Raw genomic sequence first — 70,988 nt, 5'->3', positions numbered from 1 at the left:
TGGGGAAAGAATGACATGGAGGGAGTGATTGCCTGCAGTTAACTGGGGCTGTTCCTGGAGGCCAGGTGTAGGAAAGCTTGAAAGCACACTTTTCAGCATAATTAGAGGCTTTTCTGAAATGAAGATATAACTTAATATGCAAAGTCTGTACGCTTGGATTTCACGTTGCAGTACACCCCCTGGAGTAGGCCTTTATCTTACATCAGGATGTTAGGCAATATACCACCATTTGCAATTTGCTTTGACTGTGGTGACTGTTAATTCTTATATTGTGGATCCAAGCCATGTGCTAAAATGTTTTAGAAAATTTTCCAGTCTGGTATTTGGTCATTAGGTTAAAAAGGACTATGTACCTTGAAGAAGGTGGTAATAAACATGATGAAAGCGTATAGAAAGCTAAATGACACTAAGAAGGTCGTTTAGGGTCTTCTCTTTATTCATCCACCTATTAAAGGATAAAAGGACATATAATGAAACAGAAGAGTGGTATATTGAAGGCAGACAGGGGAATTTTCTTTGCATGGGGTATATTGCCATTCATGAACAATACCAGCATACATAAACATAACAGGATTCTGAAAATGATTGGGCATTTAATAGCCTCCAATACCAACATGTCCTATTGCAGTAATAAACACATAAAATTCAAGACTATTGAAAAGGTTTCAGGCCAATTCTGCTCAAAGAGAATGGAAAGGAAAATCTACCTGGGGCAGGCTATGCTATAGCTGTTTGCCACAGCATCACTTGTGCTGTCCTTCAAAACACATTCCAGTTAGCACAGCCAAAGACTGTCAACTATTTGGACTGCCAGTTTTGTTAAGTGTAATAGTCACCACACTCCTGTGATAGTCTATGTTTATCAGTTTATTTGTACTGGATACAGCAACAGTCTCCTGGAAGGTATCTGGCATGCTGAAACCTACCTGAATGGCTGCTGAGTGCTTCAAGTGTAGATTAGTTATTCTGCAAGTCAACCCATATTGTGTTCTACTTAGAGACACTTGGGTTGGCTCTTAGTGGAAAGGTTCAGACCTTGATTGGTCCTGTACATCTCCTGTCTAAATCAGCCCAGTAACAGGACTGTTACTCTGGCTGATATTCCCAGGGAGTCTGAAATGGCATCTTCTGCTTTACAAGACATATAAATGCCTTATGAGACATATAAGTTCCAAGCAGATGCTCCTGGTTACCTCCCAACTGATTTTTCTTTACAGGCAGCTTGGCCCTACCAACTGTGTGCCCACATCTGAATGGTTTTGTGACCAGCAATAAGCCTTGCACTTCTGCAATCTTGATGAGGTTTAGTGAGCTGGGCACCTCTGCACCATGCCCCATTGTGCAACACAAGCACCCCTAATGTAATGTGTCATGGAACCAGGTAAGACAGCGGAGAGATGGACACTCTGGCCTGCAAATGCATCATCTCTTCATCCCAGAAAGTGAGATTCTGCTTTTTACCAGCTTCCCTTTCATGCTGGGCACTGTGAGCCCCACAGCTTCTCTATGGACACTCTTAGAGGTAAAAACACTATGCTTGTCAGTTGTTGAACTTCTGAGCTGTTAATTCATGCCCTTCCCTCCTACCCCCAAACAGTGAAATATTTGCTGGCACTGTCCAGGAATTAATCTGTTGGTGTTTTAATATGCAGATGTATGATCATCCAGTTGCTACAATTACACTGTGGGAATCTTGTTTCTAAAAATACACCACTCTACTGCTTTCCAACGCTAGCATGAGATAATGTATCATGTTCCCTAGTTGCCAGTGACACACAGGATGAAGGTAATCAATACAGCTGGTAATATGTAAAGACAGCAACTATTCTAGTTACAACTGATTTCCCTTTCTCTTAAAAACATCATCTTCAAGCATGAGTTATCACAGCTTCAGCTGTACAATGCATTAAAACTATCGTGTGCTTCCCTTTGCTAAATAGAATCCTGTTATTTTGCCTGAGAGCATCTTCTGAATAGCTGAAAGAGGTTAGGTTTATTATGAGAACCTTAAACCAGCTGATACTCCATCAGGTGCTCAGTTCCTGTCAATCCACTGAAATCAAGAGAGATCTGCCTGTTTGCATCCCTCAGGATGCGATTGCTGTGTTTTATCTAGGGAAGTGTGTGTGCACATTGTCTTTTGAATTCAAGGTCCAGCAAACAACTCTCTGCTAAGAAACATCATCTTCCATGTTCCAGCTTCTCTTCTGCATTATTTAAATTGCAGGTGAAAGCACTGTGAGTGAGTAGAGGCTGCAAAAATTGACAAAATTCCCTTCATTTTTTACTATTTAAAGAGTAATATTTTGAAGGATGTTGCATTACAAATAGCCCCTCTGATCCCAGAGGAGTTACTTGGTCCATGGCATTACTCAATCTTACTGCTGGCTCAAAATAACACATTTGCCTGGTGAGCAAAGGAGAGGAATTGAACTACAGTGTTGTAGCCAAAAGTCATGGTGATGAGCCATTAAGTGTGTGCAAACCAGTATATTCCAAATTACAGCACCGATTGCTGACAAACTGTTGCTGTATCACTTGTTCTTCCCTCTCCCTGCCAACAGAATAACAGCAGTAACACTAGAAATGGCAAGGAGCATTCATGATTTAACACAAATCGTAAAGTTTTTCAGTGCTTTGAAGTTTTTCAGTGAGTGGTGCTTAATAAAGTACACCTTGGTTGGTGTCTGTAGAGGACACATAAAGCTCTGGAGCCACAGGAGAATTACTCTGGCTGTGGGGTGTCCAGCAATGTCCCTCTCTTGTGGAGAGGACTGGCCGCCCCTGAGAAAAGGTGGTGGAGATGGAGGGGAATGGATGTGAAAGCTGTGTTCTGCACACACGCCATAATCCAGACCTGCTCCCTGCTTTGCCCCTCAAAGTCTGTTTTGTAGCCAAGCTAGCTCATTGTACCTTTCTTCCAAAAATGGGGTGTAAAAGGAGCACCACTATCCTTGTTGCAGTCTTTATGCTTTTGAATTAAAATATTTCCTTTTCCCCTGGAGATTGTAGTGAGTCTGTTTTTTCCCCAAGAATGTTTCTTCTACCCAAAGCCATATTCTAGACTGTGATTATCTTTCCCATTGAACAGAAAATTTCTTAGAGAGCAGCCAGGAAAGAATCCTCTTTGCCTCTTCAAGCATGCAGTGCTGGAGCTGCTACTGTAGCTTGTCATACATTACACTACTGTCAGCCCTGGCTTTGCTCCCATTACAAGGGTTTTTGGAGCCAGACAAAAGCAAAGCCACTGAGCAGTCTCGGAAACCTCCAGTATCGCCATCAGTGCTTGGTGAAGGCTGCTCCACAGCATGGAGCTCTGCCTCTGCTCCATCAGAGCAATACCTGCCCGTGGCCTCTGGGCACCAAAGGAGCATGGCTCTCTGCTGCTATATCAGATTGCCTAGTGCTGAAATCCTCTTTTCTCTGCTGTTGAGATTTACTGTTCAGCTTCAGTGAAGCTTTTCTAATTAACCAGGCTTTTATTCCTACCTCTTAGAGAGCAAGGAAGCCCTGTTCTGCAAAGCAGGAGTCAGGGTAGCTCTGTTTTGCTGTCGCTTCTGATCGCTGAGGGAGACTTCCAGGTCTCCTGCCAGGAGAAGAGCTGCTGAAAGACACCTCCTTCTCAGGGTCTTTCACAGAACAACCCCCCCCAGCATCACAGCTCTGGTCTAGCAAGGCACCAGTGTGGAAACTAAAGTCTCAAAACCTGATGGAGAGATTTCAACCCAGGATGAGAAACGTGTAACCTTTGGCGAGCACTGGAGCCGATGTGATGTTTCGGAGCCAGCCTCTATTCTTAGAAGCATGCTAAAAGTCATAATTTAAAAATAAGATCCAGCTCAGTGCTAGCAAAGAGTCGTATTCGTGGTATTCCTGTGAGTAAATCCCTCAACATGAATTGGCTTGACTTCAAGCTCAGAAACACTCCACTGAAATAAGGTCCAGCTGTGAGGCATCTGTAGCGCTGATCTTAATGGGAGAGAAGTGGCACTTGCCACATCAGGTGCTCCCAGCGGAGTGGGCAACCCCTTATCCTCCTTTCCCCCAAAACTCCTGCCTGTGGTTTGCTTAGTATTACACATCAAACAAGATCTTTTTCAAGGGCTTCTGCAGGAGTTGCCAAAATCAAGTGGTAAAATTTGATGTATATATTCCCCCTTTTGAGAATCCTCCCAGGCACTTACGCAGCTGCTGTTCTGCTATCTCATGGGGACGAAATGCTGCCCTTACACCATTCACTGCCATTTCTGGTTTGCATCCTGGCTATCTAGTGCTGTGTTTTAACTCTGAATCTTTAGCTGCCCCTTTTTAGGGTCACGTGTTGTAAACAAAGGGCCAATTTCAGGCTGGCTTTGAGCAGGGATGGATACAGATCCTTGCTGTTGGGTTAGACCTTGGATGAACTGCGTGGGGAGCATCTGATTCATAGTCAATTTATCAGGAGAAAAACCACAGAACTAGCTGTATTCAAATCCTCTTTGGATTTTGAGGTTTCCCTCAGAAACCTCACTAATTTTTTACAGCCACAACTGGATGTAGGGCATACTCCTTTCCCATTTGGGTCATTCAGAATTTTCCCGATAGCTTTAACTGGAAGAAACTGAGACCTTCAAGTTTCCTCTTCCACTTACTCAGGTCAGTGTGAACTTTAGTTCAGTTCGTGCCAACAAATAAAACACTGGATCTCATAATAACATGTCTGTGGAGCCGATCTGGTGGTTTTACTCACCACGTAACGCTCAGCCACTAATCCAGTCCCACCGGAGCGAACGGAAGCGCACGTGTGAGTTACGCTGCGGACGGGCTGTTTTATCCTATGCAAAAGCAATCAGCAATCTGTGTCTCATGGCCTGGCCGTAAGGTCTGAGTCGTGCCTGTTAACTTCTGATGTCAGCGGGAGTCTCGCATGAGTAAGCAAGATAATCTTTCCTCTGAGGGAGCTGATTGTTCCGTATAGTGCATTTAAACTGTAAAAGTTTTACACAAGGCGCTACTAAAGCTGCGCATCTCATTCTAAAGTTTCACACTACAGTTTTATAAGGGAAACAGCAACAGCTGAAAAACAGTCAGAAGATAAAGGAAGCCAGAAGTTAAAGGAGTCAAGAGGGTGTGTAATGAGCGTTAATAATTCAGATAAAAGACAGAACAACATATGTGAGGATTTCCTGTTTTATTATTATTAAAAGTTCATTACGAAATTGGCACAACACATAAAAATAGATCTGTGGTGAATGATACATATTACTATTATTGCCCAGTCCTTTTGTGCACACCCACACTTTTTAAAATCAGAAGGTAATTAATATAAGACATTTCATCAGCTGTGAAACCAGTGTTACTGCAGCAGAGAGAGGCTGTGCTTTCTGTTGACTCTGTCAAATGGATATTGCAGACAGAAATAGTCCTCTATTCATACTTAAAAATAAACTCAGTTTTAGAGTATGCCCCAGCTGAAAATAACTGGAGAGGGAGAGCTAGAAATACCCCTTTTCTTATGGACCTATTTCCATGAAAGTTAAAGAGATTTTTTCCACGGATTTTAGAAGCAGCAGGATGTAGTTATTTGTTGATGGGCAGATGGAGAGGCCTAGCAACAGAAGCTAGGGAGGACCTGTGGCAAAGTATATGCTTATTAGTTTAATTTTGCATATGCTGCTGAACTCCTTGTTGTAGTAATTGTGTATGTTCACAACAGCAGTGATTGTTGGGAGGAGCTGTGAGGGTGTATCAAAGCCAGATAAAGAGTCTGCAGCTCATTTTATCTCCCTGTTTGTGTTGACCTTGGTTCTAATCCCACACACCATTCATTGCAAAGTGACTTTTACCTGTATGCTTTCTGATCCACGTGAGAAAATCGGAATAATGCCCATGATTACAAAAAAATCTCACCAGGTCACTAACTGGTCCTAGACTCGCACAGCTTTTCTGTGCTTATCACAGTGAGCACTCAGAGCTGCCCTCAGCCTGGCTCTTGCTCCTCACACTGTCATATCAGTTCAGAGGGTGCCGGGAGGTTGCTTAGAGCTGCCACTAACTGGCTTAGCAGAACTGTGGTTGTGCAGTTTTCTGCATGGAAAGGTCACTGTACCCAGCCTCAGTGTGAAAACCAGCTCTGTGAATTTCTGTGGGGAGCACATCTTGTGGATGAGAGGCAAGATGAGCCCCACATCAGATACACTGCTTGAATATCTGTGGGGAAAAGAATACCTTAGCGGCATGGCAACTCCTAAATTTTCATACTATTTATTTGGGAGCCTCTTTTAAAGAAGGCGAGTAGGAACATGAACCAGCTCATGCCTTCCAAACTTGTAAGCAGTGCTGGTTTTTTGCTGTGTGTCCTGGTATGGGGTTGGAGAAGGTGGCAGCTAACAATGTGGCAAATGTCCATCCCTGGGTCACGAATGAACACGGCCTGTGCTCTTGGCTGGCTCTGAAATGCCCACTACCTCCCTCTGAACTCGTGCTCCATTAGGACTAAAACACACGGTGGCTACTCTATTCTTGTTTCCTCCACAGCGAATAGTTTTAAATCCTGGAAGATAAAAAAATCTCAGTGCTGCTCCCTTACATTAAAACCTCAGGGTTTCAGCCTCAGCCTCACAGCAGGAGAAAGGCAGGGGTGGAAAGCTGGCACAGCAGAACGGTGAATCAGGCTCTCTCTTTGGTTTTCAGGATGTTTACTCAAAACAGCCCTTGAGAAAGATGCTATGCCTCAAGCAGATGTCACATTCAACCGGTTTAGCAATATTACGCCTATTTTTTCTCAAGCTAGGCGAGGAGGGAAGGGAGAATATAATATATGTTAGTGCAAGTTCACATAGACAACATATGAATATTTAGTACAAAATGTTCTTTCAAGGTGGGGCAAACATTTCTAATTGTGACATTAAAAAGAAGGTATTTTGTAACATTTTTAACAACTTGGCTGTGAAAAAGCATTTAGGTGAAATATGTTTAGACACAGACTACCTCACATGATACTGAAGTATTTCAAGGCTCTTTCTGAGTAGGCAATAACCACTTTTTTTTGGTGTGTGTGTATGTTTTTTTAAATTAAATCAGCTTTATCACAGCCAATTCCAAACATAACAAAATAATTACTAAATAATTTGGTCTTTTATTTTTTTTTCCTCTTTGGAAAAAATAAAGCTATGCTGAGTGATTCCACTCCACATGGGTTTTACCCCTTCAAGGCTTCTTTCATTTCAGAATTAATTTCCTCATTCACAGGAAACCACGGAAATATTCAGCTAATAAATTCTAGCATAAGATTTCAAAAGTTGATTCACATGCTCAGTCCTGAAGAACTGCAGCTTCCAAGAAGCTCACAGACTGCGTGTCCCTACAGAAAGCCATTTTGAAAACAGTCTTATTTCAGGTCTAGTAGGGCTTATACTGAAAATTAAGATCTGGATAATCTCTAAATTGTGGAGACCAAATATCAGTTTTGGAGCACAGTCTCTCATCTTAAGCATTTGGATTTGGCTGAAAGTCCAACCGAACAGAAACATTTAAGGCCTCGGTTTTCTCTGACTTACACTGGACACAGAAGTGTTCGGCGGTTGCTTCTGAACGTGACCAGTCAACATAAGCTCAGCACCTGTGGAACAGCCCTTGGTTACACAGACACCATCCTCCTTTTGCCTGCTGCAGCCTGGTACTGCCCAAGAGCAAAATAAAAAGCCTTCCAAACTGGTGTTAGACAAACGTGGAAGCCATGACTGTGACTTTCTGCCCTTTCCCGAGCTCTCAGCCAAACCACAACCCATAAGAAGTGGGTTCACAGCCCTTATTGCCTCGAAGCCCAGCTCCGAAACCACAACAGTGCAGAATCAGGTGGTGGGCACCACAGCTGGTGGAGTTATGCAAAGGCAAAACCAGAAGCAGGTTCAAAAAGGCATTTTCCCGAGACAGAAGGCGCAGGAACACATGGGAGTGCCCAGCGTGGCGGGTGGGAACTGAGGCTGGATCGCTGGGCCCTCACTCCTGACAGAGCCGCCGCCGACGCGGTGGGGCGTCCAGTTCATCTGTGGCGTAGGAACAGGGCTGTGCTGAGCCTGAGCAGGACAGCAGAAGCCTAAGAGCTGTGCTAACCTTCCAGGAATCCCAGCTCAAAATGCAAGTCAGCCTAATTGCTTTTTCTGGGCATCAGTAAAGGCATGGATGGGAAATCTCTACTGGGGTGCTGTCAGCGAGATCCCTTTAGGTTTTGTGCTACTATAGGGTCATGGTGCTACTTAACTCTCTCCAGCCTCATGTTTCTGGCCCACTGGGCTAGCAGGACAACCTCAGGCAACGGCACTGCCTCAGCACACCTGGTTTTACATATCTAATTGGAAAAAGTGCCAGGCAGGGAGGGTGCTAAATATCTCTCCAAACAGAATTTATCTTCTGCCTGCATCTGCTTTGGAATCATAGAGCACTTCCAAGCTGGAGAAAAAGCCAAACACCTCATGTAGAAGCACCTTTCCCTTGGATTTTTATTATCATCATAATTTTTAAGAATATATTTTGTACCGAAACACTGTCAGCATCCTTTATACAATGGAAAATGACACAGTCATCATGTATCATGTAAAAGAGTAAAAACAGAGCAAGACAGGAACATTTCATATCAAGATTCAATCTGGAATACAAATAGAATCTGATGTAAGACTTAAAAGCCACACACCAGATAAAAAGATCATCTGGGAAACAATAGGTTCTCTCTTAATTTGGAAAAAGGAGGAAAAGTCAGGGAATGTCAATGTTAAGGCTAAAAATTCCATTTTTAACTTCTATTTTATAGGTAGGCAGCTTGATTCTTAACTTCTCTGCAGCAGCAGCAACATCCTCCTGGCTTTACAAAGAGATTTGCACTTGCATGAAATAAGAATCAGGCTTTTATGTTCGGAGGACTCTGGTTGACCTCAACAGGCTTTGGACTAGAGCCACAGTTGGAATTTCAGCTTGCAGTCTAAGGCTTCTTAACTGCAGGCCAAATTAGCGCAAAATGAGGCTTTGCAACTGGCATTCTACCCTTAACTTTGGATATTCCAGTTCTGGTTGCTTTGAACCACAGCTTTATTGCAGGTTTAACATAGTTCAGTTTGTGAGATTCTTCTCTCTCTCTTTTTTTTTTTTTTTTAATACTGTGCTACAAAGGATGTTTTTGTATTCTGTGTCTTACGAAGTCCCTATATTACATGTTTTCAAGATTGCCTAAATACATGTTTATATCATGATTATAACTACTCAGAAAGACCTGCTATAGTCTATTGTGAGCAGCCAAGGAAAAAAAGTGTATTTAGTCTTGACGAAGTCAAGAAAAGTGGCTGTGTTCATTTATAGTGTAGCGCAATGACTGTGTTTATACAGATAGACCTACTATTTAAAAAGCTACTTGAAAAGTTATTATTCATGTGCAGTAGCTGATTTTCAAGCACTAATAACTTGGCTGTCTAGACAAGTTTTAATTGTCATATCAAAGGCCGAATAGGTTCTCAAACAAGTGCAAAAAATCTCCAATCTCCCTTGAAAGAGGCGGGTTCTCTTTCTGAACTAAGAGACTGACAAATTTAACTTTTTCTCAGGTTATAAAAGCACAGTTAAACCTAAAAGTTTGCTGTTTAAAGTTCATTTTAAAATGAATCGACTGTAACTCAAACCTATCCTGTGCAGCAAAGTTAGTAAGCCCTGAAAAACAGTTTCTAGTGAATATGCAAAGATTTCCCCACCCGCACCAACTACCATGCCCACATTTTCCCAGGGCCTAGAGGGCTACATTAAAACGTAACTAAATGTTTGATAGGAAACATGATTTTTCAAGAACAATATGTAAAGTTTACCCAAAGAACCTAAGACATTTTGTACATTCAAAATGTTTACACTTTGCTGTTCTTAACCCATAAGATCGTTCATTTTTACTAATACATACAATGAGTATAAATAAATAAACTACAGATAAGCTTTAAAAATTGTATTAACAATACATTGTGCAAAAACTCGTCACAATCTACATTCTATGTAAATACCCTGACTAAAACATACAGGCTGTGTCCTCACACCCTCATTCTGTTTTTGCACAGTCCTTGGGCCAAATCAGCGGCTAGCGGCAATCAGCAAAATTCCATTGCAAGCCATGGATGTAATGCTGATTTACACCAGCAGAAGAGCTGTCCCCTGGTATGTGCAAAAACCCCATAGAAATCAGTGGGAATTGTGCTTGACTAAGGACTAGACAGTTTGATTGTACCCCATTAAAGTGTGTGGGAGTTTTGCCGTTGATTTCCATGGAACCAGGCTCAGGCCCTGGGTAAGGACGTCAGCACGTGGCCCTGTGTTGTGCTACACTACTCCACTTCAGTGCAGAAACTATATTTGCAAAAGAAAAAGTCTGTCTTGTTGTTGTCACTGCTCATCAGTAACGGGTTTTAGCGGTGCATTTCAGAAATTGCCTTTCTGTGAGTTTTGAGATAAGACTGCAAGTCTCTCTGAATCCATTCCAATTTGATTATCCAGCACAGGTGGGCTATTTTGACGCAAGAAAAATGTCTCAATGTCTATTAACCAACTATGTTCTTCATTAGGATAAACAACAGCCCGGTTCATCGGCACAGGAGTGAAGAACTGCATGCGGTAAAGGAACAGGGCAGCCTTCCTACCATAGCTGTGTCCTGAGCTGGCTGTCACTTCTCCAAATGGACGATGGCACCTGAGCCGGTTTGGAATTTGCAGTCCCAACAGGCTCAGCCAAGTTTTGTAAGCTGAAGATCTCCATTTATCTTTATCGTGTCAATTGCTGACAGTGTTTCAATACGGTGGTAAAAATCAAAGAGCTGATGTCCATCCACAAATATTCTAAACCGGGGATGCTCGCAAAGTATCTCAACCTGTAAAAATAAAATGATGAAGCACATGTAACTGCAAAGTCATTTCACAGAATACAGAGAGCACTCCATTAGCCTTCAAGTAGTGTTGGTGGGGTTACACATTTTGTTACTTATGTGCCACGTAACAGCCAGGGCTGAGAGGAGTTTGCCCCCATGACACCAGTTACACTATGATGGATCTGCTCTCACTTCACAGGGATGTTAACTCAATCTCGCATTGTCGTGGCAGGACTCCGGAACCCAGTCCCACTGGCATCAGAGAGGTTTTGCCTCTTGGAATTACGCCAGAAACAGAAACTGCTAATTAGAAGGGGAAGAAATTGTATCTCCAACGCAAATACTGCATTCCTTGCTACAGAATACTTTGCTGCAGAATGAGGAGGCAGTTCCCTCTGCAATGCTTTCCACGCTGCCATTAAGGAAGGGAGCAAACACAAGAGGAGGGATCGGTTTGCCCTCCCCTCCCACACATACAGAGCTGCTGCAACACTAAAAGCCTTCACTGCTGTGGCTGCAGACAGCCCAGGACTCCCTGCTGGACTGGACTCCATACTGGGGCTGCAGTGAGGGAAATGCAGTGCAGGATGTCCTGAATTCAGCTAGACGGTTCGCATGAGGCACAAACAGGATCAGGGAGGGACACAGCTCATCCCTCCTCCTACAGCCCTACAGAAATGCTCTGGAAAAGCAACAAAGCCTGGAGCTGAACAGGCTTGGACAGGTCAGGAGATTCCTGATGTTAGGGGTGGCTTGAGAGGGTGCTCTGTAGTTAAACTTAGCTGGAGCTGCCCTGGCAGGAAGCAGAGATACAAGAGCACAGAACGTGTGCTTATTGTGCAAGCCCTCAGAGACCTCCAGGTCCAGACAGGCTAAGAAGAAAATCTGCAGGGAAGCCACGTATAAATCTTGGGTCATTTCAAGAGGCTGGTAGTCTGGAGTGAAGTGCTGCTTCCAGGCACTTGACTCTGCTGCTATTACAGTGTATAAAAAATGGGAACGGGGCCAGTAATAAACTGAGTGAGCCAAGGCCCGACTGACTTCAGGCACATTACGGTGGGAGAAGGGGCAGCAGACAGCCCAGGAGAGCTTAAGCTCCTGGGGACCCGGTAGCATCCCACGTAACAGAGAAGCACCCATGCTGCCACATAGCTCCTGTGTCACTGCGGCAGGTGCATCCAGCCTTAGGCCTTGTTATGTAAAAGATATGGTTAGCCTCAACGCTGCTTACGATCCATTTTTTCAGATCACCCTGGGCCACACCAGAGCAATAACAGGACTGGATCACAAGTAATTGGCAAGAACACTTAATAGTCTAATTTATTCACTACAAGGCAGACCATCAAAGGTACAAAAGTCATTTAAGAGCCTAAATTCCATTAGTGCATTTGGGAAAAAAAAAAAAAAAAAAAAGGAAAAATAACAACAACTCCCTTCCTACAGTATCTCATGCCAAACATGCAACATTGCTGTCCTCCCATGTCAACTGTCATTAATGGGACACCCACAAAACATGCTCTGGGTAATTTGTCTGGCTTGTCTGAAGGCCCAGCCACCACCCACTGCAGCAGGTATTATAACGCTCTCAGCCAGAGCAGGACCAACCCTCCAAGCCCTTTCAAGTGCATTTCCCACATGCACCAAAGGGTGTTGCCAGTTCCGACGGGAGAGTTTGTAGAAGCAAGTAGAGCGCAACCAATTCACAGCAAAACCAGTCATAAACACCCTCTGAAAGCTCAAGCATCTGGGGAGACAGCTTTTGGGGCTGGGGGAGATTATTTTGGGGGCAAGAAGGATTAGGAGAGTTTGGCAGCTGGTCAGAGCATTGGCATTTAGCAGAGGGGCCAGTGAGGTTTCATAAGAGGGAAGGAGGAGGAGGAGGGTTTTCTGGGTCAGCAGCATGAAGAAGGCATGCAGCCTTTTTTCCTCAGTGTACTGAAGCTGCTGAGAGAGAGGCAGCCCTCTGCAGCTGCATACTTTGTTAGTCCTGATTTGCAAAGACGTCTTCATATAACTGTAAACACTACAGATGGGAATCTGGTTCTAGGTCAATCCAGTCCAGCCCTTGCATCACAGCATTTCCACGTACACCATTTTCAAGGGACTACGGACTTAAATGTGACAGGAGATTTAATGCCAGGGTTCAGAAAAGAATACCCCTGTTGCTTAGCTGTTTAATCTGCTAACACGAAGGGCTACGGTCAACCCCTGGAGACAAAGGATGAACAAGATCCTTATTAGCTGCACTAAATTGCAAACACTATGTCCATTTAAAAAAACATCAAAACATACAGCATTCCCACAGAGTATTTACATTCTCCAGTAATAACTTGTAATGCAGTAATAACATAGAGGTACTTCTTAATTTATAGCTGTAAAACTAAGCTCAGGAAGTGCATCACACAGTATTACAGCCTCCAACTTGTCATCATAGCACCCCGGTGAGGTGTCCACAGCCCCATCTGAACTGCCTGCAGTTGCACAAAGCAGCGGAATCTCCACGCAACTTCTTATCAATCTGGCAACCGGTGTGTCAACCGGAGAAGCACGGGCTACACTGTGATTTCTCAAGAGGCAAGTTGGGTTCTGCTGCAACTGTGATTGTATTACTCTTTATCAGATATGGCGCGTGCCGCTGTCATCCTGGTACTCACCCTAAAAGGCTGGTCCGGTATAAATGGAAAGTAAGGAATAGACGATTGCTCTTCCCCCCATTCTCCAGCTACACAAGAGTTTCTGATGAACTGTCTGTCTGTAAACACAGCTTTCAGTTCAATAGCTACATCCGCAGGAGGATCTTCTGACTCCCCGCAAGTCAGACTGATGCCAAAGCTGCAACACAAACAGAACAGCTCTCACTCAGCCAGAAACAAGCAAATAAGCCCCAGATGCTGCTGGTCTCATTTCTCAGCTTATTAAAGCCATTGATGGTCTAGCAGCACCGGGAGTGACAGCTCAGCTCATTCAGGGAGTGCTCCGAAAGCACAGCAGGGACAAGAACATGGTTAAAGCATATATATATGTGTGTCCATGTGCATATATGTGTGTGTGTATACATATATATATATATGCTCCTTTACTCCCAAGGGAAATGCTGGGAAACAGGATCCCTTAAAGAAATGCCCCCTCTATGGGTCAAAGGAGAAATCAGCACGCTATATTTAAAATGATAAAAATAATCCCTTTCCAGAAAGGAGGGATCCGTGTGTGGTGTGTGTGTGTATGTGTGTGTGTGTGTGTGTGTGTGTGTGTGTGTGGCCTCAGCCCCCGCGCCTCCCCCCCATGCCCAGCATCCCCGGGGCTGGCAGCCCTGCCCGGGTGTTACCTCTCGGGGTTCAGGTCCACTATGCCCATAACTAAGATCTTCTTTCCCGGCCTCATTCCTCCTTTGATGTGCCCACAGAAGGGGACGATCTGGAAAGGACAGGGGTGGGGGGTGGCGAGGGTCAACTCGGCATCAGTTGCGCAGTCGGGGGAGGGGGGAGAAGGGTTTTTTTTAAAAAAAAAATAAATAAAAAAAAAAGGAATAAACGAATAAACACACCGCCGCCCAAAACCCTAAAAGAAGGTGATTTACCAGGCGAGGGAAGTACACATCAGCTTGCACCGGGGATCCCAGGGAGTTGTTTAAATGCCCGTCCTCTATTTTCTGCAGGTAAAGAGCAGAGCGCTGAGGCAGGGGCAGCCGGGGCCGCTCCCGCCCCCGCCCGCAGGTGCCCCCGCGGGTCCCGCGCTGCCCTGCCCGCCACCCCCGCCCCAGCCCCGGCCCGGAGACCCGGGGAGGGGGCACAGCAGCCACTCACCGGCGCGTCCCGCTCGGCCACGGTCCCCGCCATCTTGTGGAAGCAGCGGCGGCGGCGCTGGGGACGGGGCGGGGGGAGGGAGGGAGGAGGAAAGGAGGGGGCCGTGCGGCAGCCGCGGCGGCTGAGGGGCAGCGGCGGAGCCGGTGCGGGAGCGGAGCCGGTGCAGAAGTAGGAAGGCGAGGAGGAGGAGTAGGAGGAGGAAGGGGAGGAGGAGGAGGAGAGGAGGAGGAGGAGAGGAGGTGGCCGGCTCTGCCTTGCCCGCCGGGCAGCCCAGCCCCTGGCCCGGGGGGAGCCAGGCAGGGCGGGAGCTGCTGCCGCTTCCTCCGCTCCGCAGGCTGCCCGCGGCGGGGACCGGCCCTGAGCGGGGACACCCGGGCCTGGCCCCGCCGAGGGGAGCGGCTGGAGGAGGGGAGGGGAGGGGAGGGGGCCTCACCTGGGCCTGCAGGTGATGGTGCCGGGAGAGGGGCCGTCAGAGCCCTGTGCCCCGCTTTCAGCGAACACCTTTAGTTCTGATCTTGGACACCCCATCTTGGGTAACTCGCCTCCTCCAGAGGTGGAGAGACGGCTCAGCACCCCCAAAATGAACCACTACCCACCGTGCTGTCCCCTGCCCCACAGCGGGGACCCTCGTGGGGCCGATTCCCCGAGCGGCTGCTTTGGTGGGACACATGTCCCACCACACACGGCCTGTGGCAGCGCCCGAATTGCGGCCCCTTGGCCAAGCCGAGCAGCAGCTCCTTTCAGCTCCTCCCCGCCAACCCACTAATGAGACACGGTAATTGCATAAGCCGGCGGGCTGCGGATGGCTCGTTACAGAGCGGGAGCTCGTATTTACATGTTGTGTCTGTAGTTATGCAACGTGGCGAAGCTCCGGCCGAGGCCACCAGCCCCGCTGGCGGCTGCAGCGCAACGCCAGGAATCCCTCGCCCTTTACCGCAGCAGGAGTGACTTGTCCCAGCAAGCATGCTGTAATGATCCTGTTGACAAGTTTAGGGTCCTGGGGAGCGGGGGGAATTGAGGAAGGCTTTCTTCTGGCTTCCCAGCTACTGGGATTTGGTGGCATGAACATCCCTTTGGCAATGTGACACAGTGACGGGGCTTGGCCTGTTTTCTGCAGGACCTCACATGGGTTGCTTGGCTTTTTGTGGCATTTACCTTGGTCAATGTCACTGTCTTTCCTCCTATGAGGTGCTTTGAGGATTAATTACTCACGTTGTGCAAAGTGGAGTGGAAGAAGCTAAGCCACTGCAATATTTAGGGTTTCAATATGACAGCGTGTTGGGAAATGCTTGCAATCAGTAGGTGATGGCATGTGAGAAATCAAGAGCTACCGAGAGTAAGTAAAGATTGTGCAAGTGTTTAGACGCTTGGTTATTTTTTCAGTAATACCCACTAATTCAGGGGTGTTTTCATCTCTGGATGCCCAGCTGGAGATGGATCATAGAAGCTTATGTTTGTACATGCAGCTTTGCTGAAAGTCACCTTCTGAAGTCATGGCTTCTCCAGCTGTACCAGCACAGCTGGACACGAAGGCAGCAGCCATCCTGGTGGCCCAGGTCGTGGTATGGGAAAACCACTGGACTATTTTCTTCATGGCAAAACACTGGGTGTCAGCTGACACTGTGTGTGAAAAGAACCTTCCTCCAATACTGCCAGGAGACTGAGTCGTAAGCAGTGCAGTGACATGAAGCCATCACACCTTAGAAACAGCTGGCTTGTGAGCAGTGAGTTGAGTGCACCCATAAGTTCACCACAAAGAGGAACTGGAGTTAGCTTGATGGTTTTATCAGCTCCTGTGTGCTGCTCCCCTCTGTCTTCACCAGTGCTGACACCAGCTGCATTATGCTTTTCTTTTTTCCTGCTGGCCCAAGAGAGAACAGAAATCACCCAAAGCTTTTTATTTTTATTTAGTGGTGCAGTGTTTTATGATGCCCAAAGAGCTCTTTATAGAACACATCATCTTTTCCTCTGCTGTACAAGGAGCCACTTAATTGGATAAGATTAAATTTGTTGCATATAAAATCAGGCCAGCCACTCCTTTTTGCCAAAGCACGAATTCTTGTGAGGAGAGAGGTCATCATTATGTCTTTGTTTTCTAGCTGGTTTTAATTGAACTTTTGCATTTCGAAATAAATAGCAAGTCTTGGCTATTTGGCTAGCTGCTTTGCCTCGTGTTTGCCTTTTTTGGTGTGTTTTCTGAAAAGCAGCACAAATGCAACATTTGTTCTGTTGACCATGGAAGGACTGACTGGAACGACCTGCAGTATGAAGTTTTAATGGGGGAGGACGCTCATGTGTTTTTAAAGCATTGGCAATCTGTGCCTCTCTGTTTCTGTGCCACATTATCCTCTTGCCCCATAGCACCCTAGGAGGACATTGAAAATCCTGTTTGCACCACAAATGAGGTGAGGCAGGCAGAGCAGGAGTTCTGCCTCTGTGTGCTGCTGCTCCTCTGAAAAAGGGAGAAGTCTGAGCCAAATCTGTTCCCTCACCCATGCAGTCCTTTTTAAATCATCTGAACAAAATGGGCCCCGTTCAGTATTTCTACGAGCCTTCTCGACATGGAAGGTCTTGAGTTTTCATGCTTGAGGGCCTGAGCTTGCAGACCTGGTGGTAGTACACAATAAATATTTGTGCTCCGCTGAAATAATGCTGAGGTACAAGTAACTGAACTTGGCTGGTTGGCCAAGTACAAAAAACCTCATGGATAGGTATTGTCCTCCATTTCTGGGTTCATACAGCCCTTTGCTCAGCGGGAGCTTGGGACTCTTGAAATACTGAGAATTGCATAAAGATTAAAAAGAAGTGCCATGGTGTGAAAACCATTTGGGAACAGTTAATGACTTGCCCAGCCCATCCACCAAAGCCATTGCTGAGAACTTGCAAACCCAGAACATCATCTTAATCCCCGCACCTTGTATCTTGCAGCCACTCCCTTTGATGATTTAAAAAGGTGTATCTAATTCTTAGCTGGCCTTCACTGGAAAGGAATGCAGAACGATCGCAGTTTTGGTGTGGTGTAATTACCCTGCATTTCTTGCCCTGTTACCACTGACATTGCGCTCCTTACGCCTGGCTTTATAGGCTGACTTGTACAACCTCTCTGGTTTGTTTTGCTTTTTTAATGACATTGGTGAGAAGATGGGAGGTGTTTTCTGGTTTCGTGGAAGCTTCTTTTGGTTTCTGGGTGGCAAGGCACTGAAGTCCTGTTTTTTGTAAGACTTGGAAAAAGCTGAGTAATACAATAAAGGAGAAAGTCTGGGAATAAGTTTGATTCCATGGTTGGAGCCAAGTCTATAATAGCTCAGAGGAATCACTCCTTTTAAGAATTATAGCAATAAAACTGCAGTGCTGATAAACAATTGGGTTGGGTGGTTTTTTTTTGACCTTTGTAGCTTTGCTGCTGCAAATCCTCATGCAGAGGTCTGGGAGACCAAACCTGACGCTGCACAGATTTGCCGTGGGTGGGTGCCCAAGGCTTCGGCGAGGATGATGCTAACCATGTGTCACAAGGGGCCGGAGAGCAGGTTGGGAGATGTTGTACCTGCTCTCTTGCTGTGTGGCTTTGAAATGTCCTGAGGATGATTCCACTGGCACCGTGTGCCGAGACTAAAGTGCAGAGTGCCATGTACCTGCACTTCATAATCCTGCCCTCCCGTGCTCACCCGTGGGAAAGACAAATGACAGTTATCGGTATGGACAGGGTGTTTAGCACGCCTGTGCGCTTTCACAGGCTAGTGCTCTCACATCTTCATGGGTGGACGAGGGAATCCAGGGCCGTGAGCAGCATCCCCCTCTTGACATTTATTTCAGGTGGCTTCTATGCTTTTTGTTGCCCCCTGAATTATTCTGGTCTGAGTCTTGCCCTTAGGGGTTCCAGCTCTGGCTGTGCAGGAATCCAGTGCAGAATTCAGTTTTCTGGGGTTCTCAATAACAGAGATTGTGTAAACGGTGTTTAAGGAGATAGTCCTGGTGAGTGAGTCACTTGGTCACACGTAGAACTGCTGCACATCTGGTGCATAGTACGTGTGTATCAGAAATATTTGTCTTGCAGATTGTTTTTTTGCCAAGAAAGGTTGGACCAGGTGATCCTTCTTTACTGGATCATTATTTCGTGAAATCTGCACCAGGAACCCAGGGTATGTACATAAAGGAATGTCAGATAAGGCATTAGTTACTGGTTGAAGGCTATTCATGTTCAGGGTCATTCAACTCTTCCAGTCCCTTCCACGGAGAACTGATGTCCAAAGCCGTGGGGCAGGCAGAGGTAATACCTGCGAAGTTGCAGCAGCAGCTGCAGGCATCCACAGGAGACAGAGTTATATAACTCGGAGGTTGGTCTTTTTTGATGTGTCTTATTTCGGGCTCCTTTAGTATTATTGATATCCTATCTCAATAATTTTATCGTGAATCTCATGATGTTGTCTCTTTTTCCCTTCAGTTTCATTTTGGAGCACCTTGTCCTGTCATATGTACCTGGCTTTTATTTTGTTAATTTATTTGTTTTTAGAGAGGCAATTTCTAGCTTTTTTTTTTTTTTTTACATGAGGCAAATTCTAGCAATTTCTGAATGTCTACTTTACTAAAAACTGAAATATAGTGGCAAATGAAAATGACTATAATATATATATATATTTACTATTATGCTTTTCATGCCAACCTCATGAATTTAAAGATGGAGATTCATGACCATGATGCATTGTGCCTGTATACATCTACCAGAGGATGTGGAAGAAGACTGGAAAATGGCATTTTTTTAAAGCATCAAAATGTGAAAAAGGTTTTTCTATGTACATTTTAAATTATTAGTGACTGCTTCTCATCCTCTTTCTCCGTGTCCCCTGACAAGGGGTAGCCTTCCCATTTTGGAAAGAGAGAAGATGCACTTGTCATCCTCATGGCAGCGGCCCAGGGAGAGCTGCAGACAGAGGGAGGCACTGACTGTGGGTGCCCCAGGCACGGGGAAAGCCACGCACACCCCTGAACGAGGCACAGGGCCTTAGGGATCTCCTTGCTAAGCAGATGGCAACACTGCCTTCGTGCTGATTGGAAACCCTGGATGCTGCTTTCCCACAAAAATGCTGAAAGAGAATTGAAGCCCATGGCGGTTGAACACTGTAACACAGGACTGAGCACAGGCAAACACAACACAAACAGCTGAAATGACGAGTTCCCCATGGCAACAAGAACTCATCTTAGAGTCACATTTTGGGATGTATTTTCTTCTGTCTTAAAACTCTCCTGACCTTTACTAGGCTATGCCAGCACTTCAGGTTGCTCTAGGTTCTGCCAAACCTCCTGGGGCATGATGGTCCTAGCAAGTCCAGCCTTCAGCCATCTCAGGCCCTGGAGACCTGTTGGAGAGACTGGAGCAAAGAAGAGGCAGCCTTAGTGCAAGGCCATCTGGTGGGATCAGTTGGAAGAGAATGCGATTAGGCCACACAAGATGCCCAAGTCCCTGATGGGCTTCGCTGGGGTGCACCCTCAAGTGCTGAGGGAGCTGGTAGATGGGTTTGCGAGGCCAGTCTTGCAAGGGAAAAAAGGGAGATGTGCCTGGAGACTAGAAGGAAAGCAAATACCACATGGCCTGATGGATGGAAAATTGTCAGAGTGTCTGGGCACAAATGTTGCTGTTCAATGGCACCAAGTGCAGTTGTGATCCAGGAACCAGTGGAGAACCTCAAGTGGCTCATGGACTGGGAATGATATAGGGAAATTTACTTTGATATTAAAATCCCGTTTGCTCTAGAAGTTGACTCTTTTTTCTCAAATTATTATTATTATTTTTTTTTTTAAGAAGGGGTCATGGGGAGGGGCATGAATGATTTATCTTCATGGCTTCTAAAACATGGATTGTAGTGGTGTTATGGTTTAACCCAAGCCATCAATTTAACCATGATAGTTGCTTGTTCACTCCCCTCTGCCCCCAAATAGGGGAGAGAATCAAAAGGGAAGAGAGAAGCTTGTCGCGGTTGAGACGGACAAGCGACATGGACCAAATTCTTTCAAGATGAAAGTAATAGATGCCATTTATTGCTACAAGTGCATTTTTATACAATTCTGCCAGTTCATGTGTCTTTTCACTATTGGTTACAAGTTACAGCACTAACATCTCATTGGTTGAACTTGCTATCATCCATGTTATTCTTCTATCCCCTTCTCTCTCACAGGTACATCTCTCCTCTCTCACAGGTACAACTCCATATCTCTGGATACGCCTTTACTCCCATCCTTCTCAAGGGTAAATCTTAATATCTTCAAGGGTAAATCTTAATATCTTCAAGGCTGATCTCTACCCCCATATTTTCTGACAAGGATTCCACAGACCCACTGCAGTTTCCCACAGAAGCTTGAATTGAGATAAACACAGTTTAAATAAATAGCAGAATAGGAGTAAGCTACTAGTAAATATATATAAAATAGAAATAGAATATAAAATAAAAGATATTAAATGCAGTTCATCACAAGCTACATCCACAACAAATAGCTGATCCTGGAGAGAGAAAAGGGGAAAAAGGCAGAAAGGCCCAGAGGCCTCTGTAAAAAAGCAGGATGGCAAAAGGCCAAACTAAAGAAAGTCCTGAACTGAACCCCTCTTGAACAGGTCTCTGTCCTGGCTCTGACAGAGAGCGAGCAAAGAGAGAAACTGGAAGATCACAGCTCTCCTTAAATATGAAGCATGACACTAATGGAATGGGATATTCTTATTGATCAGTCTGGATATCATTCAAGCTCTGCCCCATCCATGCTGCCCTTCCATGCCATCTCACACCTGTGGGTAGAGCACTCAGAACATCCTTGGCTTTCAGACCAGAGCAATTAAAAACATTACCTCTGTCCTGGGGTTTTATCTCTTGTGCTCAAACGAAATTCAAACAATGACAGCACTAGCTACAAAAAAAGAAAGATTTCTAACTGAATGAAGAAAATTAACCATCAAGAGCGGTCAAGATAGATTATGCCTTTCTCATGGAAGTTCTCATGTTTGACCAATCTGCTGATCCATAGCCCATGGAGTTCAATAGACATCTCTGCCTTCTCTCCTTTGACTTAAGAGCTCGATGCAACCTCCTGTCATTGGGGTTAGCACAATTACTGCAGATAATCTGCTCTCTACCATCTCATAATCTAGGCTACCTCCTATCAAATGATCTATGTGAGAATACAACCAAATGTTACACATCACATGAACACTATGAAGAGATGTGACGTTCAAATACAAAAGTTTGAACAGCTTTTAATAACTTGCAGGAATAGAAAGGGGAGGCTCTGTATATATAACACAAAACAATAATGCAAATTTTCTGCATTGATGCAGAAATGATGATTTTTTGCATTGAAACCTTCCGTGATGATTTATGTCAAATCAAAGCTCACATCAGCAAGGTCCTGCACTGCACTCTGCAGGTCCTGTTCCCATTCAGTGACCTGGATGCTGCAGCAGTGTCCCCTCAGACAGCAGGCAGTGGCACACAAGTCGGGGAGAGGGTGGTGCTGGCAAGCAGAAGGACCTGGACAGGCTGGAGAAAGGGGCTGAAGGGAATGTCCTGCCTTTCAAGCAGGGGAAGAGCAAGGCCCTGCATATAGGGAGGAAAAGCCCTTGTCCCAGGCTATCCTGGGGGACACCCATCTGGACAGCAGCTGTGCAGAGCCCCGGGGTCATGGTGAAGCCCCAAGACAGGGATTTGGAGGCAGCAAAGTGCCCTTGGGGCAAAGGCAGCTGCTGGGCTGCAGTAGGCAAAGCATGGGCAGCAGGTGCAGGGAGGTGGTCCTTCCCCTGGGCTGTGTCCTGCTCGGGGCTCCCCAGTGCAAGGCAGCCATGGCCATAGTGGAGAGAACCCCCAGGCCAGTGCCCCCCCAGGCCCCTCCCACTTTCCGTTGGGCTGGGACTGCTGGTCAGTTGGAGCCACCAGCCAGAAGAGACAGCAGGACGGAGCTGTGCTGGCACCCAGCAGCGCTGGCAGGAGGCAGGGTCTGGCCCCGCAGCGCTGCCCCGGCACCCACACCAGCCCCAGCACCAGCACCAGCACCAGCACCCGCGCCGCGTCCTTGCTGTGGCCGTCTGCACCGCGTCCTTGTTGCACGGCCAGGGTCCTCCTGTCCCGGGCGGGATGGGCCAGGCCAACTGCTGCTGCGGCTCCAGGTGGGCTCCCCCTGCGGCTCGGGGACACGCGGGCACGGCCGGGCCCCGCAGCAGCGGCATTTCTCATGCCCGCCGCTCTCTGCTGGGCAGGGAGGCTCTCAGCGACACCGAGCTGGTGCTGAGCGCGGACGTGCGGCTGACCCGGGGCCGCAAGAGGAGCGAGAGGCGCCTTCTCCTCCTCCAGCAGGAACTGCTCATCGCCAAATTGCAGTAAGAGCCTCAGAGCCCAGCTGCCTTGCCCCCATCCCTGGTCCTGGGAGCCGGGCAGGGCCACCCTGGCACCAGCCCCAGGTGCTGGATGCACCAATGGCCGTGCCAAGGGCACGGGGGGACAGGTCTGTGCCTGGTGGGACCCCAGAGAGGGAGGCCACCCCAGCTCACTGTCTGCATCTCTTCTCTGTAGACGTGGCAGCACTCTGCGCCCACAGCTCCGCCTGGCCCTGGACCAGCTGTGGGTGCTGAGTGGTGGGAAAAAAGCGGCGCGGGAGGAGGAAGATGAGGACAGCGATGAGGACAGGAGCTGCCTCATGTTCATCTGGGCCAGCGGCTCCTGCATTGTCCATTTCAGGTGAATTGTGGTGCCACGTGCCATGGCTGGGCAGGAGAGCTTCCCAACGTTGCCCACACCAGTCTGGGAATGGCCTCTGCCCCCCGTGCAGAGCCTGGGCAGGGAGGGATGGGGGCATTGCCATGTCCTGCATCCCCTGCTCTGCTCTTGGTGATCAGAAGGGAAGGGCAAGAGCAGCTGCTTTGGCAGGACAGAGGGAGCCAGGGCTTGGGCAGCGCCTCTGTCCTGTCCCAAAAGGCTTCGTCCTGTCCGTTTCCTTCCCCACGGGGCAGGGCTGTGCAGGCGACCGTTTCTGCCCATGGGCTGGGGAGCAGTGGGGCCTGACGCTCTTTCTCCTCTCTTTCTGCAGCTCACGGGCACTGAAGGAGCTGTGGATGAGTGCACTGCTGGGGTAAGGCTGGGGGATGCTCCACGTGAACACAGCTCCCCAGCTGTGGAGAGGTGATCCCATGGCTGCAGGCAGCTCTTGAGAGGAGCTTCCTGACAAGGGAGAGAAGAGGTGGATCGGGGCTCACCTGGCTGTCACCCTCTCCCTTCGTGTTGCACAGGACAACTGAAGGAGTCAAGAGACCTCGAGTGACCTGCCTGCCATCGCTGAAGTTACTGGAGAAGGAACTAAGCCACCCCCATGCCGTGGCATCCAGTCTCCTCCCTGAGGACTCATCGCCAAATAACATCTCCCCAGTCCAAAAAATCATACAGCAGACATGGTCAGAACAAAGAAAAAACACTTTATTGTGAACATTTTAAACATTTTAAAACATTTAAAAAACATTTTCTTGTGACTTTAAAAACACTTTATTGTGAACATCAACAGCACAAAACATAGGGATTCAACTCTTAACATGAAATCAGGACCTGCAACGAGAGAGACAGAAAGCACTGATAAATGCACAAAGGCAGGAATAGGCAAGACTTGGTTCCCCTTTCTTTGGGGAACAGCGTTTACAAGGAACTGTCGACAGCCCAGCAGAGAGAGCTGTGGCTGCAGTGGCTCCGGGATGGCTGTGGCAACTCATCCCCACGGGTGATGCCCCGAGAGACCTGTGCCTGTGCAGAGATGCCCAGTGTCTCAGTGCCACGCAGCAGGGCTCCATTGGGAGCCCCTGGGGAGCTGACACCCAGCAAGTTGAACTGACTGAGAGCAGTGCTAAGAGCTGAGAAAGATGGGCAAGAGAGGCTGATACACACCTGGGCTTCTTGAGCATGGGCACCATCCTGCATCTTCTTAGTTTTCCATCCACAAACATCTTCCTCCTCTTCTTTTCCATGTCGTTGTCACTGTAATCTCCACAGGTGTGTTTTCTCTTCCTGTTCCTTCTCTTTTCCTCATCCTGGGGAGAGCCTTCAAACCTTTCCATTGCACAGTGTGATTAGATATGGAAAGCCATGATCCACTGGAGACAGTACTTATTTCAGCTAAAGTGAGCTCATTTTACCTTCTATCCTCTGAAAGGCTCCTCAGCTCTTCCGGGAGCCCCAGGGACTCTGCCACACTTTCAGTGGTGGTTGGAGGGAAAGATGAAGGTGCCTAAAGCAGAAATTTGGGAGTTACAAGGTTGGCAAGAGACAACATAGAGTAGCAAGTGACTTACTGCCCAATCGCCACCTGAGCTCTACAGAGAAGATCCTGGTTTGCATCGCTCACACTTTGTTTTGCTTACAATGTATAATTCCATGGGGAGCAGGAATCCCAAACACATCAGGGATCAGCTGCCAGGAAGAGGCACCACAGCTGCTTGGCCTCATGAGAAACAAACCTCTGACTGGTGACACTTTGTCCTGGTATTTGTGGAGGTGCCATACCTTTGCCATTTTGCCCTCCACCACTGTGTCTCACTCAGCTTTTTCATGTTGTCCAGCAGAGGGAGGGAGGGATCCAGAAAGGTTTTTACCTGATGGTCCTCATCTGCTCTGCCTGTAGGGCCACTTTGCTCTTCCACATGCCCATCTAGAAAGCAAAAGCATGTGCAAAGAAGTGATTGCTTGGAATGAAGCAGCACATAAAGCAAACCCCTGCCAAAGCCCTACACCAGATGTCTTCTTGACGCTAAAATTTCTCATGTCCCAAAACCAGTCTGTAACAACAATGAGTCCTTCCCCTTACCTGTGGATCTTTACAAGGGTACTGGTGACTCCTTCACCGATGGACAGGAGACACCAACTGTCTCCTCCCGAAAGATGTCACTGAAGTTCTCCATCAGAAACTGCACCAGCACGTTCACCTGCACACATCAAAGCCTTGGTCTCAACCCAGCTGCCTGAAAAGGCACCAAGCAGCCTTTCCCGCTCCTGAGCCTCGCCTCTGCGCAGGAGGCTGTGGCTGTGGGGCTGCTCTTCCAGGCAGCCACCCCACCAGCATCGGCTCCAGGGAGGAGAAGGCATCCAGAGAGCTGCGAGCAGCCGAGCTCTGATGGGCCGGGAAGGCTGCAGCCGGCTGCTCCAGACAGCGTACCTTCTGTGTTGACTCCAGCAGGGCGTCCAGCGGCAGCAGCTCCTCCTTGGGTGGGCTCAGCAGATTGGGCCCAACGCAGATGGCCAGGTTGGTAAAGGTCATCTTGCTGGTGTCAGTGTTGTGGCCAATGTGCTGCAGGAGGGACAGCAGCTCCTTCAGGAGCAGGAGATTGGCCGCTGGCAACTTCTTGGCCAACCTAAGGAAAAAGGAACACAAGTTGAAGAAAGAAGATATTTCATACAGCTGTCCAGGTAGTCTTGGCCAGTGGTCATGGCTCCTGTTCAACATTCAGCCTGTTGCCTGCACTTACACTTTCAGCTCCTCTATCTTCTCCTCCATGCTGGTCTTCTCCATGGCTGACATCCACTCCTCATACAGATCTTCCACGAGGAGCTTGGAGGGGATGTTTCTGAGGAAGTCCTGCAATGACAAGGGCTCCAGGTGAGCCCTAAAAAACGCCAGACCAGCCAGGAGCTCCTCCATCTGCAGGGCAGAAGCGCTCACCTTCAAGACGACAGCCAACAGATCTGCAGGTTGGCTTCCCATGTTGATGTCCAGGCCACGGTCCAGGGCCTCGCGCAGCTCCCGAAGTGCTGTTCCGCTGGTGGCTCTGCGGAATGTCCCTTCCGTCGATGGTCCTTCCTGATGTAGAACAGCGAGCAGCTCCTGTAGGAGAGGCAGGAGGACAGAGGCTTGGCTGAGGAGATGCCTTTAAACTGTGATGGCCAGAGCCAGAGCTCTATCCCAGACTGGGCACCCTGCTCTCGCAAAGGAGCTGGGAGCAGAAATGTGAGACACAGCTAAAAAGCCCAACACCCCATGTCAGGAGACCCCGGGCACCACCAGCATCTCTGTGCATCATCTGGAGAGAGGGCTGGGGTCCCCCTGTCCCGGCTGGTTACCTGGATGGGCTGGGGCAGTGTGCTGTCCTCCCCGCAGAGGGCTGCCAGGGGCTGGCCAAACAGCGCCCTGCTGCAGCCGGAGCCCTCCTGCCCTGGCGCCTGGGCAGCGGCTGGGCTGCGCCGCAGAGCAAAGGGCCAGGGCAGCCCCCTCCTGCTGCTGCTGCTGCTGCTGCTGCTGCTGCTGCCTCCTGCTGCAAAGGAAAACAGAGCAAGAGCCCGTCAATGGAGCCTGCCTGCCCTGCCCTGCCTGCCCTGCCTGCAGACCTGAGCTGAGCGCTGCGGCAGGACGGGCAGGGAGCAGCAGCTGGAAACGCAGTCCTGGCTCAGCGGCTCCGGTTTGGAGGCTCCTGAGAGCCAGCGGGACAGCCTGGGACAGCCCTGGCCCTGCTCTCCTCCAAGCTGTGGGCAGCACCAGAGGCTGCGTGTCCCCACAGATCCATGTCCAGCAGGTAAGGCGTGTTGGGTGACCTTGCTCCTCCAGGTGACATCCTCCCTTAGGCTGCCCATCCTGCATGGTGACACTCAAGAGACAAGTGAGCGCAGACACACCGCATGCTGGAGGTTGCATTTCTTGACAAAACTCACGTCCTGAGTGACCAAGTTCACCTTCATTTCCAGATGGGGCTGGTGGAGGCCTTTCCTTGGGATCACCCTGCAAGAACCAGGCTGTGCTGAGAGAGCAGCCCTGCAGCACAAAGGGCCACCAGCGAGCTGCCACCAGCACCAGCAGCCTGAGCACGGCACAGCTGGGACCCTCTGCCCTCCCGAGCTCTCTGCCCCACACAACAGGTTTCCTCCCAGCACTGCCAGTGAAGATGTCAGCACATCGTTTTAGACGTTTTAGCACGGGCTCCCCAACCCGCTCCACTCCCTGAATGGCAGCGCGGGACCCTCCCTCTATCCAGCACAATCTCACCCCCCTTGCCGCACATCCCTAGCACCCCGGCACAGCCAGAGGCAGGTGAAAGGCAGCCATTCACACCTTTGCCTGGCGCTCCATCAGCCTCTCCAGGCTCCTGGTGTTGAACATCCTCCCCTGGGCAAGAGAGAAGGAGGGGAAGCAGGTGAGCAGCCATGGCTCTACTGCTGGGCTGGAGGAGCAGTGCTGAGAGACAAAGCCGAGGACAGACAGACACTCACGGCATGGCGGTGGTTTAGCTCCTTCTCAATGACCTTCAGTGATGGTAGGTGAGTCACACAGGGTGTCTTGGTGTCTTCTGATCTCCTGTGCAACACAAAGGGTGGGCGAGCCCCGAGCCACCTTTTCTCTCTCCTCAGGCAGCTCTGCCCAAGGGCTGCCCGCAGTCACGGGGTCACCTCTCCCCAGCTGGGGAGCTGTGATCCCTCGTCTGTCTGAGCCTGGAGCATCCCCTTGTCTTACCCCAGCAGTGTTCTCAGCCACAGCTCCTTCAGTGCCCGCGAGCTGCAGAAAGAGAGGAGAAAGAGCGTCAGGCCCCGCTGCTACCCAGCCCTTGGGTAGAGCCAGGCGACTGCACAGCCCTGCCCTGTGGGGAAGGACACAAGGACAGGACAGAGCCCCATGTGGCAGGACAGAGGCATTAACCAAGCCCTGGCTCCCTCTGTTCTGCCTGAGCAGCTGCTCTTGCCCTTCCCTTCTGGGCACAAAGAGCTGAGCAGGGGATGCAGGACGTGGCAATGCCCCCATCCCTCCCTGCCCAGGCTCTGCACGGGGGGCAGAGGCCATTCCCAGGCTGGCATGGGCACAGTCAGCAACCATTTCTTTGCCCAACCATGGCACATGGCACCACGACTCACCCAAAATGGGCAACGTAGGAGCCGCCAGGCCAGCTGAAGATGAGGCAGGTCGCATCCTCATCGCTGTCCTCTTGTTCCTCCTGCACTGCCTCCTTCCCACCACTCAGCACCCACAGCTGGTCCAGGGCCAGGCGGAGCTGTGGGCGCAGGGTGCTGCCACGTCTGCAGAGAGGAGATGCAGGCAGTGAGCTGGGGGTGGCCTCCCTCCTTGGGGTCCCCCCAGGCACAGCCCTGTCCCCCTCTTCTCTTGGCACAGCCATTGGTGCATCCAGCACCTGGGGCTGGTGCCAGGGTGGCCCTGCCCGGCTCCCAGGGCCAGGGATGGGGGAAAGGCAGCTGGGCTCTAAGGCTCTTACTGCAATTTGGCAATTAGCAGTTCCTGCTGGAGGACCTGTGTGCTGCGAGATCCTCTCTCCAGGGGGGTGCCCCATCTCCGGATGGCTCTGGGGCTAGGGTCCTGTGTCATAGACCCTGGATATCCGAACCAAAGATAAGTGAGCAGAAGAATAAAACTGCAGTTCCCCGTAATCTTTGTACACGAAAACCTGGATGAAGACTCAGCAGAGTGTAAGTGAATCCGTTTGGTCGGGAATTGAGAACCCGTAATTTTCACGTGCGAAGAGCCAAACGAAGGAGTGATGTAAGTGAATCCGTCCGATTGGGGAAGGGACCCGAAGTGCAAAAAGGCACTTTTGGGAGATGGGGCAGGAGTCCCCATAGGTGATCCTGCTCAGGTGGGAGTTGGTTGCCTGTGTGAGAGTGAGAGTGTGACTGAGACAGAACCTAGTTCTGAAGCGAGTGAGGAAGTCTTCTAACCGTGGTTCCAATTTCCCGCGAGGGACTTGGCCGGTGAAGGACCGAAGCGATTCCTATAGGCTTTGTGGGTCGGTAATAGATCCAAACCCCTTACAAACACCCTTATAAGAACAATCAGGGATGAGTTAAATTAGGTTAAGGACCCAGGACCCTAGGAGAATGGGGCAAAAGAAGAGTAAATCTTCAGGCCCCATAAGAGACCCAAGTGTTAAATTACCTGAGATTCTACCAGATAGTCCTTTAGGTATCATGATAAAATTCTGGGACGACTACCCATTTAGAAAAGGGAAATTGAGAGAAAAGATAGTACACTATTGTATTGAGGTTTGGGGCAGGAAACAGATCAGGAGCGACCATTTATACCAGCCAGTATGTGGATCATTTGAGGACTGGATTTGCCAAGCCTTAAATATCTATGTGAATAGTAAAAAAACGTTTAGCTTGGAAGAAAGTGAATATGCCAGTTTATGGATTAGATCAGACACCAGAATTCATCTATTTACATTAAAAGAGAAAAAGAAAGAACAGAAGAAAAAGGGCTGGGAGATAGACAATTCACAATTATCACCCCCACTCTATATCCCACCTCTGGCTGCATCTGCCCCTATTCCCCCTTCAAATTTTGATCCTCCTATCTCTTCGGTTCCTGAATCAATATACCCTAGCCTTCAGCCTCCCCCATCCACTCCATTAGCAAGTGAAAATGAGAGAGTGACCAGGAGCCAAACTAGAGAAAGGCCAGAGAACGTGTTATATCCCTTAAGGGAAATGGCTATGGGAGGGCCGCAGCCAGGGGTAGAGTTTGTATCAGTCCCTCTGAACTCAGGAGATGTAAGAGAATTTAAAAAGGAAATGGGGAACCTACTAGAGGATCCTTTAGGGGTTTCTGAGAGATTTGATCAATTCCTGGGCCCAAACATATATACTTGGGATGAAATGCAAGTAATTTTAAGAATTTTATTTACTATAGAGGAAAGGGATATGATTAGGAGAGCGGGAATTAGAAATTGGGACCAGAGACATCAGGATGGTCTGGGTGCAGACGTAAAATGGCCGCTCCAGCGGCCTAATTGGGACAGTCAGAATCAAGAACACAGAAATCATATGTCCGATTTACGAGATATGATAATTCAAGGTATTAGGGAATCCGTCCCTAGAGGACAAAATATAAGTAAAGCCTTTAATGAACATCAGAAAAAGGATGAGACACCTACTGAGTGGCTGGAGAGATTAAGAAAGAGCTTACAACTATATTCAGGATTAGACCCCGAATCTCCGGTGGGACAAGCACTCCTTAAAACACAGTTTGTAGCAAAATCTTGGACGGATATTAGAAAGAAATTAGAAAAGATCGAAGACTGGCAAGAAAGGGGTCTAGATGAATTATTGAGGGAAGCACAAAAAGTATATGTACGGAGAGAAGAGGAGACTTAGAAAAGACAAGCTAGAATATTAGTTGCTGCTGAAAGAGAAGGACAAAAAGGAACCAGGGACCAAAGACCTTGGGTTTCCCAAGGGAATGGAGGACAGGGTACTCTAGAGAAACGAGAACGGGCCTTTTCAAAAGAAATAGAGTGCTTGTACTGTAAAAATAAGGGACATTTACAGAGGCATTGTAGGAAACGTCTGCATGATTAAAAAGTATTTAAAGAAGATTAGGGGGGGTCAGGGGCTCTACTTGCTGGGGACCCAACAAAACTTTAAGCCCTTACTAAACCAAAAACCAAACTAGGAATGGGTCCTCTGCAACAAGAACCATTTAAAGCTGTAAATAATCTTTTCCTGTGAGTATCTGTTTGAATGTGTTGCAGTTTTGCAAGTCTTTACCTGTTGTACGTGACAGTAAAATTTTGTGTGTAAAAGCCTTGCCCAGTCCAGCTTGCTGGAGCAGCGGGGGAACAGGTACCCATGGGGCTCCAGCACGCACTGGCCTGTTTTGTCAGGGAAACCCAGCGGTGCCTCCACCCAGCTGAGCAGTGGGCTCAAAGGCGCAATGCTAAAATCGAGGTATTGACTTGAATGAATGTAATTGTGATCTGTTTGTATGTTTGGACTTGGTACGTGGTTTATGTGTCTGAGCTCAGTATTTTAGTTTGTATATATTTGGTACCAAAAGTATTTTGTTAGAGACATATTTACAAAATGGGAACCAGTTCTGAGACTAAAAATATCACCTTGCTCTCCCTTTTAAGATGCATCTCTAAATTAGTGGGGGAGAGTGATTTGAGTACAAAGTTCTAGGATTAGCTGTATTTCAATTTAGTGTTGTTTCAGGGATACATTGATTCAGATCTAAATTTAATGTAAGAGATCGATGCTTAATATGCTGTTTATTAACATCTGTAGGAAATTACACAAGAGGGATGAGATTTCCAGCCAGGGGATCAAGTATTAATAAAAACTTGGAGGGAAAGCTCACTGGCCCCCATTGGGAAGGACCTTTTGTTGTTCTTCTCACCACAGATGCTGCGATTCACACATCAGAGTGAGGCTGAACTCATGCATCTTGGGTCAAAGGACCAGTAGAATCAACTTCCGCTAGATGGACTGTCACATCTGAACCAGCAGATCTTCAAGTGAAAATAAAGAGAAGCGGTCTGGCCAGCGAATCACCCTAAAAGGGCCGTAAGAAAAATTTTAGCACTAAAACTATAAAACAAATGCACGCAATATATTAAGATAAGGTGCTGTATTCGTGATTGTAATTGTTTTCCTTTTGTCTGTTATCGTCCTGTATATATTTTGTAAAGAAAAGTGGTATTACCATTGCAGTTACAATAACATTTCCCAAGGGTTGTGTCCTAAATGTATGTGAGAAGAACTTAAAATAACTCGAACTACTGGCCATATTGCTGGCAAGCTAGGACAACTTAAACTAGACTCTGAGGGCCAAGACTATTGGGATTCAAAGGGGTTTTGGGAGCTCTTCGAAAAAGGAGTCAGAGGGGAACTACAAAGTCGTGGTCAGCCACTCTGAATAGTGTGTCGGAGAGTGGTCAAGATTCCTTGTAATCTATCCTCAATAAAAACTAAAGTGTGGGAATTTGTAATTAAGAGATACGACAAACGAAAGTTCCTACCTGGGGCTCCTGAAGAATATCCTTGCTGCCGAGAAGATGGACCACCTCGCTGCTGGAAGCCACCCAGTAGGCGAAGGAGGCAGAAGGGCAAAACAGTGGGGCATGTTAATCAGGTGGAATTCAATGTTGAGTTTACTACAGATGCTCAGTGGGATTATACATCCATTTTCCAAGAGCTTCCAAAGTGTGAAACCTGGCCATAATAAAGATTGTCCTGTAGCTCGACAGCAATACTGGGCTGTTAAACAAAGGTTAAAAATTGGCTTAATTATTTGCATAAGAATAGATGCAGTATGTGGAAATAATCTTAATAATCCACATCAACCTTATGAATGGATCCTTCAAAGATGGGAAGATCAAGCTGTAATTAAGCGAAATATAACCACAGGATCTCCTAGTTTTTTGGTTTCCCTTTGTCAAGTAGTACTTAGACAACCCTGTTTAGACCAACAAGCTCACTATTTTTGTGCTGCCTCTAATCCAGGAAAAAGTTATTGTAACTATCCTAGTCACTATTTTTGTGCCTATTGGGGTTGTGAAACTATTGCATCTGCCTGGGAACCTCCAGTAAAGGGTAAGTTTTTAGCCACAATCTGGGGACCTTCAGGATGTAACCCTCCTCGACATTGGGATTCACCATGGGGAATAGTAGGAGGCAGTTATTGTAAACATTTAATACTCACAGTTTTACAACCAGAAGATCAAGGATGGCTAATGGGAAGAACCTGGGGAGTTAGATATTGGGAACCCAAAACAGAGAGAGGGGGATTAATACGAATTAGTAAACAAGTAATTACCACACAGCCACAAGTGGTGGGGCCAAATATAATAATAAAGAAAGATAAAAAGAAGAAAAACAAGAAGAATAGTACAGTTGCTCCTCTCCTTAAAGAAACCTTAGCCCCGACCAAGAATCCTAAAGGATTGGCACAAAGGAAGGGAGAGACAGAAGCTCAACAAGGATGGTTCAAATCCTGGTTTAATCAATCACCCTGGCTAACGACCTTGATTTCCACTCTATTAGGGACTTTGATAATGTTAATGTTAGTTTTAACGTTTGGACCATGTATTCTCAATAAGCTCTTAAACTTTGTTAAAAATAGAATTGAAATTGTACAACTCATGGTAATAAGACAACAGTATTTGGAAAAAGATGAAAATGATCCTATCTTAAATGCAGCATGAGAAGCTGTAACCCGGTTTGATCAGCAAATTAAAGGGTAAAAAGAAAAGGGGGGGATTGTTACAGATTGCATAACTAAAGTAAATTTGCTAATCAAACCAGGAATATGTTAGTAGTTGACGATTCACTGAGTTGTGTAAATGTGAAACCGCCATAGTTTCCCACATTCTGTTTTGGCAAGTTTAGGCGGGAAAGATGTTGCATACTCTGCTTTGCAAGTTTTGGCGGGAAGGACGTTGTGTGCTCATGGGGAGGGGGATGTGCTTCGCTGTGCGGGGAGGGCTGACTGACAGCATGGCAACCCGTCTGACCAATCAGGAAGAAGATCGGGGGAGTGTACTCACAGACTGTATAGAAACACTTCTTTTCTGTAACCAATTGCGTGCCTTTGGGTGCAGCCGTGACTCCCCAGCCACCCAGCACTGTTTTGCTCATTTATCTTTAATAAAAGTTATTCTAAATTTCTTTGAGTCATATTTGACTATAACAGCAGGACCGCAGCCCCGCTCGACCTGTGTGTGCGCTGACAACTGCACTGAGCGTCCTCCTGGCCTGAGCTTTCAGGCCTCTCAGGTCATGTTGACACCAAGTGACAGAATGGAAAGAAGAAAGGAAAGGAGAGAGGAGGGGAGAGGAGAGGAGAGGAGAGGAGAGGAGAGGAGAGGAGAGGAGAGGAAAAAGGAAATCATGGTAGCCTGCTTTCTTTAGCTGGAGAGGCATGGAGAGGAAGATGGATAGGTCAAAGGAGCCTGATGGGAACCGGGCAGGGCCTCGTACATTAGTCCAAGGGCCACCTTAGCTTGTCAGACAGAGCATCTCATGGGTTAGAAAAGGGATGCTCTGCAGAGGTTCTAGCCAAGCGGTGGAGACAGACACCATCCAAAGCTGACTTTATATCTTTATTTGCCATCAGGAGGGCCTTGCACACAAACTTGTCCCCGTCTCTGTTGGCCACTCGATGGGTGAAGGTCACATGTCCCAGGGCAGGACTCCTTTCTGGTGCTCCTCCAACCAGATTCGCGAAGGATAAAGCCTTGACACCCAAATGTGATCAAGCCTGAACACCCAAGTGTGCTCCTCTATGGACATAGGTATTCCTGCCTCAGGTCACCACATATTTCGTTTCCTGTTGGACCTGCCTTATTTCAATGTCTTGGGGGCTGAAAGCTGGCACAGCAGTGCATGTGCCAGAGACATTACCCCAGTTTGGCTGGTGTCCACCAAGAGGCGTGTGTCTTTAGCAACGATGGTCATTTCCAGGGAAAACAGCTTGTTTGATTGATCAGGAGCCTGCAGGGAAAACAGAAGAGCAGAGTGAAGACAAAATCTTCGCAACAAGTTCCATGGAGCACATTGCTCACACGCAGCCCGCTGTGAGTTCCCCTGCTGCTGAGCCTGTGGGGATGGTCGGGGGATCAAGGATGAGACCTGACCTACCTGTCTGAAATAACAGCTGTCGCCAGCCTCGGGGCAAGTGGAGCCAGGAGCTGGTCCGGCAAACCATCCATCCAGGACACAGAAAGCTTTCAGCAACTGTGGCGGTTCTGGAACAGGCTGTGCCATATGCATCCCTGTCTATGAACATCCCTTGTCCAAGAGCTGAGAAGGAATTTGAGATATTGCCCATGGCTATAGGAGGATGGTGGCCTGGGGCGGTGGCTGAGGCTTGGGGTTTGCATTGCCTATGACCAGCGATGGGCACAGGATGACAGAGGAAGGACTTTTCCTGGGGAAGAGGCGTCAGGCAGTGTTTGAGATGAAGAACAACTTCACCATGGCTTTGGCTGTAGGCGGAAAGTTGTGGGTCAGAGAGGAATTCTGCATCTTGCACAGCACCGCACACGTAAATGGATGTACAGCACATTTTTATCTTGGTTTACTTTTTTCTGAAAGAGTCATATGTCGGTAGCCAGTGCAGAGCAAAGTTCAGACAAAGGGGCTCATTGAATTGGAATGAAATCAGGAAATTCACTTGGCTATGTAAAGCCTGACAGCTCTAGAACCGGAGTGGTTTTTTCCCTAAATCTTCTCTCTCTCTTTTTTTTTTTTTTTTTTTGTTTTTTTAAAGAATAAGATTATGCAAATGGACATGGATGATGTACCTTCATAGATCCTAAACTATACATTGTAGAAGTCAAGAGCGAAGATAATTTTAACATGTATCTTTTCATTTCAGGACATGGTGAATTCAATCTGCTGGTCCATAGCCCAAGGAGTTCAATAGACACCTTTGACTTCTCTTCTTTGGCTCAAGAGCTCGATGACATCTCCTGTCACTGGGGTTGGCACAATTAATGGAGATAATCAGCTCTCTACCATCTCATAATCTAGGCTGCCTCCTACCTAGTGTTCTAGGTGACAGTACAGCCTGATCTCATGTTACAGAGAACACTATGAAGAGAAGCGATGCTCAAATAAAAAATGAGATGTTTTAAAGAGTTTTTGAGACCTTGCAGGACTAGAACAGGGAAGCACCGTCTATGCAATAGAAAACAATGCGTGTTTTCTGGTAGATTTTGGAGTATTCCTTCACAAGGTGCCCTTGGGGCAAAGGCGGCTGCTGGGCTGCAGTAGGCAAAGCATGGGCAGCAGGTGCAGGGAGGTGGTCCTTCCCCTGGGCTGTGTCCTGCTCGGGGCTCCCCAGTGCAAGGCAGCCATGGCCATAGTCGAGAGAACCCCCAGGCCAGTGCCCCCCCAGGCCCCTCCCACTTTCCGTTGGGCTGGGACTGCTGGTCAGTTGGAGCCACCAGCCAGAAGAGACAGCAGGACGGAGCTGTGCTGGCACCCAGCAGCGCTGGCAGGAGGCAGGGTCTGGCCCCGCAGCGCTGCCCCGGCACCCACACCAGCACCGACACCAGCCCCAGCACCAGTACCAGCACCCGCGCCGCGTCCTTGCTGTGGCCGTCTGCACCGCGTCCTTGTTGCACGGCCAGGGTCCTCCTGTCCCGGGCGGGATGGGCCAGGCCAACTGCTGCTGCGGCTCCAGGTGGGCTCCCCCTGCGGCTCGGGGACACGCGGGCACGGCCGGGCCCCGCAGCAGCGGCATTTCTCATGCCCGCCGCTCTCTGCTGGGCAGGGAGGCTCTCAGCGACACCGAGCCGGTGCTGAGCGCGGACGTGCGGCTGACCCGGGGCCGCAAGAGGAGCGAGAGGCGCCTTCTCCTCCTCCAGCAGGAACTGCTCATCGCCAAATTGCAGTAAGAGCCTCAGAGCCCAGCTGCCTTGCCCCCATCCCTGGTCCTGGGAGCCGGGCAGGGCCACCCTGGCACCAGCCCCAGGTGCTGGATGCACCAATGGCCGTGCCAAGGGCACAGAGGGACAGGGCTGTGCCTGGTGGGACCCCAGAGAGGGAGGCCACCCCCAGCTCACTGCCTGCATCTCCTCTCTGCAGACGTGGCAGCACCCTGCGCCCACAGCTCCGCCTGGCCCTCGACCAGCTGTGGGTGCTGAGTGGTGGGAAGGAGGCAGCGCAGGAGGAACAAGAGGACAGCGATGAGGATGTGACCTGCCTCATCTTCAGCTGGCCTGGCGGCTCCTGCGTTGCCCATTTTGGGTGAGTCGTGGTGCCACGTGCCATGGCTGGGCAAAGAAATGGTTGCTGACTGTGCCCATGCCAGCCTGGGAATGGCCTCTGCCCCCCGTGCAGAGCCTGGGCAGGGAGGGATGGGGGCATTGCCACATTCTGCATCCCCTGCTCTGCTCTTGTGCCCAGAAGGGAAGGGCAAGAGCAGCTGCTCAGGCAGAACAGAGGGAGCCAGGGCTTGGTTAATGCCTCTGTCCTGCCCCATGGGGCTCTGTCCTGTCCTTGTGTCCTTCCCCACAGGGCAGGGCTGTGCAGTCGCCTGGCTCTACCCAAGGGCTGGGTAGCAGCGGGGCCTGACGCTCTTTCTCCTCTCTTTCTGCAGCTCGCGGGCACTGAAGGAGCTGTGGCTGAGAACACTGCTGGGGTAAGACAAGGGGATGCTCCAGGCTCAGACAGACGAGGGATCACAGCTCCCCAGCTGGGGAGAGGTGACCCCGTGACTGCGGGCAGCCCTTGGGCAGAGCTGCCTGATGAGAGAGAAGAGGTGGCTCGGGGCTCACCCACCCTTTGTGTTGCACAGGAGATCAGAAGACACCAAGACACCCTGTGTGACTCACCTACCATCACTGAAGGTCATTGAGAAGGAGCTAAACCACCGCCATGCCGTGAGTGTCTGTCTGTCCTGGGCTTTGTCCCTCAGCACTGCTCCTCCAGCCCAGCAGCAGAGCCATGGCTGCTCACCTGCTTCCCCTCCTTCTCTCTTGCCCAGGGGAGGACGTTCAACACCAGGAGCCTGCAGAGGCTGATGGAGCTCCAGGCAAAGGTGTGAATGGCTGCCTTTCACCTGCCTCTGGCTGTGCCGGGGTGCCAGGGATGTGCGGCAAGGGGTGTGAAGTTGTGCTGGATGGAGGGAGGGTCTCGCAGTGCCACTCAGAGAGCTGAGAGGGTTGGGGAGCCTGCGGAAAAACCAGCACATCTTCACTGGCACTGCAGGGAAGAAACCTGCTGTGTGGGGCAGAGAGCCTGGGAGGGCAGAGGGTCCCAGCTGTGCCACGGTCAGGCTGCTGGTGCTGGTGGCAGCTCGCTGGTGGCCCTTTGTGCTGCAGGGCTGCTCTCTCAGCACAGCCTGGTTCTTGCAGGGTGATCCCAAGGAAGGGCCTCTGCCAGCCCCATCTGGAACTGGAGGTGAACTTGGTCACTCGGCAGGTGAGTTTTCTAAAGAAAGGCAACCTCCGACATGCGGTGGAGCTGCACTCACTTGTCCCTTGAGTGTCACCATGCAGGATGGGCAACCCAAGGGAAGATGTCACCTGCAGAAGCAAGGTCACCCAATGTGCCATGCCTGCTGGACATGGATCTGCGGGGACACGCAGCCTCTGGTGCTCCCCACAGCTCGGAGGATGGCAGGGCCAGGGCTGTCCCAGGCTGTCCTGCGGGCTCTCAGGAGCCTCCAAAGGGGAGACACCAAACCACAGCTGCGTTTCCAGCTGCTGCTCCCTGCCCGTCCTGCCGCAGCGCTCAGCTCAGCTCTGCAGGCAGGGCAGGCAGGGCAGGGCAGGCAGGCTCCATTGACGGGCTCTTGCTCTGTTTTCCTTTGCAGCAGGAGGCAGCAGCAGCAGCAGCAGCAGCAGGAGGAGGGGGCTGCCCTGGCCCTTTGCTCTGCGGCGCAGCCCGGCCGCTGCCCAGGCGCCAGGGCAGGAGGGCTCCGGCTGCAGCAAGGCGCTGTTTGGCCAGCCCCTGGCAGCCCTCTGCGGGGAGGACGGCACACTGCCCCAGCCCATCCAGGTAACCAGCAGGGACAGGGTGTCCCCAGCACTCCCTCCAGATGCTGCTCAGAGATGCTGGGTGTCCCCAGGGTCTCCTGGCACGGGTTATTGGGCTTTTCAGCTGTGGTTCACATCTCTGTTCGAAGACCAGTTGGGACAGAGCTCTGGCTCTGGCCATCACAGTTTAAAGGCACCTTCTCAGCCAAACCTCTGTTCTCCTCCCTCTCCTACAGGAGCTGCTCGCTGTTCTACATCAGGAAGGACCATTGACGGAGGGGATATTCCGCAGAGCTGCCAGCGGAACAGCACTTCAGGAGCTGCGTGAGGCCCTGGACCGTGGCCTGAACATCGACATGGGAAGCCAACCTGCTGATCTGTTGGCCGTCGTCTTGAAGGTGAGCACTTCTGACCTGCAGATGGAGGAGCTCCTGGCTGGCCTGGCATGTTCTAGGACTTATCTGGAGCTCTTGTCATTGCAGGACTTCCTCAGAAACATCCCTTCCAAGCTCCTCATGGAAGATCTGTATGAGGAGTGGATGGCAGCCATAGAGAAGATCAGCATGGTGGAGAAGAAAGAGGAGCTGAAAGTGTAAGTGCAGGCAACAGGCTGCATGTTGAACAGGACCAAGACTACCTGGAAAGCAATATCTTCTTTATTCATCTTGTGTTTCTTTTTCCTTAGGGTGGCCAAGAAGTTGCCAGCGGCCAATCTCCTGCTCCTGAAGGAGCTGCTGTCCCTCCTGCAGCACATTGGCCACAACGCTGACACCAGCAGGATGACCTTTACCAACCTGGCCATCTGCGTTGGGCCCAATCTGCTGAGCCCACCCAAGGAGGAGCTGCTGCCGCTGGACGCCCTGCTGGAGGTCACACAGAAGGTACGCTGTCTGGAGCAGCCGGCTGCAGCCTTCCCGGCCCATCAGAGCTCGGCTGCTCGCAGCTCTCTGGATGCCTTCTCCTCCCTGGAGCCGATGCTGGTGGGGTGGCTGCCTGGAAGAGCAGCCCCACAGCCACAGCCTCCTGCGCAGAGGCGAGGCTCAGGAGCGGGAAAGGCTGCTTGGTGCCTTTTCAGGCAGCTGGGTTGAGACCAAGGCTTTCATGTGTGCAGGTGAACACGCTGACAGAGCTTCTGATTGAGAACTTCGTTGACATCTTTGGGGAGGAGACAGCTGGTCTCTCCTGTATATCGGCACAGCAATCACCAGCACCCATGGAAAGATCCACAGGTAAAGGGAAGGACTCATGGTTTTTACAGACTGGTTTTGGGACATGAGAAATTTCAGCATCAAGAAGACATCTGGTGTAGGGCTTTGGCATGAATTTACTCTATGTGCTGCTTCATTCAAAGTAGTCACTTCTTTGCACATGTTTTTGCTTTCTAGATGGTCATTTGGAAGAGCAAAGGGGCCCTGCAGGCAGAGAAGACGAGGACCATCAGGTAAAAACCTTTCTGGATGCCCCTCCCCTCTGCTGGAGCACCTGAAAGAATCTGGTGGAGACACAATGGTGGAGGCTGAAATGGCAGAGGTATGGCAGCTCCCCAAGCACTGGGAACACGTGTCTCAGGTCAGAGGTTTGTTTATCATGGGTCCATGCAGCTGCTGTGCCTCCTGCTGGCAGCCGATCCTCATGCGTTTAGTATTCCTGCTCTCCATGGAATGATATATTATAAGGAAAACAAACCGTAAACAATGTAAACCAGCATGTAGAGCAAAGTTGGCAATTTGGCAGTCCATTGCCAACTTGTGTTTTGCCACCTGTTCACTACCAAAATTTCTGGTTCAGGTACCTCCATCTTCGACTGCAATGACCTCCAATAGTGCGACAGAGTCCCTAGAGAAGTCGGAGGAGCCGAGGAGCCCTTCAGAGGAAAGAAGATAAAATGAGGTCCATTTGCTTTAAATCAGTATGGACCAATTACAGCTTTCCCTAACTCATAGCACGGCGGGATGGAAAGGTTTGCAGGCTCTCCTGAGGACAAGGAAAAGGAAAGAAAGAGGAAGAGGAAACTGGTCTGGAGAGAGGAGGATGACAGCCAGATGGAGAAGAAGAGAGGAAATGTTTTGGTGGACAGAGCAAGGAGAAGATACAGGAAGGTCCAGAGGGTTAGGAAGCCCAGGTGTGTACCAGGCTCTACTGCCCATCTTACCAGGCTCTCTGCACTGTTCTTAGTGAGTCCAACTTGCGGGCAGGGGGTGGCGAGGGATGGTGCTGTGCAGGGTTTTTAAATAACTGGGTGGCATTGGGAACAAGGCTACACAGGCACAGGTCTCTCAGGGCATCACCCATGGGGATGAGGCGCCAGAGCCACCCCAGAGCCACTGCAGCCACAGCTCTCTCTGCTGGGCCTTTGAGGCTGTTGACAATTCAGTGTAACCGCTCTTCCCAAATGAAATGGGAACCAAGTCTTGCCTATTCCTGCCTTTGTGAGCTTATCATTGCTTTCTGACTCTCTCGTTGCAGGTCCCGTTTTTCTGTTAAGAGTTGAATTCCTGTGATTCGTGGTGTTGATGTTTGGAATAAAGTGTTTTGGAAGTTACAAGAAAGTGTTTTTGAAATGTTCCCTTCCCCGTGGTTGATGTTCACAATAAAGGGTTTTTTTCCTCTGTTCCGATTACGTGTGTTGGGAGATTTTTTGGACTGGGTTGATGTTATTTGGCGATGAATCCTCAGGGAGGAGGTTGGGATCATCCCTGTGCCAGCATCCTTGCCAGCGGCATCAGGGCTGAGTTCAGGTGCCTGAGGAGTCAAACCGCAGCACAGTCACACAGGGGAGTGGAGGCCGGACAGGACCTCTCGGGGGTGAGTGTTCCCTCAGCTCCTGCTGGGACTGTGGACACCACACAGCTCCTGCTAAGGCCTGATGGGTGCTGGGAGCAGCGCCATGAGCTCAGGGCGAGGGCAACACGTCGGCAGACACGGTGGCCAGGAAGGGCCGAATGTCCTTGTGCAGCCACCATCACCTGCAGCTTGCTGTCCTTTCTCTCCTCTGACTGTGTGTGCCATTGGATATCCTTGAGCGGGGAGTAGATTTTTGTGATGAGTCCTCCTTGGGAGGAGTCTGGGATAGTCCCTTGTCCCAGCATCCTCTCAAGTGGGCATCAGGGCTGCTTTGAGGTGCTTTGGGAGTGGAACCAAAGCACAGAATCACACAGAACAGCTGAGGTTTGGAGGGACCTGTGGAAGTCACCTGGTCCAACCCCTCTGCTCAAGCAGGCACACCTGGAGCCACTACAATACATGTCTCCAACAGTACAATATGCCAGGAAGGTGTTATACACCTGGAGATGATGTACAAATATTCACTACCACACATTAAAATCAATGGGTTTTCTATTCAAGAGCAGCAGCTGGGCTTTTGGCAGCTTGACCTCACTGTGCTTTTCAGTTTGCCAGCCAGGAACAAGTTAATCCACTGTTGAACAAGCCATGTTTTCAGGGAATGCCATATTTACAAGTTGTGCCTTTGTAAAGCCTTCAGAACAAACCTGTTGTGCTTTAGGTGTCCAAGTAGGGTAGCTGGCAACTCTGCGGTTGCTGTAGCTGTCAATGGATGCAATTAGAACAAGAGCTGCTTTTCATGACATTAACAGAAATTACACTCTCTGTAGCAGGCACCAATCAGAAGGCAAGGGAAACAAGGCCCAAATGCACAAATCCCCAGCCTTCAGCTTTCTGCTTCTCAGGGAGTTCTTCACAACAGCATTTGCTCCTCCTTGTCACATGCAGTTTGGCAGCTCAGTTTTCTTTAACTGGTGACTCTGACTCCAGAAGCACATCCAGGTGCTAACAAATGTGTACATTCATTCCCAATTAAAACCAGCATTTTGACAGGTTCCAAAATCCCACAGAACAGACAAGCTCCGCTCAGCTGACGGGAGCCAGCCCAGCGAGAGCCAGAGCCGGCGAGGTTCAGCCGACCACGAGGTTCAGCCGAGATTAGGAAGCTCAGAGGGAAACGTTCAGGGACAGCAGGCCCGGCAGCCATTGCAAGAGAGCGGCTGACGTTGCGGGGGGGTCGTTCCCACGGTGACGGCGACCACACCCCTCCCCTTGCCTTGAAAAAGCCTTTGGGAGCAGGTTTCCACCCCGTGCAGAGAGGAGCAACCATCTTGTGCAGCTGGTGAGTCCCACCCGCACTGTGCTGCAGCAGCGGGTGTGGCAGCTTGTGCAGCAGGGTGCAGAGAGCACTTGTCGCTTGTCAGCCCCTCTAACTCATTGCCAGCATCCCAGACTGCTGACCACCATGGTCGCCTCCAGGAGGAGAGCTTGTCTCAAACAGACTGTGGCAACGCAGACTGAGGTTCTGTCCCGAACGGTGGCTGTTCAGGTCTCAGGGAGTGCCAGAGCCTGCTGCTGCCGGGGGAGGGAGGCAGCACTGCACCCGTGTGAGGTGTGAGCAGGTGCACGATCTGCTCCACATGGTTGTGAAACTTAAGGAGGAGGTTGAGACGCTGAGGACCATCAGGGAGCGCGAAAGGGAGATCGACTGGTGGAGTAACACCCTGACGTGCCAGTCGGAAAGGCCCCAGGGAGGTACCCCCCAAAAGGAGATGGACCTCCTGCCCTCTCGGGCAGAGGCAGAAGTCCTGAGACGGTCCCACCCTTGTCGCTGTTGGGCAGAGGTAGGGGACCTAAAAGACGACAAGGGTTGGAAGCGTATTCCGGTTCGGCGTCATGGGCAGCCCCCCTCCCTGCCTGCTTTGTCTCCCCAGGTGCCCCTCCGTAATAGGTTTGAGGCCCTGGATCTTGAAGAGGAGGTAGGGGAGGAGGTGGTGCCAAGCCTGCCTACAGGATCACATAGGAAGAGGCGGTTGACTTCACAACTTAAGACTGCCTCTGATAAGAAAGAAAGAAGGGTTATTGTAATAGGAAATTCCCTTCTGAAAGGAACAGAGGGCCCAATATGCAGAGTTGACCCTCATCTTAGGGAAGTTTGTAGTCTACCTGGAGCCCGGATCAAGGATATCGCTAGAGAGCTCCCCAAACTGGTGCACCCGACAGACTACTACCCGCTGCTGGTCTTCCAGACAGATGGGGAGGAAGCTGCTTCCCGCAGTCTGAGGGGAATGAAGAACGATTTCAAGGTCTTGGGAAGGATGATGAAAGACTCAGGGGCTCAAGTGATCTTCTCTTCACTCCTTCCATCTTCAAGTGACGATGTGGGATGGAACAGGAAAATTCAGTCTCTAAATGGTTGGCTCCAGGACTGGTGCTACAGGCAGGGCTTTGGATTTTTTGATAATGGTTGGTTTTATAAGACTCCAGTCCGGACAGTGTTAGGTGGGAAAGGTTTATCTCGCAGGGCAAAAGGATGCTGGGGCAGGAATTAGCTGGGCTCATTTGGAAAGCTTTAAACTAGGCTCGAAGGGGGGTGGGGTTGTAGCTGGGCTTGTCCCAGTGGGGCAGCATTCTAAAACTGGTGAGGACCGGGTGGCCTCCTATGACCCCAGGGAGAAATGGGTGTGTTCTGCTCGCTCCCTGAAATGCCTGTACACCAATGCGCGCAGCATGGGGAATAAGCAGGAGGAGTTAGAATCCTGTGTTCGGTCGGGAGACTATGATCTGGTGGCAATTACAGAGACATGGTGGGACAGTTCACATGACTGGAATGTGGTCATGGATGGCGATGCCCTTTTCAGGAAAGACAGGCCGGCCAGGCGTGGTGGTGGAGTTGCTCTCTATGTGAGAGAGCAACTACAATGTACTAAATTCTGCCCAGGAGCGGATGAGGAGCGAGTTGAGAGTGTATGGGTCAGGATCAAGGGGCAGGCTGGCAGGGCTGTGTCCTGGTGTTGTGACCCCCCCCCCCCCATTTTGGGCTGAAGTGGGGGTGGCAAGCAATGGAAGGAACTGGCCCGAGTCATGTGGCCACGAACTGACCAATAGGGGTATTCCATCCCATTCACGATTTCCTGCATCTAAAAGCAGAGCACGTGGACTGGCTTGCTCTCTTTTTGCATCGGCTGCTGGGCGCATCGGTTCTTCTTCATCGGGCTTCTTTCCTTCATTCTACTGTTCCTGCAAGCTGGAGTCTCGTGCTCTTTCCGGTTCAACTGTGGGATCCTGCTGGACTTCAGGACTGGTTTTACAATATTTGATTCTGTGTTATTTTTCTCTGTGTTCGTTGTCCTAGTCTTAGTAAACGTTTTCAAGTTTCCCAATTCTCCTGTCGTTTACTTTTCTCTTTTCCTGTCCTTGCCAAATCCTAGTGAGGAGAAGGGGGGAAGGAGGGGGGGGGGCTGAAGTGGGAAGTGGGAAGAAGGGTGAAGGGGAACCATCTGCCACAGTTTTGATTGTCTCCCCACGATCAAACCACGACAGATAATTGGTGGAGAACGCGGGCAAATTCGGGACTCGAGAAATTTTTAGCATTTTGGCACTTACAAGGGCGGGGTCGGACCCGCGCGCCCCTGCCCCCTGCCGGTTCTCCGCCCGGATCGGCCTTTGCCTCGGCGGCCACGTGGCGCGCTCGGCGTTGCGCAGCGCGGCCACCGGGTGTCGCTGTCTGCCGTGTCGGTGTTTGCGCGCGGCTCGGCGCCACGTGGCCACGCGGCGGGCCCGGCGTGGTGCGGCTCGGGGAAAATGGGAGGTTTTAAAACTGGTCAGAAGCACCTTTCAGTTTTCCCGGCACAGTGCCAGCCCATCGGATTGTAAGACTCGCAGGTCTGGGTGTTGAGAATATTGTATAGTGGTATTAGCGTAGGGGTGAGTTACTTTGAATTGAAAAATGCTGTGATATATTTTCTGTAAGTTATTTGATACATTGTGCACAAGTATTCCTTATTTTCTCTGGATGTTTCTTGTCAATAGAGTTTTACATTATATAACAACAAAGAACTGGACCATGCTTATAACGGTACTCTGTGGTTTGGCAGTGGTTTACCTTATGGCAGTGCAAGCAATAATGAGTTTCTGTTCCTTTCTGCTGTACCTTGAGAGACCGCCAGGAGAGCTAAATTGCAGTTATGTGTTTGCTAAATGGGCTAGTGAATCTTGGGAAAGTATGACTCAGCATACTTCTCCCTTCTCATTTGAGCCGATTACCGATGTTTTTGAGCACTTCAAATATTCATGGAGTTTTGAAAGAACTATAATACTGATCTCTGTCCTGACAAATACATTAGTATTCATATATTTGTTAGGAGAGAGTAGGTTAAATCGAAGGCTTGTGTATCTTTTGATCAATGAGAGTTGCACGGTGTCTGGTGAGGCTGGAAAAGGGGCTGCCGTTGCGGCCGCCACTTCCCCAGTCACAAACACCATGGCTACTCAGGCTTAAGCTTCTTCCTCAAATATGGGGCATTGTTCCTGTTGTAGCAAAAACAAGCCCAGCGATAGTGTTAAGCCCATATCGGCATCAGTAGCCGGTTTTAAGAAAGTGGCTAGGAAGACTAATTGGGCTGCAGATGATGGCAAGGGGCCACATTCATCCCCAGGGGCATCATCAGGGGAGGAAGTGACCGTTACCCCGTCTTTTTCTCCAAGGGAGCTGAGAGAGCTGCGAAAAGACTATACTCGTAAAGATGGTGAGAGTATGTTAACCTGGATGCTCTGATGCTGGGATAATGGGGCTGACACAATAGAAGTGAAGGGCAGAGAAGCCAAACAGTTGGGATCTCTGTCAAGGGATTCCACTCTTGATAGGGCAATTGCCAGTGAGCCCAACTCCACGGCCCTCTGGACCCGACTCTTGACAGCCATGAAAACAAGATTTCGTAACAAGGATGACTGTCAATGCACATCGAGGAAATGGAATACTATGGAGAGAGGTATCCAGTTCCTGAGAGAGTTAGCTGTGCGAGAGATTATCTGTTTTGGGCCAGGTAGCCAGGAGGGGGTGAATCCAGACAGAGTTGAGTGTACACGGTCTATGTGGCACAGATACTCACAGAGTGCACCACCTACATATGCTAAGATATTGGCAGGAATGTTTGTGTCAGCTGGTGGTAGACAAAGTGTTAATGACATGACTGAGCGGCTCCGGGAATTTGAGGAAAACCTTTCTGATCCCCTAGGGGCTTATGTCTCTAGGGTGGAGAAACTGAGTGAAACAACTGTTGACTGTTTTGAAAAGCTGTTGAGAGAAATGAAAGCACTCAGGGAAGACACATGTGACTCACGATTTGTACAAACCAATGTTTCAGCTATTAGGAGAAAGCATTTCCAATCCCCAGAGAGAGAGAGAAAGTGTTTCCAATCCCCAGAGAGAGAGAGAAGGCGTTCCCAATCTCCAGAGAGAGAACACAGGCAGGCCACCATCAGAGGTTTACTGTGGTCCTTCCTACGTGAGCAGGGAGAAGGTATAAGTGGCACAATAAACCTACTGGGGAACTTCAAGAACAAGTGCATGAGTTAACAGAGAAGGCTTCTAGGAAAAGGGCTGCCCCGGTTTACAAAAGAGATTCTGATGCTCATGAAGGAACCTCTAATTCACACCGAGTGACCGTGGAAGACTGAGATTAGAGGTGCCCTGCCTCCAGCCAGGCGGAGGAAAGGGATAACAGTTTACTGGACTGTACAGATGAGATGGCCTGGTACAACACACCCCCAGGAGTACAAGGCTTTGGTGGACACTGGTGCTCAGTGCACAACAATTCCTTCAGACTGTAAGGGGACACAATCCATCAGTATTTTTGGAGTGACTGGGGGATCCCAAGAGCTGACTGTTGTAGAGGCTGAAATGAGCCTAACTGGAAAAAACTGTCAAAAGCATCCCATTGTGACTGGCCCAGATGCTCCGTGCATCCTTGGCATAGACTACCTTAAGAGAGGGTATTTTAAGGATCCAAAAGGGTATAGGTGGGCATTTGGGATAGCATCTGTGGACACTGAGAGAATTGAACAGCTGTCTGATTTGCCTGGTCTTTCAGATGACCCTTCTGTTGTAGGACTGCTGATGGCTGACGATCAGCAGGTGCCAACTGCTACCACGACGGTGCATCGTCGACAATATCGCACCAATCGGGACTCTTTGATTCCTATTCAGAAATTGATTCGTCAACTGGAAAGCGAGGGTGTGATCAGTAAGACTCGCTCACCTTTCAGTAGCCCAATTTGGCCAGTGCATAAGTCTAGCGATGAGTGGAGACTAACTGTAGACTACCGTGGCCTGAATGAAGTTACACCACCGTTGAGTGCTGCCATGCCAGATATGCTGGAGCTGCAATTTGCAGCTTTCACCTGGAGGGGCATCCGGATACACCTGGAATTGCTTGCCCCAGGGGTGCAAACACAGTCCTACCATCTGCCAAGGACTGATCCAGGCCATGCTGGAAGAACGTAAAGCTCCAGAACATTTGCAGTATATCGATGACATTATCGTATGGGCCAACACCGAGAGAGAAGTCTTTGAAAAGGGTGAGAGAATAATTCATATTCTGTTGGATGCTGGTTTTGCCATAAAATGTAGTAAGGTCAATGGCCCTGCTCAAGAGATCCAGTTTTTAGGCATAAAATGGCAAGATGGTCAGTGGCAGATCCCGATGGATGTGATCAATAAGATTTCAGCCATGTCTCCACCTGCTAATAAGAAGGAGACACAGACTTTCTTGGGCGTTGTAGGTTTCTGGAGGATGCATATCCCTGACTACAGCCAGATTGTGAGCCCTCTCTATCGGGTGACTCGTAAGCAAAACCAATTTGAGTGGGGACCTGAACAACGACAAGCTTTTGAGCAGATTAAGCATGAGATAACTCATGCAGTGGCCCTTGGACTGGACCAGATGTTAAGAATGTGCTTTACACCGCAGCCAGAGATAATGACCCTACCTGGAGCCTTTGGCAAAAGGCACCAGGAGAAACTCGAGGTCGACCCTTAGGTTTTTGGAGTCGAGGATACAAAGGGTCTGAGGCCAGTTATACTCCAACTGAAAAGGAAATACTTGCAGCTTATGAGGGAGTCTGCGCTGCTTCAGAAGTGATTGGTACTGAAGCACAGCTCCTCCTAGCACCTCAACTGCCAGTGCTGAGCTGGATGTTTAAAGCAATGGTCTCCTCCACGCATCACGCAACTGATGCTACATGGTATAAATGGATTGCGTTGATCACGCTACGTGCTCAAATTGGGAGTCCCATGCCGCGATTGAAAGATGGGACGCAGTTTGATGCAAACAAAATGTCTGCTTTATTAGTGTGCTTCACATACATTTATACTTCTCCTCAGCAACGTGCTTCCAGCTGATTGGTGTCTCTGTCCCTGCGCTACAAACTGGTTGATCTACATTGTACAGACTGGCTGGTGCTAAGACATTTTCCCAAACAGTTACTACCCCAACCCAAGCAATCTTCACTGTGCAAAAACAAGAGTCCCCTTTTTACAGGACAACCTTATTAACTTGTGAACCTTGTCTAAACATAAAACCAACACTCTCCACTCCTTCTAATTAAGGTTCTATCCTTCCCATGGCCTGCGACCAACAAGCTCCAGCACATCTCCTTTTACCAATTGATAAGTGCTGGGAGTTTTGCCGAGGCCAGCCAAATCCTGTCCCACATCTCCCCCTTCCTTTTGCACGATAAGAACTCTTTTTATAGAACGCGCAATCAACTTTTGTAAGCATTGCAACAAACAAGGCAAAAAGAGGTTGAATAGGGATCTGTTTGGTATGCTCAAGCAGAAGAGGAGAGTTTACAGGTCATGGGAGCAGGGGCTGGCACTTGGGAGGACTATAAGGCTGCTGTTAGAGGATGTAGGAAGGCAGCTAAGATAGCCAAGGCCTTCTTAGAATTACAGCTGGCAAGAGGTGTCAAGGACAGCAAAAAGAACTTTTTCAAATACATAGCAGATAAAACTAATACCAGAGGCAATGTAGGCCCACTGATGAATGGGGTGGGTGCCCTGGTGGCAGAAGATACAGAGAAGGCAGAATTACTGAATGCCTTCTTTGTCTCTGTCTACTCTGCCGGAGGCTGTCCTGGGGAGCCCTGTATCCCTGAGATCCCGGATGAAGCCAGGTCAATGGAGGAGTTTGCTTTAGTCGATGAGGACTGGGTTAGGGAGCAATTAAATAGTCTGGACATCCATAAATCCATGGGTCCAGATGGGATGCATCCGCAGGTGCTGAGGGAGCTGGCTGAGGTCATTGCTGGACCGCTCTCCATCATCTTTGCCAAGTCTTGGGAAATGGGAGAGGTGCCTGAGGATTGGAGGAAAGGAAATGTCACTGCAGTCTTCAAAAAGGGCAAGAAGGAGGGCCTGGGTAATTATAGACCGGTCAGCCTCACCTTCGTCCCTGGGAAAGTAATGGAACGGCTTGTCCTTGGTGCCATCTCAAGGCATATCAAGGATAAGAGGGTTATTAGGGGCAGTCAGCATGGCTTTACCAAGAGTGAGTCATGCTTGACCAACTTCATAGTCTTTTATGAGAATGTAACAAGGTGGATGGATGATGGCAGAGCCGTGGATGTGGTCTACCTTGACTTCAGTAAAGCCTTTGACACAGTCTCCCACAGCATCCTCACAGCTAAGTTGAAGAGGTGTGAATAGAGTAGTGAGGTGGGTTGCAAACTGGCTTAAGGAGAGAAGCCAGAGAGTGATAGTCAATGGTGCGGAGTCTAGTTGGAGGCCAGTATCTAGTGGAGTGCCTCAAGCGTCAGTACTGGGGCCAATATTATTCAATATATTCATTAACGATTTAGACGAGGGAATAGAGTGCACTATCAGCAAGTTTGCTGATGACGCTAAGCTGGGAGGAGTGGCTGACACGCCAGAAGGCTGTGCTGCCATCCAGAGACCTGGACAGGCTGGAGAGTTGGGCGGGGAATAATCTGATGAAATTTAACAAGGGAAAGTGTAGAGTCCTGCATCTGGGCAGGAACAACCCCAGGTTCCAGTATAGGTTGGGAAATCACATATTAGAGAGCAGTGTAGGGGAAAGGGACCTGGGGGTCCTGGTGGACAACAGGATGACCATGAGCCAGCACTGTGCCCTTGTGGCCAGGAAGGCCAATGGCATCCTGAGGTGTATTAGAAGGGGGGTGGTTAGTAGATCAAGAGAGGTCCTCCTTCCCCTCTTCTCCACCCTGGTGAGACCCCATCTGGAATATTGTGTCCAGTTCTGGGCCCCTCAGTTCCAGAAGGACAGGGAACTTCTGGAGAGGGTCCAGCATAGGGCAACAAAGATGATTAAAAGAGTGGAGCACCTCCCTTATGAAGAAAGGCTGAGGGAGCTGGGTCTCTTTAGTTTGGAGAAGAGGAGACTGAGGGGTGACCTTATTAATGCTTATAAATATAAAAAGGATGAGTGCCACGAGGACGGAGACAGGCTCTTCTCGATGGCAAACAATAATAGGACAAGGGGTAATGGGATCAAGCTGGAACACAAGAGGTTCCACTTAAATTTGAGAAAAAACTTCTTCTCTGTGAGGGTGACAGACACTGGAACAGGCTGCCCAGGGAGGTTGTGGAGTCTCCTTCTCTGGAGATATTCAAAACCCACCTGGACGTGTTCTGTGCAACCTCACCTAGGCGTTCCTGCTCCAGCAGGGGGATTGGACTAGATGATCTTTTGAGGTCCCTTCCAATCCCAAACATACTGTGATACTGTGAAGCTTGCAAGGTCCATGCTTCCTGTATCAGCCAGGTACATCCCCCTGGAGCAGCTGCTCCTACTTACTTCACACAAAATCCTATTTCCATACCCCAAGTGAGGGGAACAAGTAATTGCAGGGTGGGTCATTGGGGCCAGTTCACATCAACTACCTGCTACTATTTATCAGCTTTCTTGAGGACCTAGTCAGAAAACTATGTCAAAAAAGATTTTAACTCTCAACAGCCTTGGAATCCACAACACACTGACAGTAACACAAACTGAACTTGAAAATACATCCAGGTCTTAATCAATTGAGTCTTTATTTTGCAGGAGGCCAGGAAATAATCTCTATACCACGATCTCCTGCTAAGTCTGTTTCTGATGAGCTAAGAGGTGAATGATGGCAGTGCCTGTGTAAGAGGATAGTCGAGCAGCTAAAGAAGAACAGCTACAGCAAGCAGGCCACCATGCTTTCCCTTTCCCTTTCCCCTTCCCTTCCCTTCCCTTCCCTTCCCTTCCCTTCCCTTCCCTTCCCTTCCCTTCCCTTCCCTTCCCTTCCCTTCCCTTCCCTTCCCTTCCCTTCCCTTCCCTTTCCTTTTTCCGCTTTGCTTTGCTTTGTTTTCTTTTTTCTTTTTTTTTCTTTTTTTTTTCTTTTCTTCTTCTTTTCTCTTTCTCTTTCTTTTTCTTTTCTTTTTTCTCCCTTAGCTCTCGCAGCTCTAGGAATCCGCATGGTAAAGCGTCCTCTCCACAGTCATTTCACAGTTAGAAAATTCATATTCAAAAGTGGCACAACCCAGTAAAGACTGTGATTCTGTGATTCTGTGAGTTGCTGTCAACATGACCTGAGAGGCCTGAAAGCTCAGGCCAGGAGGACGCTCAGTGCAGTTGTCAGCGCACACACAGGTCGAGCGGTGGCTGCGGTCCTGCTGTGCCACTGCCGTGCGGAACACGGAGCATCCAGCCTGGCTGACACACAGGGGCATCTCCCGGTGTCACCTTAGTGCTCCCAGGCCCTTCCTGGCCAGAGCTGCCATGTTCACAACCTGTTAATGATGTGCTCTGGTGCTTCTAACCAAACCGCAATCGCACAGCTCATGAGGTAACCTGGCTGAAGACTAATGTCTCAAATCTCTTATTTGGGATGGATGACTTCTGAAGAAATCCAAGAGAGGTCCAGTGGAAATTCTCCTGCTTATTTCCACGTGAGGAGAGGCTGAGAGCTGGCACTCTTCAGCTGGGACAAACTGTGAGGGACAGGCTGTGTGTGTCTGATCAGTGTGTATAAAACGCTGCTGAGAAGGAAAGAAGCTGAGGAGCCAGGCTCTGCTCCGGGGTGTGTGCTGAGAGGACCAGAGGAAACAGGCACAAATTAAAACGTGTGATATTCCAGCTGCACATGAGAAACCAGTATTTTACTGTGGGAGACATGTATTGTAGTGGCTCCAGGTGTGCCTGCTTGAGCAGAGGGGTTGGACCAGGTGACTTCCACAGGTCCCTCCAAACCTCAGCTGTTCTGTGTGATGCTGTGCTTTGGTTCCACTCCCAAAGCACCTCAAAGCAGCCCTGATGCCCACTTGAGAGGATGCTGGGACAAGGGACTATCCCAGACTCTCCCAAGGAGGACTCATCACAAAATTCTTCTCCCCGCTCAAGGATATCCAATGGCAGACACAGTCAGGGGAGAGAAAAAACAACTTTGTTGCAAACACCAGCTGTGGGCGACTAGAAGTTCAGCCAGTGAATAATGAATCAGCACCTGCAACCACAGAGTCAGAGAGATCTGAGAATCCATAAAGTCAGCAAGAGGCGGGATTTTGTTCCCCTTTCTTTGGGGAGAAGAGGGAGCTGTGGCTGGCACTGGCTGTGGGATGGCTCTGGCTCATTCGGAAAGAGAACAAACAGCCACAGTGAACAAGGACTCCATCCCCTTTGCACAGAGCAGCCTCACACGGGATTTCACTCATCCACCGCTCAGTTCCTGAGGTTTCTGACCGATTAGCTCCCTCATTCCTAACTCGCAACTTGTAACACCTACCCCTGTGTCCTGGTTTTGGCTGAGACACTTTAAATTCCAACTAGGAGCCTGTATGTGGCTGTGTTTTGCATTTGCACTGTGAGCAGTGTTCTAACCACGTGATGTGCTACTTGTACAGCGACTTGTACAGCGTGTACAGCACCAAGGGCTTTTCTGTTCCCCAGGCTGCCCCATCAGCAAATGAACTTGTGCTGCCCAGTGTGGAAATCTGGTTTATCCCATTGCCATGAGGGAGGGGAGTGTGAAGAAACTGCCCAACGATCAGGAAGCCCGCTTTGAGCTCTCCCTGCTAAATAACTGAGCTATATGGCAATGGTTTTACTACCCAGAGGTCAGTGGATGAGCCCAATTCAACTTCAATATTGATCATATAGCTTAAGTAGACACACAACAAATGTAATAGATTATTTAGAGATACAAGGCTGTATGATTTTTAATATACTCTTTGATTCATGGTACCTGGTTAACTTGATTTGCTAAAATTTTAAGCTCGTTGCCCAAAAGCAACTGCAGACTACACTAAACGCCTGCAACACAAAGTCTAGTTTGTGTTTTGCTGGGAAAAATGGAACTGACTCAGAAAACAACGATCCGAGGCTAATGCAGACGTCACAGACATCTGCAAAGTGGGGCCTATTTTGCACTTGGCTGAGAAGAAAGGATTTATCCAGACAAAACAGCACCTTCCAGGATGTGGATGAAAACCAGTGTCTACAACGGAGCAAAACAGAGACCCACGTGGAGTTAGGGAAAAAGGGGCCAATGAGGAGCAAAGGACCTGGTGGTGAAATATTGCTATTGGACTGAATCCTTGTGTAAATGGTCTGTAAAGATATAAAAGTTTGTAGTTTTCTATGCTTGGGCGGACCTCTGTGCAGGGACCCAGCTTGAGCCAGCCCTTCTGCTGTTCTACTCCATTACATTTTTTATTTTCCTAAGAAATTTGTCTCCTGAAAGTCTGCTCTGCATGTGGTTATCGGGCAACAGAAAGTTTGCTGCTGGAGTTCTAAAACATAGACTCCGGGCAGAACGGATATCAGGGAAAGAAGAATCCTGACAGTTTGCACCGTGACGGATACTGGTCTCGCCTGAAAGTCTCTCTCTGGAGCCCCAGGACACAGACTCCGGAGTGAACAGTTATCAGGGAGAGGTGCTCAGCTTGGCGTATTTCCCCCATACAGTAAATAATGGAGTGAACCCGCTACTGAACTCAATTTTAAGTTGCATTTCTCTTTAAGAAACTTAATATTGTTCTGCAGCAAGCAGAACCCTAAATTACTCCCCTGCAACACCTCCCGAGGCGTTATCTCCTTGTTCTCTAACTAAGCCCAAATAATGACCATGCTAGATATGAAAAAGAAAGATTTTTAACTGCATGAATAAAATGAACTAACTTTCAGTCAGACCAACACACAAGCCATTGCTCAGTATCAACCGTTCAACCAGACACATGCCATCCAAAGCTGGCTTTGGATCCTTTATTTGCCATCATGAGGGCCTTGCACACAAACTTATCCCTGTCTCTGTTGGCCACTCGATGGGTGAAGGTCACAGGTCCCAGGGCAGGACTCCTTTCTGGTGCTCCTCCAACCGGATTAGTCAAGGATAAAGCCTTGACACCCAAGTGTGCTCCTCTATGGACATGGGTATTCCTGCCTCAGCCCACCACAGATTTCATTTCCTGCTGGACCTGCCTTATTTCAAAGTCTTTGGGGTTGAAAGCTGGCACAGCAGCACATGTGCCAGAGACAGTCCCCCATCTTGGATGGTGTTCAGCAAGAGGCGTGTGTCTTTAGCAACGATGGTCATTTCCAGGGAAAACAGCTTGTTTGATTGATCAGGACCCTGCAGGGAAAACAGAAGAGCAGGGATGCAGACACAACATTTGCAACAAGTCCCATGGAGCAGGTTGCTCACACACAGCCCGCTGTGAGTTCCCCTGCTGCTGAGCCTGTGGGGATGGTCGGGGGATCAAGGATGAGACCTGACCTACCTGTCTGAAATAACAGCTGTCGCCAGCCTCGGGGCAAGTGGAGCCAGGAGCTGGTCCGGCAAACCATCCATCCAGGACACAGAAAGCTTTCAGCAACTGTGGCTGTTCTGGAACAGGCTGTGCCATCTGCATCCCTGTCTATGAATATCCCTTGTCCTAGAACTGAGAAGGAGTTTGAGATATTGCCCGCGGTTATAGGAGGATGGTGGCCTCAGGTGGTGGCTGAGGCTTGAGGCTTGCATTGCCCATTACCAGCGATGGGCACAGGATGACAGAAGAAGGACTTTTCCTGGGGAAGAGGCGTCAGGCAGTGTTTGAGATGAAGAACAACTTCACCACAGCTTTGGCTGTAGGTGGCAAGTTGTGGGTCGAATGGGAATTCTGCATCTTGCAGAGCACAGCACAAGTAAAGGGCTGTACAGCACGTTTTTCTGCTAGTTTTTACTTTTTTCTGAAAGAGTCATAAGTCGGTAGGCAGTGCAGAGCAAAGGTCAGACAAAGTAGCTCATTGACTTGGAATGAAATCAGGAAATTCACTTGGATATGTTAAGCCCAACAGCTCTACAATTGGAGTGCTTTCTTCTCTAATTCTTTTATTTTCTTTTTTTCTTTTTTTTTTTTTTTTATTTAAGAAAAGTATTATGAGGAGGGACACAGATGATTTACTGTCATAGATCCTAAACTATACATTGTAGCAGTAAAGAGTGAATTTGCTTTTATCATCTACATTTTCCTTATGGAACATGGTGAATTCAATCCGCTGCTCCATAGCCCATGGAGTTCAATAGACACCTTTGACTTCTCTCCTTTGGCTCAAGAGCTCGATGACATCTCCTGTCACTGGGGTTGGCACAATTAATGCAGATAATCAGCTCTCTACCACCTCATAATCTAGGCTGCCTCCTAACTGAAGATCTGGGGACAAGAACAGCCCCAAACCATATTAGACAGAACATCAGCAGTAAGAAGACAAGCGAGGCTTAAATAAAAAATAAGATGCTTTTAGAACTTCTAAGACCTTGCAGGAATAGAAACGGGAAGCACTGTAATATGTAATATAAAACAATGGGATTTTCTGCGTAGATTTTGGAGCCCTCTCTGACCAAGTGCCCTTGGGGCAAAGGCGGCTGCTGGGCTGCAGTAGGCAAAGCATGGGCAGCAGGTGCAGGGAGGTGGTCCTTCCCCTGGGCTGTGTCCTGCTCGGGGCTCCCCAGTGCAAGGCAGCCATGGCCATAGTGGAGAGAACCCCCAGGCCAGTGCCCCCCCAGGCCCCTCCCACTTTCCGTTGGGCTGGGACTGCTGGTCAGTTGGAGCCACCAGCCAGAAGAGACAGCAGGACGGAGCTGTGCTGGCACCCAGCAGCGCTGGCAGGAGGCAGGGTCTGGCCCCGCAGCGCTGCCCCGGCACCCACACCAGCCCCAGCACCAGCACCAGCACCAGCACCCGCGCCGCGTCCTTGCTGTGGCCGTCTGCACCGCGTCCTTGTTGCACGGCCAGGGTCCTCCTGTCCCGGGCGGGCTGGGCCAGGCCAACTGCTGCTGCGGCTCCAGGTGGGCTCCCCCTGCGGCTCGGGGACACGCGGGCACGGCCGGGCCCCGCAGCAGCGGCATTTCTCATGCCCGCCGCTCTCTGCTGGGCAGGGAGGCTCTCAGCGACACCGAGCCGGTGCTGAGCGCGGACGTGCGGCTGACCCGGGGCCGCAAGAGGAGCGAGAGGCGCCTTCTCCTCCTCCAGCAGGAACTGCTCATCGCCAAATTGCAGTAAGAGCCTCAGAGCCCAGCTGCCTTTCCCCCATCCCTGGTCCTGGGAGCCGGGCAGGGCCACCCTGGCACCAGCCCCAGGTGCTGGATGCACCAATGGCTGCACCAAGGCCACGGGGGGATAGGGGGGACCCCAAGGAGGGAGGCCACCCCCAGCTCACTGCCTGCATCTCCTCTCTGCAGACGTGGCAGCACCCTGCGCCCACAGCTCCGCCTGGCCCTGGACCAGCTGTGGGTGCTGAGCGAAGGGAAGGAGGCGGCGCGGGAAGAAGAAGAGGAGGAAGGAGAGGACAGCGATGAGGATGGGACCTGCCTCATCTTCATCTGGCCTGGCGGCTCCTGCGTTGCCCATTTTGGGTGAGTCGTGGTGCCATGTGCCATGGCCGGGCAAAGAGACGGTTGCTGACTATGCCCACGCCAGTCTGGGAATGGCCTCTGCCCCCCGTGCAGAGCCTGGGCAGGGAGGGATGGGGGCATTGCCACGTCCTGCATCCCCTGCTCAGCTCTTGTGGCCCAGAAGGGAAGGGTAAGAGCAGCTGTTCTGGCAAGACAGAGGGAGCCAGGGCTTGGGCAGCGCCTCTGTCCTGCTCAATGGGGCTTCTTCCTGTCCCTGTGTCCTTCCCCATGGGGCAGGGCTGTGCAGGTGACTGGATCTGTCCATGGGCTGGGGAGCAGGGGCCCTGATACTTTTCTCCTCTCTTTCTGCAGCTCGCGGGCACTAAAGGAGATGTGGCTGGACGCACTACTGGGGTAAGGGTGGGAATGCTCCAGGCGCAGACGGACGGGGGATCACAGCTCCCCAGCTGGGGAGAGGTGAACCCACGGCTGCGGGCAGCCCTCGGGCAGAGCTGCCTGATGAGAGAGGTGGCTTGGGGTCACCCGGCTGTCACGCTCTCCCTTTTGTGTTGCACAGGATGACAGAAGAAGCCAAAATACCCCGAGTCACCTATCTGCCATCACTGAAGATCGTTGAGAAGGAGCTAAGCTGCCGCCGTGCTGTGAGTGTCTGTCTGTCCTGGGCTCTGTCCCCAAGCACTGCTCCTCCAGCCCAGCAGCAGAGCCATGGCTGCTCACCTGCTTCCCCTCCTTCTCTCTTGTCCAGGGGAGGACGTTCAACACCAGGAGCCTGGAGAGGCTGATGGAGTTCCAGGCAAAGGTGTGAATGGCTGCCTTTCACCTGCCTCTGGCTGTGCCGGGGTGCCAGGGATGTGCAGCAAGGGGTATGAGGTTGTGCTGGATGGAGGGAGGGTCCCACAGAACCACTCGGGGATCAGAGTGTTGGGGAGCCCCCAGGAACACCAGCGCATCATCACTGGCACTGCAGGGAAGAAACCTGCTGTGTGGGGCAGAGAGCCCAGCAGGGCAGAGGGTCCCAGCTGTGCCGCGCTCAGGCTGCTGGTGCTGGTGGCAGCTCGCTGGTGGCCCTTTGTGCTGCAGGGCTGCTCTCTCAGCACAGCCTGGTTCTTGCAGGGTGATCCCAAGGAAGGGCCTTTGCCAGCCCCATCCGGAACTGGAGGAGGATGTGGCCAAAGAGCAGGTGAGTTTTTTCAAAAGACATAACCTCCTGCAAGCAGTGTGTCTGTGCTCACTTGTCCCTTGAGTGTCACCATGCAGGATGGGCAGCAGGAGCAAGGACACCCACAGTTCAGCGCCTGCTGGATGTGGATCTGCAGAGGCACACAGCCTCTGGTGCTGCCCAGAGCTTGGAGTGGGGCAGGGCCAGGGCTGTCCCACACTGTCCCGCTGGCTCTCAGGAGTCCCCAAACTGGAGACACCGAGCCAGAGCTGCGTTTCCAGCTGCTGCTCCCTGCCCGTCCTGCCGCAGCGCTCAGCTCAGCTCTGCAGGCAGGGCAGGCAGGGCAGGGCAGGCAGGCTCCATTGACGGGCTCTTGCTCTGTTTTCCTTTGCAGCAGGAGGCAGCAGCAGCAGCAGCAGCAGCAGGAGGGGGCTGCCCTGGCCCTTTGCTCTGCGGCGCAGCCCGGCCGCTGCCCAGGCGCCAGGGCAGGAGGGCTCCGGCTGCAGCAGGGCGCTGTTTGGCCAGCCCCTGGCAGCCCTCTGCGGGGAGGACGGCACACTGCCCCAGCCCATCCAGGTAACCAGCCGGGACAGCGTGTCCCCAGCCCTCCCTCCAGATGATGCACGGAGAGGCTGGGTGTCCCCATGGGCTCCAAGGCTGGGAATTGGGCTCTTCAGCCATGGCTCACATTCTGTTCCCAGACCAGTCTGGGATAGAGCTCTGGCTCTGGCCATCACAGTTGGAACGCATCTTAGCCAAGCCTCTGTCCTCCTGCCTCTCCTACAGGAGCTGCTCGCTGTCCTACGTCGGGAAGGACCTTCGACGGAGGGGATATTCCGCAGAGCTGCCACTGGAACAGCACTTCGGGAGCTGCGTGAGGCCCTGGACCGTGGCCTGGACGTCGACATAGGAAGCCAACCAGCAGATCTTCTGGCCGTCATCTTGAAGGTAAATGTTTCTGATCTGCAGATGGAGGAGCTCCTGGCTGGTCTGGCATTGTCTAGGACTTACCTGGAGCCCTTGTCATTGCAGGACTTCCTCAGAAACATCCCCTCCAAGCTCCTCGTGGAAGATCTGTATGAGGAGTGGATGGCAGCCATGGAGAGGAGCAGCATGGAGGAGAAGATGGAGGAGATGAAAGTGTAAGTTTTGGAATGAGGCTGTCTGTTGAGTTGGAGCCCTGTCTGCTGGTCAGGAACATCGGGAATGCTGTGGGAAATATCTGCTTTATTCACTTTGTGTTCCTTTTTTCTCAGGGTGGCCAAGAAGTTGCCAGCGGCCAATCTCCTGCTCCTGAAGGAGCTGCTGTCCCTCCTCCAGCACATTGGCCACAACGCAGCCACCAGCAAGATGACCTTTACCAACCTGGCCATCTGCGTTGGGCCCAATCTGCTGAGCCCACCCAAGGAGGAGCTGCTGCCGCTGGACGCCCTGCTGGAGTCAACACAGAAGGTACGCTGTCTGGAGCAGCCGGCTGCAGCCTTCCCGGCCCATCAGAGCTCGGCTGCTCGCAGCTCTCTGGATGCCTTCTCCTCCCTGGAGCCGATGCTGGTGGGGTGGCTGCCTGGAAGAGCAGCCCCACAGCCACAGCCTCCTGCGCAGAGGCGAGGCTCAGGAGCGGGAAAGGCTGCTTGGTGCCTTTTCAGGCAGCTGGGTTGAGACCAAGGCTTTGATGTGTGCAGGTGAACGTGCTGGTGGAGTTTATGATTAAGAGCTACGGCGACATCTTTGTGGAGGAGTTGACTGGACCATCTGCCAAAGAGGCACCGGCACACATGGACAGATCAGCAGGTAAGGGGAGAATCTCATGGTTTTCACAGAATGACGTTGGGAATCTAGAAATTTCAGTGTTAAGAAGACATCTGGTGTAGGGGTTTGGCATGGCTTTATTTTATGTTCTGCTTCTTTCCAAAACGTCACTTTGCTGCACATGCTTTTGCTTTTTAGACCTGCATTTGGAAGAGCAAAGTGGCCCCGCAGGCAGAGCAGACAAGAACCATCAGGTAAAAACCTTTCTGCATGCCCCCCCATTTCTGCCGGACAACCTCAAAGGAGCTGGTGGAGACACAGTGGTGGAGGGTGAAATGGCACAGGTATGGCAGCTCCCCAAATACAGGGACAACGTGTCTCAGGTCAGAGCTTTTGTTCTCATGGGGCCAAGGAGCTGCTGTGCCTCCTCCTGGCAGCCGATCCCTCATGTGTTTAGGATTCCTGCTCTCCATGGAATGATACATCGTAAGGAAAGCTAACTGTAAATGATGCAAACCAGAATGATCTATGCAGAGCGAAGCTGGCGATCTGGCACTCCGTCGCCTACTGCTGCAAGTTCTGTCTTGACACCTGTTCACTCCCAAAATTTCTGTTTCAGGTACCTCTATCTTCAACTGCAATGACCTCCCAGAGTGCGGCAGAGTCTCTAGAGAAGCTGGAAGAGCTGAGGAGCCCTTCAGGGGAAAGAAGGTAAAATGATATCCATTTGCTTTAAATCAGTACGGATCAGTTGTGATCTTCCCTAACTCCTACCACTGTGAAATGGAAAGGTTTGCAGGCTCTCCTAAGGACAAGGAAAAGGAAAGAAAGAGGAAGAGAAAAGCGGTCTGGGGAGAAGAGGATGACAGCCAGATGGAGAAGAAGAGGAAGAAGAGAGGAAATGTTTCTGGGGATGGAGCAAGGAAAAGACGCCGGAAGGTGCAGAGGTTCAGGAAGCCCAGGTGCGAACCAGGCTCAGCTGCCCATCTTTCTCAGCTCTCAGCACTGCGCTCAGTCAGTCCAACTCCTTGGCAAGGGATGGCGAGGGATGGTGCTGTGCAGGGCTCAGAAATAACTCGGTTGCATTGGGAGAAATGCTGCATATGCGCAGGTCTCTCGGGGCATCACCCATGGGGATGAGTTGCCACAGCCATCCCGGAGCCACCGCAGCCACAGCTCTCTCTGCTGGGCTGTCCACAATTCCTTGTAAACGCTGTTCCCCAAGCAAAGGGGAACCAAGTCTTGCCTATTCCTGCCTCTTTGTGTTTATCAGTGCTTTCTGTCTCTCTCGTTGCAGGTCCCGTTTTCCTGTTTCCAGTTGAGTCCCTGTGTTTCCTGTTGTTGATGTTCGCAATAAAGTGTTTTTAAAGTCACAAGAAAGTGTTTTTAAAATGTTGACTCTCCCGTGGTTGATGTTCACAATAAAGTGGTTTTCCTCTGTTCTGACCATGTCTGCTGTATGATTTTTTGGACTGGGGAGATGTTATTTGGCGATGAATCCTCGGGGAGGAGGTTGGGATCATCCCTGTGCCAGCATCCTTGCCAGCGGCATCAGGGCTGAGTTCAGGTGCCTGAGGAGTCAAACCGCAGCACAGTCACACAGGGGGTGGGGGCCGGACAGGACCTCTCGGGGGTGAGTGTTCCCTCAGCTCCTGCTGGGATTGTGGGCACCACACAGCTCCTGCTAAGGCCTGATGGGTGCTGGGAGCAGCGCCATGAGCTCAGAGCGAGGGCAACACGTCGGCAGACATGGTGGCCAGGAAGGGCCGAAGGTCCTTGTGCAGCCACCATCACCTGCAGCTTGCTGTCCTCTGCAGCCACCATCCTTGCATCCTGATTGTTGGGCAGTTTCTTGACACTCCCCTCCCTCATGGCAATGGGATAAACCAGATTTCCACACTGGGCAGCACAAGTTCATTTGCTGATGGGGCAGCCTGGCGAACAGAAAAGCCCTTGGTGCTGTACACGCTGTACAAGTCGCTGTACAAGTAGCACATCACGTGGTTAGAACACTGCTCACAGTGCAAATGCAAAACACAGCCACGTACAGGCTCCTAGATGGAATTTTAAGTGTCTCAGCCAAAACCAGGACACAGGGGTAGGTGTTACAAGTTGCGAGTTAGGAATGAGGGAGCTGGTCGGTCAGAAACCTCAGGAACTGAGCGGTGGATGAGTGAAATCCCGTGTGAGGCTGCTCTGTGCAAAGGAGATGGAGTCCTTGTTCGCTGTCGCTGTTTGTTCTCTTTCCGAATGAGCCAGAGCCATCCCACAGCCAGTGCCAGCCACAGCTCCCTCTTCTCCCCAAAGAAAGGGGAACAAAATCCCGCCTCTTGCTGACTTTATGGATTCTCAGATCTCTCTGACTCTGTGGTTGCAGGTGCTGGTTCATTATTCACTGGCTGAACTTCTAGTCGCCCACAGCTGGTGTTTGCAACAAAGTTGTTCTTTCTCTCCCCTGACTGTGTCTGCCGTTGGATATCCTTGAGCGGGGAGAAGAATTTTGTGATGAGTCCTCCTTGGGAGAGTCTGGGATAGTCCCTTGTCCCAGCATCCTCTCAAGTGGGCATCAGGGCTGCTTTGAGGTGCTTTGGGAGTGGAACCAAAGCACAGCATCACACAGAACAGCTGAGGTTTGGAGGGACCTGTGGAAGTCACCTGGTCCAACCCCTCTGCTCAAGCAGGCACTCCTGGAGCCACTACAATACATGTCTCCCACAGTAAAATGCTGGTTTCTCATGTGCAGCTGGAATATCACATTTTAATTTGTGCCTGTTTCCTCTGGTCCTCTCAGCACACACCCCGGAGCAGAGCCTGGCTCCTCAGCTTCTTTCCTTCTCAGCAGCGTTTTATACACACTGATCAGACACACACAGCCTGTCCCTCACAGTTTGTCCCAGCTGAAGAGTGCCAGCTCTCAGCCTCTCCTCACGTGGAAATAAGCAGGAGAATTTCCACTGGACCTCTCTTGGATTTCTTCAGAAGTCATCCATCCCAAATAAGAGATCTGAGACATTAGTCTTCAGCCAGGTTACCTCATGAGCTGTGCGATTGCGGTTTGGTTAGAAGCGCCAGAGCACATCATTAACAGGTTGTGAACGTGGCAGCTCTGGCCAGGAAGGGCCTGGGAGCACTAAGGTGACACCGGGAGATGCCCCTGTGTGTCAGCCAGGCTGGATGCTCCGTGTTCCGCACGGCAGTGGCACAGCAGGACCGCAGCCACCGCTCGACCTGTGTGTGCGCTGACAACTGCACTGAGCGTCCTCCTGGCCTGAGCTTTCAGGCCTCTCAGGTCATGTTGACACCAAGTTATTGACAAAGGTATCAGCCTGGTGCAATTTCACAGCTGTTGGAGGAATCCACCACCGTCCTTGTCTTCGTGGGAAGGTGTTGGCTCTGAGAGGTGCTTAATGGGGGACATCACTTATTGCTGGTGCAGCAAGCAAGGGAGAAAGGTGCTGCCATTTGTCACCTGCCACGAAGGTGGGCTGTAATGGAGAGGATGCACTGCTTTGCTGTTTCTGTAACAACCAGAAGTACCAGCTTCAGTTCCTTCAGAATCTGCCTGTGCTCCTGGGTGTCCTCCTTACTCACTTGGAGACAGATTGCCCCAGACTCGGTTTTCCTTCCCTTTCTGTAGTTGTTTACAATGATGGTGGCTTTTGAAAATTTTCTCATGGTGCAAGTTCCCTTTGTCCTTCCCGCTTTCACAACACATTGCTGTCTGGAAAATCTACTGATGCAATGAGAGGTGCCAGCTGAAAATAAGTAGTCAAAATAAACTCTCAACCTCTGCTGACTGGTCATGCCACTTGTGAGTATGAATTTTGTAAGTGTGAAATGGCTGTGGAGAGGAATCTTTGCGATGCAGATTTGTAGAGCTGCCAGGGCTGCGGGATAAAAAGAGAAGAAAGCATGGTAACCTGCTTGCTTTAGCTGTTCTTCTTTAGCTGTTCTACTGTCCTCTTACACAGGTGCTGCCATCATTCAGCCCTTAGCCCCTCAGAAGCACAGACTCAGCAGTAGATCATGGTTTAGTCATTATTTGTTCGCTTTCTGCCAAACAAAGACTCAAGTGATTAAGACCTGGATGTATTTTCAAGTTCAGTTTTTGTTACTGTCAGTGTGTTGTGGATTCCAAGGCTGTTGAGAGTTAAAAGCTTTGTTGACGTTTGTTTCTGACTAGGTCCTCAAGAAAGCTGATAAATAGCAGCAGGTAGTTGATGTGAACTGGCCCCAATGACCCACTCTGCAATTACTTGTTCCCCTCACTTGGGGTATGGAAATAGGATTTTGTGTGAAGTAAGTAGGAGCAGCTGCTCCAGGGGGATGTACCTGGCTGATACAGGAAGCATGGACCTTGCAAGCTTGTCTGTTCTGTGGGATTTTGGAGCATGTCAAAATGCTGGTTTTAATTGGGAATGAATGTACACATTTGTTAGCACCTGGAAGTGCTTCTGGAGTCAGAGTCACCAGTTAAAGAAAACTGAGGTACCAAACTGCATGTGACAAGGAGGAGCAAATGCTGTTGTGAAGAACTCCCTGAAATCTGAAGGCTGGGGGGGGTTGTGCATTTGGGGCTTGTTTCCCTTGCCTTCTGATTTGTGCCTGCTACAGAGAGTGTAATTTCTGTTACTGTCATGAAAAGCAGCTCTTGTTCTAATTGCATCCATTGACAGCTACAGCAACCGCAGAGGTGCCAGCTGCCCTACTTGGACACCTAAAGCACAACAGGTTTGTTCTGAAGGCTTTACACAAAGGCACAACCTGTAAATATGGCATTCCCTGAAAACATGGCTTGTTCAACAGTGGGTTAACTTGTTCCTGGCTGGCAAACTGAAAAGCACAGTGAGGTTGTCCTGGTTTTGTTAAAAACAAGTTTCTCTTTTAGTGAATTTGCCTGTCAGCTAAAGTCTTCATATTAGCTTTATTTTCCTGGAGAACCAGATACATGTTTTGGTAAACATAGCAATGGAAATCAAAATTATTGATAAGAATGGATGGACATCTCGCGAGAGGGGCAACGAGAAACAGGTGACCAAGAAACTGACCAACTGTCTATAACATTCCATTCACATGAATACTTCATATAAAAGTGGGAGATCACGAGGATCTCATCCCTTTTCCCTTTTTTTCCTTATGGCCGACATTAGGAGAGGACCTTGCTAGTTGTCCCTGCGAACTGAGGCCTAGTGACAGACTGAATCCAGCTCCGGTTGGCTGCAGAGTCCAATCCAGGATTTCGGGTGCCATCTCTGCAGTTGCTGAGACTTTCAAGATTGGTTTTGTATATTTTGTATTATTTTCTCTATTCTTATTAGTAGCATTGGTAAAACATCTTTAATTTTTCCAACTATCTTCTCTCTGTCCTTCTTTCCATCCCGATCGCCTGTTCTGAGTGGGAAGGGGGGAGAGGGAGGGGCAAAAAATGGGAAGTGGTGGGGAGAGGAGGTTAACGGTACACCTGCCAGGGTTTTATTGTCACCCCACAATCTAAACCCTCGACAGATAAATTGGTGCCCAATGTGGGGCGAGAGAAAGGGGTAAATTTGAACATTTTTGGCTTTTCTACTGCTCTGACATACCGTTAATTTTGTTGGCACGGTGCCGTCTCACAGAGTTGTGATACTCGTGTGTCTGTTTGCTTCGGACATTATTTAGTGGTATTAAGGCAAAGTGAATTCATTGATTTAAAGATGTTATGGCATAAGTTGTATCAGTTATTTTCTACATTGTGTTCAGTGATTCCTTTTCTGTGCTGGGCCTTCTTCCTAAATCGAAGTATTCATTATATAACAACAAGGAACTGGACAATGGTGATGATGATCCTGTGTGGTTTGCCACTGGTTTATTTAATTATACTGCAGCCGCTAATGAATTTCTGCTCGTTTTTGCTTTACCTTGAAAAGCCTCCAGGAGAGATTAAAGAGCAGTACGGCTCTGTGTTTGTTAATTGGTCAAGCGAATCTTTAGAAAGGCTGACTAACAATACGTTCGTTTTTTCACTAGGACAGTTTGCAAATGTTTTAAAGAACTTTGAATATCGTTGGAGCTTTGATAGAACGGTGATGGTGTTATCTGTTTTGCTGAATGTGTGTCAGTTTGTGTTACTGTTAAGAGAAATGAGGTTCAATAGGAGGTTTGTGTTTCTTTTCAGTCCTGAGATTTGCAGTGCGTCTTCAGAAGCTTTAGCAAAAAGCACTCCTGGCCGCTCGAGAAAGAGCAAAACAGCAAAAGCTGCCGCTGCAGCCACTGCCCCCCCAACCACGGCTTCACAGGCTGAAGCTACAGCTCCTCCGCAGAGTTCCGCTGCCAAGGTCGCTGCAGATAACATTACTTCTGCAGCCTCAAAGGCTAACAAGGCAGCCCCCCCTTCCTCACACACTGGTCACTGTTGCTGCTGTAACCACAGCAATCACTGTGACAGTCATTCAGACTCTGGAAATGAATCAAATGATGGTGAACCCATATCAGCATCAGTTGCTGGTTGTTAGAAAGTCACTAGAAAGACTACCCGTGCAGCAGGTGATGGCACAGGGCCAACATCAACCCAAGGGGCATCATCAGGACAGGGAGGAGATGAAGTGACCAGCACTCGGTCCTTTTCTCCCAGTGAGCTGAGAGATCTGCGAAAAGACTTTAGTCATCATGAAGGTGAGAATATTTTAACCTGGCTGTTCCGATGCTGGGACAATGGGGCAGATACAATTGAATTGGAAGGTGGTGCAGCCAGGCAGCTGGGATCTCTGTCAAAAGATTCCACCATTGATAGGGCAATTTCAAGAGAATCTAATGCCACTACTTTCTGGACCCGACTCCTGGCAGCTATGAAAGTAAGATTTCCCTACAAGGAAGATTGTATATCCAAGTTAGGGAAATGGAATACTATGGAGAGAGGTATCCAGTTCCTGAGAGAATTAGCTGTGTGAGGGATCATCTATTTTGGACCAAACAGCCAAGAGGGGACAGACCCAGATAGAATCAATTGTACACGACCTCTGTGACGTAGATTTGTACAAAGCACACCACCTGCATATGCTAAGTCATTGGCAGGAATGGTCTGGTCAGCTGGAGGTGTACAAAATATTACTGAAGTGATTGAGCAGCTGCGGAACTTTGAGGACAGCCTTGCTGGTTCTCTAAGGGCTTGTGTCTCTGCTGTGGAGAAACTGTGTGAAAAATCTGATGAGCAGTTTGAAAAGCTGTTGCAAGAAATCAAAGAACTCAGAGAAGACACGTACCACTCATGACCTGTACGAACCTATGTTTCAGCTATTAGGAGAAGGCATTTCCAATCTCGAGAGAGAGGACAGAGGCAGCCCACAAAAAGAGGTTCACTGTGGTTCTTCCTACATCAGCAGGGAGAAAACATGAATAAGTGGCATGGAAGACCTACCTCAGAACTTCAAGAACGAGTACGTGAGATAAAAGGAAAAACTCCTAGGAAGGTGGCTGCTCCAGTTTACAAAAGGAGCAGAAGAGATTCTGATGCTCTTGAAGGAACCTCTAATTCACACCCAGAGACTGTGCAAAACAGAAATTAGAGGTGCCCTGCCTCCAACCAGGTGGAGGAACGGGATAACAGAGTTTATTGGACTGTACAAATACGATGGCCTGGTACAACACACCCCCAGGAGTACAAAGCTTTAGTGGACACGTGCACAGTGCACAATAATTCCTTCTAATTATAAAGGAATGCAATCCATCAATATTGTTGGAGTGACTGGGAGATCCCAGGAACTGACTGTTGTAGAGGCTGAAATGAGCCTAACTGGAAAAAACTGGCAAAAACATCCCATTGTGACTGGTCCAGATACTCTGTGCATCCTTGGCATAGACTGCCTCAAGAGAGGGTATTTTAAGGACCCAAAAGGGTATAGGTGGGCATTTGGTATAGCATCTGTGGATACTGAGAGAACTGAACAGCTGTCTGATTTCCCTGGTCTTTCAGATGACCCTTCTGTTGTAGGACTGCTGATGGTTGACAATCAGCAGGTGCCAATTGCTACCACGACGGTGCATCGCCGGCAATATCGCACCAATTGAAGACTCTTTGATTCCTATCCAGAAGCTGATCCATCAATTGGAAAGCCAGGGTGTGATCAGTAAGACTCACTCACCTTTTAATAGCCCAATCTGGCCAGTTTGCTTTCACCTGGAGGGCACCCAGTACACGTGGAATCGCTTTCCCCAGGGGTGGAAACACAGTCCTACCATCTGCCATGGACTGATCCAGACCACGCTGGAGCAAGGTAAAGCTCCAGAACACTTGCAGTATACTGATGACATCATCGTATGGGGTGACACAGCGAAAGAAGTCTTCGAGAAAGGTGAAAGAATAATTCAGATTCTTTTGGATGCTGGTTTTGCCATAAAATGAAGCAAGGTCAAGGGACCTGCACGAGAGATCCAGTTTTTAGGAATAAAATGGCAAGATGGCCATCGTCAGGTCCCAATGGATGTGATCAACAAAATTGCAGCAGTGTCCCCACCTACTAATAAAAAGGAGACACAGACTTTCTTGGGCACTGTAGGATGCATATTCCTGACTACAGCCAGATTGTGGGCCCTCTCTATCGAGTGACTTGTAAAAGGAACCAGTTTGAGTGGGGCCCTGAACAACGACAAGCCTTTGAACAAATTAAGCGTGAGATAACTCATGTGGTGGCCCTTGAACCAGTTCGGACTGGACTAGATATTAAAAATGTGCTCTACACTGTACTGGAGATAATGGACTTTCCTGGAGCCTCTGGCAGAAAGCACCAGGAGAAACCCAAGGTCGACCCTTAGGTTTTTGGAGTCAAGGATACAAAGGATCTGAGGCCAACTATACTCCAGCTGAAAAACAGATACTAGCAGCATGTGAAGGAGTTCGAGCTGCTTCAGAAGTGATCAGTACTGAAGCACAGCTCCTCCGAGCACCTCAACTGCCAGAGCTGAGCTGGATGTTCAAAGGCACGGTTCCCTCTCCACATCATGCAACCGAAGTTACGTGGAGTAAATGGATCTCATTGATCACGCAAAAAGCTCGAATTGGAAATCCCAATCGCCCAGGGATCTTAGAAGTGATTACAGACTGGCCAGAAAGCAAAGACTTTGGGATGTCTCCAGATGAGGAGGAAGTAACATGTGCTGAAGAAGCACCACCATATAATATGCTTTCAGAGACGTAAGCAGTATGCACTGTTCACAGATGGATCCTGTCATCTTGTAGGAAAACATCGAAGGTGGAAAGCTGCTGTATGAAGTCCCACACAAAAAGTTACAGAAGCCACTGAAGGACAAGGTGAATCTAGTCAATTTGTGGAAGTGAAAGCCATCCAGCTGGCTTTCGACATTGCTGAATGAGAGAAGTGGCCAATACTTTATCTCTATACTGACTCGTGGATGGTAGCAAATGCCTTGTGGGGGTGGCTACAGCAATGGAAGAAAAGCAACTGGCAGCGCAGAGGTAAACCCATTTGGGCTGCCACACTGTGGCAAAACATTGCTGCTCGGATAGAGAGCCTGCCTGTGAAAGTTCGTCATGTAGATGCTCATGTGCCTAAAAGTCGAGCCACCGAGGAACATCTAAACAACCAACAAGCGAATCAAGCTGCTAAGATTCAAGTAGCTGAGGTGAACTTGGACTGGCAACATAAAGGTGAACTGTTCCTAGCTTGGTGGGCCCATGATGCTTCAGGGCATCAAGGTAGAGATGCCACATATAAATGGGCTCGTGATCGAGGGGTGGATTTAACTATGGACACTATTTCACAGGTTATTCATGAATGTGAAACTTGTGCTGAAATCAAACAAGCGAAACGGTTAAAGCCTGTATGGTATGGGGGGCGATGGTTAAAGTATTAGTATGGAGAAGCTTGGCAGATTGATTATATTACACCTCCACAAACACGTCAATGTAAGCATTATGTACTTACAGTGGTGGAAGCAACCACTGGATGGTTGGAAACATATGCCGTACCCCATGCTACAGCCCGAAATACTATCTTGGGCCTTGAAAAGCAAGTCCTTTGGCGACATGGTACGCCAGAAAGAATTGAATCAGACAATTGTACTCATTTCAAAAACAGTCTTATGGACAATTGGGCCAAAGAACATGGTATTGAGTGGGTATATCATATTCCATATCATGCACCAGCCTCTGGGAAAATTGGAAGGTACAATGGTTTGTTAAAAACTACACTAAAGGCATTGGGTGGTGGAACCTTTAAAAACTGAGATTCACATTTAGCAAAAGCCACTTGGTTGGTCTACACCAGGGGATCAACCAATCGAGCCAGGCCTGCCCAGTCAGAAATTCTATGGACTGTAGAAGGAGGTAAAATCCCTGTAGTACACATGAAAAATATGTTAGGAAAGGCAGTCTGGGTTACTCCTGCCTCAGGCAAAGGCAAGCTCATTCTTCATGGGATTGTTTTTGCCCAGGGACCTGGCAGCACCTGGTGGGTGATGCTTAAGGATGGAGAAGTTCGGTGTGTACCTCAAGGGGATTTGAGTTTAGGTGAAAATATGCAGTACTG

The 70,988-nt window shown here is 49.6% G+C and overlaps 1 protein-coding gene across 1 annotated transcript; it reads right to left on the bottom strand.

The window, feature by feature from the left end:
• Nucleotides 1-10,727: 10,727 nt before the first annotated feature.
• Nucleotides 10,728-14,704, bottom strand: LGALSL (galectin like; the record flags this gene model as incomplete). The annotated part of the gene is made up of 5 exons (XM_080342854.1): nt 10,728-10,871; nt 13,523-13,700; nt 14,194-14,282; nt 14,446-14,517; nt 14,672-14,704. The coding sequence occupies 5 exons, from the start codon at nt 14,702-14,704 to the stop codon at nt 10,728-10,730; spliced, it is 516 nt and encodes a 171-aa protein (XP_080198980.1).
• Between the last annotated feature and the right edge of the window lie 56,284 nt (nt 14,705-70,988).

Source organism: Nesoenas mayeri, assembly GCF_963082525.1.
Source record: "Nesoenas mayeri genome assembly, chromosome: 3".
Taxonomy (NCBI): domain Eukaryota; kingdom Metazoa; phylum Chordata; class Aves; order Columbiformes; family Columbidae; genus Nesoenas; species Nesoenas mayeri.
Note: the sequence above shows the minus strand (reverse complement) of the source record. Positions and strands in the feature narration are given on the sequence as shown.